The sequence below is a fragment of the Vanellus vanellus genome (assembly GCF_965231255.1).
Source record: "Vanellus vanellus genome assembly, chromosome: 24".
NCBI classification, from domain to species: domain Eukaryota; kingdom Metazoa; phylum Chordata; class Aves; order Charadriiformes; family Charadriidae; genus Vanellus; species Vanellus vanellus.
The window spans coordinates 1,043,263-1,114,722 of NC_138929.1; the positions used below are offsets into that span (position 1 = coordinate 1,043,263).

Below are 71,460 nucleotides of genomic sequence, written 5' to 3' on the forward strand. Positions count from 1 at the left end.
GTTATTTCTAATTACAAAAATGCATTTAGAGAAAATGAAACTTTTCACTGGAAATAGCTGGTATTGACAACATTTTCACACCAAATATTTCTGTATGGAACTGCTGCTAGACATGAACAGCTGAGTTACTGGGAAAAAAAGATTCCAAAGCACAGTGTGCCCTCATCACAGAGTAAACAATTGGGAATCGTTAGGTGGGAATTACTTTTTGTTTAGAACTTTCAATTAATGCACTACTGAAATAATAAACATGATTGAGCTCTAATATGTTTCAACTAATCTGAATCAAATTTTCTAAGATTTTTCAGTTTTCAAATACCTAGCTTTTTATCAGAATAAGGAAAACCCCCCATCATTGACATTTTAGTGGAGAGGAAGCAGTTTCATGCTAAGTGTCGGGCAGCTGACCGGCAGTGTTAGGCAGGAAGAGCAGCACGTGTCCTCAGGATGAGAACAGTGTTCTCCCTCCAACACAGTCATCATACTTCAGGGACAGGGTTTCTTCTTTGCTATGGAGAAATATTGTTCTATGGGATTATCTGGTGTTAGTAAAATTGCTTGCTGATTATATAATGGAAGTTAGTTTATAACATATGATTATGAGGATGAGTCATATTTCCCAGATAGATCTTTCACAGTTTTTCTCTGTGTAGCAAGATAAGCAAATAGAATTTTCCTGACAAGAGCTGAGCAGAGGTAGGAGGATGGAAGAGGGTTCACCACCACTGAAGCACAGAAAAGGGCTGGTCACAGCCCAGCTGTACCCCCACAAATGTGCAGTTCCCCCCAAACACACCAGTCCAAAGGAGGTTATAAATGCAGAGCTCAGGAAAGGTGGTGCCCCGGGAGCTGAGAGGAGTTTGCGTGTGCTCAGCCCACACACCCATCGCCGTGCCATCACCCCAGCCCACCACAAAGGCCATTTCAGCCTCACCCCGTACTGCTGCCGCACACACCCCAAAGCAAAAAACCTCCCTTCTCTCCCAGCCTCTGCTTTCAGCCATGGCATGGCTGCGTTACTGCAGAGCGCATGATAATTCTGCCAGTTAAGCGCACCAGGCGAATTCATGCCCACACTGGGTGAGCCTTTCAGGCTTAAGTAGTCCACTATCCTCTTCTGGGCAGGAGCTCGTAACAGTTTCATCACAGGAAAAGGGAAGAGGCCTCATTGCAAACAACTATGGTGTCATCTGCCCCTGAGGCATCTTCCTCCTCCTCCACCCCCTTGTATCTTGACTCTGACCTGACGCATGTCAATCATGCATGGGCAGGTTTTCCCGAATGCCATCAAACTCTCAGGGTACATCGTGACCATGGGGGAGGAGGATGGAGCCAGGCTCTTTTCAATGGTTCCCAGTGACAGGATGAGGGGTAATGGCACAAGTTAGAACACAGGAAGTTCCGTTCAAATACACGGAAAAACTTCTTTACGGTGAGGGTGGCAGAGCACTGGCACAGGCTGCCCAGGGAGGTGGTGGAGACCCCTTCTCTGGAGATTTTCAAGACCCGCCTGGATGCAGTCCTGAGTAATGTGCTCTGGGCAATCCTGCTTTAGCAGGGGAGTTGGACTAGATGATCTCTAGAGGTCCCTTCCAACTCTGAAAACTCCGTGATTCCGTGCTATGCTCTCTCCATTAGTTATGCCTAGTGCAAAAAAAAAATAATAAATCTATTTCAAAACAAGTCTTGTGTTTTAAATATCACCTTGCAGACCAATTCCCACTTTTTTTTTTTTTAATACCAGTATGAGAGGCACAGATGATCGCAGCTGCTCCAGAGCAGCCTTTCAGAGGTGTCTCAAGCAGAAAAGAATCCAAAAGAGCTCCTTAATACTCATACCCAACATGCCTGAGAAGCCACTTGGATACCCGCGAGCAGCCAGAGTCTGTAAGAGACATTCAGTGGTGACAGATGAAGACTTGTCCCACTGGTCAGCCCGAGCACAGCCGTAGCTGCCTCGCAGCCCCTGCTTGTTGCAACAACTGGAGTTTTCTCAGCATTCTTCATCTGCCCATGACTGGGAACTGTCCTCAGTGCGGTCAGAAGACATGTCGGTGCCGGTTTCCCGCATTGGTAAGCTCACTGGGGCAGGCAAGCAGAGGAAAGTGAGTTCAGATGCTCAGCTGGTTATGAGCATCGCATCCCGGAGCGATGCCAGGCAGTTTTGAGTCAGGGCAATGCCGGAGGAAGCCTTCACGGCTCCTTGTGCTGGACGCGCTGCACCGCAGGGTGTGATAGCAAAGGGCACACCAACTCAGGGTGGACGTGGATGTGTTTGTGGAGCAGCAGCTTGATGCTGCAATAAGCAGCACCAGCCCGAGATTTCATAATGTGTCACTGTCCCATTTTGCGGGTACTACTGGGGTTCCTTGCAGTTTCTGCAGTTTATTGAAATCTCTCTTCTGTTGAGGCTTTCCCAGCCCTCCAGGTTACCTTCTGCGGCATTATCTCTCAGTTTTGTTGGAAACATTATCTGAGATCATCCAGTTAGCGCTTGCAAATGCACAGATAATCCTATGAGACATGACTGCAGAGAAAACTACTATCTTGTAAAACAGCCTCCATCGTACAGCAAACTTCGAAATAACAACATTCCTTTCAGGAGCCATTTGGTCCATAACTTCTATCCCTGATCCTGGACAGTTGTTTCCGGATACACTGAATCCATCAGACTTCTTCAGTTTTATGGAGCTAATCTTCACTCTTGAAGTATGTTGCCTGCATGAATTCTAGGGAAAAAATGGCATTAAATCTTCCTTTCCTGTCTTAAACATGAAGCTGTGAAGTATGTTGCACACAAGCATTCTCACTGATATTCAAACTATCCAAACATGTTCTTTTTGTGAACAGAAGACATGAAGCTTAGTCCACCTGAAAGCAGCAACTCATGCAAAAGCTGTAATAAACATCTTTCCAGAAAAAAAAAACCCAACCCAAACCTTACACTTCTTCAGAACTATACAGAACAACGCAGAAACGCACCCGTGTCCTTAGAACATGGGTGTCAGCAACTGGAAGCCAACAGTTAAACAGCACATAACCCCACGGTTTCATGAGCCAAAGTCGCTGTTGGTATAGAAGAGAATGTCGTGCACTTCAAGGAAAAAGGATTTCTCACTGGAACAAGCTACAATTATGACTTAGACTCCACTAAGTTTTGGAGTGAACCATTTAAATTTCTAGGTGCCTGAGAAGGCCTTTCTTCCTGGGCCATTTCAGAAATGAAGTCAAGCAGCAGAAGAAATTTTAGGTGTGTCGTACTGCGTGGGCAGGGGTGTGCTGGGAGGGGTGTTTATAAAAAGATGTTTCCACAAACACTTGCTATGAGCCATAACAAACAAACCTCTAAATTAGCAACAGCCACCATCCCACAGGCTGAGCCAGAAAAGAACAATACAGCAAATCGATACCAGAAGTTGGGTATCACACAACCACTTCAATCTACAAAGAAAGGCAGCGAACAGACTGTATTTTGCTGAAGATCCCGTGCCTGGGAAGGAGGACAGACGTGAGAGGCAGTCAGGGAAGAAATTTCAACTGATTGAGGCTCAGGTTGCTGTAAGAGCTCGAGATGGACGCTCAGCCAAACTATCCACTGTTACGTATTTGAAAAAGATACAACCTTAGAAGAAGACGCAAGATAGCAAATATTTCCTATTTGGGTCATGCTGTGTCCATGAATGGAAAACAAAACTGAAGGAAAAATGCTATTTTGATGTACAGCTTATTGACTTAATCCCCAAATCAGGAACTTAACCTTTCTCCTCCGAGAAAGTATGTTTGTAGTTGCACTGCGGAAGGAAAACATGCTGACTGAAATTTAGAAATCCCTTCAGGAGTGAGAACATTACCTCTCCCATTCACAGGCATGTCCAGAGCGACTCGCCCAGAGCCAGGACGCTTTCCCCAGTCTCTCGACCGTCTGCTCTGACTGCTCTTTCCCCAGTCTCTCGACTGCATCTGCTCTGAGCACATGAAGAGTTATTCCCCACAAGAACCTGCCACTTCCCTTCCTTACAGTCTGACACGGAGCTATTTTACAGCTGTTGTCATACAATTCTTCATAATTAAATTGTTATTTATAAAACATAATTGTAGATGTACGTTTGGAATAAATTGCTGACACATACGATATTTGCCAATGTTCACCATGTTTTTATGAGAAATTACAAAGATGTCAGAGTGGTTCAGTGTACCTACAAAATACACCTTGTGGTATGTTTTCAAAAGGCATAAAGCAATAAAGGTCTAAAAAATAAGGAGCATGCACCGTAAGATAAGCATAAGCCAGAACCTATTAAAATATCACTTAAGTATAAAAAAATCAGCTGGGATGCCTTGACAAATATCTGAAAGGGGAAAAAGCATGAGGAATGACTACATTAAAAGAGAGACAGTAACATTCATTACTGTCCCATATTGTGACGGTTTATTGTTGTGCTGAAAGAGATGTGAACGGGATGAGGTGAGTGGGATGAGTTTAATTCAGATGACTGTAAATCGGTGGACTAGATCACAGGAAAGGTCTCCCTAATTCAGAGCCACCCAATAGAAATTACATGTTTTGTATCGATAAACAAGTGGTCATGAACACTTTGAGTATGGGTTAAGCTTCCTGACACTGTCAAACATCCCCCTTTGGCAAATTACCCTTGGCGTAAAACCGCAGCTTGCAAATGGCCATAGAAAGAAGGTACTCCCTTTGGTGGTGACACCCACTGTCTCAGCTATAAATGCAGACCAGGCAGGGTGGCAGTTGGAGCTATGATTCCAGACCAACTGTAAGACCAGCTTTGAGTTATAACCTGAATCGTTTGCTGCTGCCACTATGAGCTGTGGCTCCAAGCAGACCTCAAAAAGCTGCCTGCGGGGGAGCAGTGGTGGCAGCGCTAGCAGTGGTGGTGGCGGAGGGGGCAGTAAGTATTCCTCTGCCTCCTCAAGAAGAATCATTTCTAGGACAAGTGGTGGTGGCAGGATGTCTGGCAGCAGTTGTGGCGGAGGAAGTTCCAGGAGCAGCTATGGTGGGGGAGGTAGCAGTGGTAGTTATGGAAAGATCAGGCGCAGCAGTTATGGAGGAGGAATGAGCAGTGGTAGTTGTGGAGGAGGAATGAGCGGTGGTTATTATGGAGGGGGAATGAGCGGTGGTGGTTATGGAGGGGGAATGGGCTGTGGCAGCATGGGAGTAGGCTTTGGGTCAGGCGGGAGTGGGTTTAGTGGTGGCTATAGAGGAAGCTTTGGTGGAGGTGGCGGTGGTTTCAGTGGTGGCAGCTTTGGCAGTGGTGGCAGCTTTGGCAGTGGTGGCTTTCACGGAGGGAATATGGGAATTCTCTCGAACGACGAAAAGCTGACCATGCAGAGCCTCAACGAACGCCTGGCTTCTTACCTGGATACGGTCAGAAATTTGGAAATGGAAAATGCTCAGCTTGAACAATTAATCAGGGAGTGGTACCAGAAGCAAGGTCCTACGGGTACAAAGGACTACAGCCACTATTACGGAAAAATTGAAGACCTTCAAAATCAGGTAGGATGTTCTTTGTTAGAGAAGCGCTAGCATTGACAGACTTTTCGTGATCGGGTAAAATCTCTGAGGCATGCAGCATGGATACTTCTAAACTCACTGCCTCTCTGAAAGTGCCTCTTGCACTTGAAATTCTGCCTTCTGCACGTGCATCCAACTATCTTCAACTAGAGGTGGAGAAATGATGCACATCCCCTATAGCGCACCCCCAGACCGTTTGTTGGCAGTGGCTGCAGCCTCTCAGAATGGCTGTAGTGGATTTTAGAGCACAGGAAAAAGGGTAACAATTACCCTCCGGGATGTGCGCTGACATTTAAGAACAGCCCCTGGCCCGTGGGCAGGGAGGGTGAGGCAGAGCTACGGCGGTGACACCGCCGCTTGACAGCACTCTTGTACTCACAAAACAGTTTTTGTCATTCTGGTGCTATTTTCACACAGGCACCTCTTTGTTTTGCACTGTAGATGACCTTTCCAGGGCTCTGCATGTAGGAAATGCTGGTCCCCTCAGGCACCTGGGGATTCTAACAACAAGATCACATTCGTATTTCTGTCCCTTGTGCAAACCGGAGAGATTCACAGGGAAAATTTTCCTCAGCATATCATCTTCTCTTCTAGCTTGTGACTGCGGCTGTAGAAACCAACAAGGTACTTTTGGACCTGGATAACACAAGGATGACTGCAGAAGACTTCAGGATAAAGTAAATATATATTTCTCTTTTCCAGACACTTACTTCCTCTCTCTTACTTTCCTCAACTTAGTTTCATAAATTCATACACTAGGGCTCCTCCCGGTTCCACAGCAGCACAACTGAAATAATTGTAAGACTTAAAAATTTTCCATTATTTCTATGATGATCTTCAATGGGAATGCTCCCTATATGGCTGTGGAGTCAAAGCTTAAAGAAAGCTTTATTTTTAAGGAAAGAAAAACTGATTTTCTCTCACTGCAAGTCAGAGGAAACAGATAGATGAAAACTGCACAAAGTCTACAGTAAAGAGACACAATGAAAAAGACCACAGAATACATTTTAATATTAAAGTTTAATATTAATATTAAGCTTTAAGCAGTGGCCACTGATTTCATAATCCTGCTGGTTGAGAGATGCTACATCCTACTAAGTACAGACACAAAAGCAGATACTGAGATACCTTTTCATACATAAAGTCAGTAGGAGAAGAACTGGGAACCCAAGACAAGGGCTGACCTTTCTGCACTGTCCTTGGCGCAGGTACGAGACGGAATATGGTCTCCGGCAGAACGTGGAGGCTGACATTAACAGCTTGCGACCCTTGTTGGATAATCTGACTCTGAGCAGGTCTGACCTGGAAATGCAATTTGAGTCTCTAAAGGAGGAGATGATTGACCTCAAGAAGAACCATGAGGAGGTAAGAAACAGCTCCTTGAAATGCAAATTGCAGAGCAACACAAGCACATTTACAGCATCAGAAAGGTGGGCAGGTTTCGCAGGTAACATCCTCTGCACTAAGCAGTCTTCCCCACTCTCCGAACGGGCTCAGCACAGGGCCTCCTGGGACGGGCTGGCTGCCAGGCCCAGGCTCTCCAGGGCATCCCTGAGCCCAGTCCCTCTCCCCAGCAAGGACTGAGGAGTCAAGGCCAAATGATTTTAAAAGAAAAAAACCTCAACATATATTTATATGTTACTGAAAGGATCGAAGATGGTTTATGAAGTCGGAGCAAGTTAACGGACTTCAAAATTCTTCTGCAAAGTAATTTCACCATTTTTGTTCATTTGCCTTGGCCCTGGGTTTTCTCTGCAGGAAATGAAATTGCTGCAAACACAGTCCGGTGGTGATGTGAACGTGGAGGTGAACGCTGCTCCCGGAGAGGATCTGCTGAAAAAACTGAATGATATGAGACAAGAATATGAAACTATTATTCAGAAAAACCGTGAAGAGGTTGAAAGATGGTATGAAAGCAAGGTAAATGGCTACAATTTGAATGTTCACATTACAAAAGCAAAACAATACCAGCTTTTGGTAAGAATTTCCTGTAGATTAATTACACATTGCATGACAACATCCATTGCTTTTAGGATATAATGGTGGAATCCTTTTGATTAAAATAAAGAAAATCACCAGTGGGCTTGAACTGCGTTGGCAGAGCCATATAACCAAGTTTAAACAGCCCCCGTATTACAAGCGGTCCTGCTTTAACCTGTCACCTTGCCAGATGGTCAACTGCCACGCTGACATTGTAACTAAAACTCAAAAACTCCAATTCTGTGTGTTAATTTTTCAGATGGAGGAAGTGAGTCAACAAGTCCACTCAAGTGGCCAGGAAGTGGAATCAAGCAACCAACAGATCTCTGTGCTGCGACGTGACTATCAGGGCCTGGAAATCGAGCTGCAGTCCCAAATCAGCATGGTAGGTAACGACTGCTTCTGATCCTCTGATCTGCAAAGAACACGCGAGTTGCTGGCATGACTGGAGATCAGCTGTAGGTAGCGCTCCGTGTGATGAAGGTGCTTGGCACATCTGACGCCGTGTAACTTTTTTCTCATTTGGGGCATAGGAATGATCTAATCCTGCCACATTCCCATAACGCGCCACACTCCCCCTACACTGTATTATTTCTTATATTCTCAGATACAGTCTTTGCAATCCAACTTGGAAGACACAGAACGTCGCTATAACATGCAGCTGCAGCAGATCCAGGGCATGATCGGCCCCTTGGAGGAGGAGCTGGCCAGCATCCGCTGCGAGATGGAGAGTCAGAACGAAGAGTACAAGATGCTCCTGGGCATCAAGACCCGCCTGGAGCAGGAGATTGCGCAGTACCGGGCACTGCTTGAGGAAGGGCAGCATGATATTAGGTACATACATTCAGATTAATTAACATGCCATCTATGCAAACAGATGAAAGCAGCAATATTTATATTAGGAACTGGTGCGATTGATTTATCAACATATTTACTACAGTCACAGGAATTCATACGGAACGTAAATCTTAGCTGGGAGTGTGCAAAGCTGTATTATTCTATACTTACCATGAACTGGACAAAAACATTTAGGAAAGTATTTAGAATTATAATATGCCATTTCTTCTCCTAAGTACAATCAGACTAGTTATATATGAAAATGAAAGGTAAGCAAGGACATAACTGTCTTTTATAAATACTCAAGGTACATATTTTGACAGGCATCTAAATCCATTCATTATCTTTCTTTTTCTTCTGTGCATATCAGTAATTTGTCCTTAATTAGGATAGTTTAAAAACAGTTTTCTAGAAGGTGTTTCACACAGTAGTACTTTCTCAGTCATAGGAGGGAGTCAGAGAGCGGCCTCGACACAGCCCATAGGGTGCCAGACACCGTCGTGTTGCTCTAGAGCTTACACACGCATATCCTTTCCTCCGTACAGCATCACACAGGGAGGAGCTGGTGGTGGATCCTCAGGAGGAGGAGGTCATGGAGGAACTAGCTGGTCTTCTGGAAGAGGAAGTAGTGGAGGAGGAAGTAGCTGGTCCTCAGGTGGAGGAAGCAGTGGAAGAAGAATTGGAGGATCCTACGGAAGAACTTCCTCTTCTGGAAGCGGAGGAGGAGGGAGCGGAGGAGGAGCGTGTGGTAAAACTTCAGGTGGAGGAGGTGGCAGTGGTGGAGGAGGAGGGGGCAAATCCCACCTCTCCCACTCTTCATCTTCCCAGTCCCTCTCTGGCAAGTCTTGTGAAAGCCAAGGTAAAAATTGGAATAAAAGAGTACATCCTTCCATTAGCTTTTTTCTCTGAATAGCAGGAAAGGATATGACAACTTCCTTCCTTATTTGGAAATCTGGAGATATTTTTGCTATTTTTTCCCAATTGTGTTTTAAGTCCGCTCTGACATTTGTTCATATACAGTAACATACCGACATGGTAGTATTTACACAAGTGACTCAAATGAAGGGGATGTTATGAAGAGTTGTATCAGAGGATGTGTAAAAAGAGGAAATGAAGTGGAAAAGTTAAAAATAACGCCCAATCCAAAGCATACAGGGAACCAGAGAAGTCAGCAGTTTTGCAATGAAGCCAAATGTTAGAAATGTAACTGGTACTAACTGGTACACTGGTTAGAAGTGTACTGGGCAAAATGGTTAAAGCAAGGTAAAACAGTTATGACATTTAGAATATAAAGGGTATTAGCTGCAAAATCCTGAAGCAGTGAAAGGTGGGGAGTGATCAAGAGGTCTTTTTCATGGCTGTGTTTCCAGGAGATGCTGAAAACATGAAGCTCTGCCTGGAAGGGAATAAAACCTTGGAGAGAGGAGCAACAATGGAGGAAGTGTCCGAAGCCATAAAAACAATGAGACTGGGTAAGGTCTCAGGTCCTGACAGCATCTCAGATGCCTGAAAATGTTGAAAATGAACAGGAAGTTATCATTTTTAGAAAGACTCTCTTCCACTTCTGATTAAAAAAAAAAAGATGGAGAATGATCCTGCTTTGAGGCTTCCATTTATTCCTTCTTATCAAGGAAGTAACAGGGTTACTTTTTAATAAAGATTAATAAATCTTTATTAAAAATGTAGTCTGTCTCACAAACATGCTGTTTTCCAGCATGAAAGTATTGGCTATAGACCAAAAGGCCTGAAGCCATTGATACAGAACGTAAGGATACCATACACAGACTCTATTGATGCTGAAAACAAAGGAGAGAATTCAGAAGGCTTTTGTGTAATGAGTAAGATTTTTTGGTAAGATTTGGTGTAGATGAGATCTAGTTTTTAAAAATTAATAGGCTTTGCAAACTCTCCATAAAAATTTACTCTTTTGTTCAAATCTCCTGTCTGACTTGGACCAGTCCTACCTATGGGAATGTTTGGTAGGCAAGATTGAAATATATTATGTGCCATTCTACTTTAACTTTTACTAATTTGTTGTAAATACCACTACACATAAATACAGATTCTAAGTTCATCTGTATTTGATTCATACTGCTACAGTCACTCTACATTTAAAGAGTGATTTACACTTAGTTGAGAATAAAAGCAGGGCCATGTATTTCATATGATAAAGCTGCAAACACACATGCTTGTACAAATATTAAGTCAGAGACTGTTCTAGCCTTTCCAGAATGCTGCGGAAAAAATCTAGTCCACTGAGAACTGCACAGTCTATAGTTATGAAGTCACAAAAAATTAAAACTGCTAAATGAGATGACACTTCTCCAAATAAATTCTTGCTTCCCTTCATCTTTCAACAGGGAGTTTTAGAAAGTCTGAGGACTGATTGGCAAAACCAGCATCTTCCACAGCGGGACCTCACCAGTGGGCCCTTGGACCAAGCAAGACTATACCGAGTGTGTCCGATCATGCCTCTGCGCAGAGCAAGAGCGAACACTTGTTCAAGTTACTCAACACTCTTCACTCCAGGGGCTCATCAGAACTCTCTGGATGGCCTATCTGCTTCTTCCATCTGAATTTCTGTGCCTAATCACTGTTGCCTGACTTAATCTCTACCGTGATTGGTATTCTTGTGGAAAAAAAAAACCCAACCAAAAAAAAATCCCCAAATAAATGCTAATAAATCTTTGTTTCTCTCTGATGCAAGCAGAAAGCTGTGTCTAGGAGAAATTTCCTTTAGCTGACATTTTTGTTTGAATCAGTTACAAATATCAAGCACTACCTGTGGAATACACAATAACCTAAGACCCAACAGTTTGCAGCGACATATTCACCATTTCAGACTAACTGGACAAAACTTTGATGAATACGCTGCCAGGTGCAGTGCTCTGGCGGTCCCTGCCACGGGAACGCCAACAGCCAAAAACCCTACTGCTTCTGCTATTAACGTCCATCAGGGGAAGAGAGGGCGGGTTGAAGGAAGTGACTATTCTGCAGAAAGCTTCTAAAAAAAATATCTTCCTAAGTAGTCACTAAAATGCATTATGAAACTTTTTTATCATGGAATGTAAAGATGGAAATTTTCGGTTCCCAGTGCCAAAACACCCCTGAGTGCAGAACTCAAATCAGGTACAATTAATTATCCAAAATGAACACATTTTGAGTGCTACCTGCTTGGGTACAGATTGGATAACAAGTGGATAAAAGTGCAGTAACAGGATATCCCTACTTTGTGACAGTAGTTATCTGTACTGTAAAACAAATGCATAAAGCTGGAGTATGAACCAGATCGCACAGGAGGAATTCGCAGGCTGGTATTACTGATGCAACCATGCCTTGCTGTCTGGTAGCTGTCCCATATTTTCACTTAAGGGCATTTCTCATGTCTAAATATGGACAGGCACACATTTTACAAAGCAGACTGGCAAATTATTCATGTTTAGGATGTGATTTTACAAAGCCCAGTGGTAGGTTGAGAGAGAGAAAAAAAAAAGGCATCCAAGAGAAAAGATTCCCAAAGCAATTTTAAGGGTTGTCTACCGATCACACAGTAGAGGGGGACTGCTCACAGCAATAAGGACGCAAATGCCATAAAATATAGAGATGGAACTTCTCCTCTTTGTTTTAATTATAGCCATGTTTCCCTCCTCTATGCCCTGGGCAGGTGCTAGTTGGCCAGAGGGTTCCCTCTGCCCGCTCCCCCACTGTACCCCTCACCGCGCTTTTCCCTTCTGTTGAGGCGAGCCAAAGAGAGGGGTCTGCGTAAGCACAACTTCTGTGGGCTGAACTGCTGAAATGAACTGTATAGGGAATTTCACTGGGAAATAATTCAGAGGGGTCCTGACGTGACCCCTATTCACTGATGCATTCTTCATCCCTTGCACTTCTCGACACATCTACTTAAACACAAAGTGAACCAGACAGGAGTACCACTGCAGTAAGTTTTTCTCTCTCTGTTTTACAGTCATGAGTTTTGTTTTTGCACTCCGAGGAAGGCATCACCCACTGGAGAAGGTTGAGAAACACAGACTGAGTGGGAGACCGTGGGAACGGGAATCTTGAATGCCCGAGTTCCAGGCAGATCTGTGCCAGTGATTCACTGCATTGCCTTATGCCAGGCTCTCCGCCAAGGTGATCAGGATTTGAAGAGAAAAAAAGGTCTAGGAAGAATGGTTTTTATCTGACCAGTGTCTCTATGGGGGCCCGAGGAACCGGCTAATCTTCACGAAGGACTACTTCACACAACAGCATGCACTGATTTCCCTGACCTGACATGCAAAGAAGCAGTGTTGATGTTTGCAAGGATACCCCATCTTCCTCCGACTGCAAAATCACCTACTTTTTGTTTTTAAAATCCTTGCAGCATCAAATCATACTTGTCGCTATATCGCCAGCAATCCCCTAACCCTACCCGCCCTGTTTGCTCTGCTAGTTTTGCACCTCTTGCAGGCTGTGACAATTCTTTCTTAGACCTGTCTAATCAGGATACCAAACTAAAAGCCCAAGCTAAAGAACACTCCCACCAGAGCTGCCCTGCTTCTCACACCTCCTCCAAGAGCCTGCCGAGTCTATCCCCAAAATGTCTCCGTGAGTGCACGCTTCCTGGCTTTCACCGGGTGAGTTACAGGCCCTCACCTGTCCTCTGGCTTTCCAGTGGCCCCCGGAAGGCTGTTAAGGAGGTTACATAGAATTTACTTGGAGGAGACGTCTGTGCTGCAGCTCACTGCTCTGCACCATTGTAGCAGCTCTGGGAACCACTTCATCCCGTCCTTCTGTCCAAAAATATAACTCACGTTTAGCATTTTTACTGCCAGTTACCTAATTATCTAGCATCTATACATCCAACTTTGCAGAAGAAGTTCCACCGAAACAAGTCCTTGTGAGAGCAAAGCAGAATGAAACTGGAAGAGTTTAAAATGTGGGAAGGGGAACCCCCACGCACTGAGGCAGTTGGGTACTGAGAAACCCGTCCTGCGGCACACACACGCCGCCGTTAGAATGCAGTGCGCTGGGATACGCTGTGCAAGCCTGCTGCTGATTGAAAGGCTGATGTTGGGACTTGATAATCACGCACAGGAATAAGTAAAACTTTCCGAGCAATTAGGACAAATAATATAACATCACTATTACTACTTTTACTACTCAGCATTGATCGTACTGTCTTCTTCCTGACCTGAAGTCTGTACCTGTCTTAACAAGGTGTTCTTAGAATGTTCCTTGCACATAAGTCTGCATCTATAGTGCAAATAAGCTCCATAATAAAGCTTATTTGCTCCACGTTACAGTATGTGACAAAATACATACAAACCGCGAATAAACTTTTAAAAAATGCCTACTTAATCATGGCATTAGTGGTCATTACAGACAAAAAGAAGAATGAATTTGGAGGGTTTCCGACCATACCCTGGAAGAAAGTGCCACTTTAAGTATTCTTTCCTTTTTCCATTTTGTCTATACAAAATCTGCAGGCAGGTTATCACTGGCATTCGCTCACTGAGAGAGCAGGCTTGTAAGGATAATGTATGTGGAGGAACAGAGCTAGAAATCCAAACCTGTTGCAAAGCAGGAGTAAGAAATACAAATACTGTAGTGTCGGGTGTCAAAGCTTAGGGCATGCCTGAAGTGGGACTCCAGTGATACTGCGAGTAGTGAGAAGAACCTCGCACTTTTTATTTGCGTGCATTTTGTTAGGCATTAATCAGCATAATAAGCTTTAATTTTATGAGCACAAAATGTTGCAATTCGGATACTTATCTGGTGTTCCAATTAGCGCTCTGAGAAGAAAATTGTGGTACGTGTTGGGACAAGACCTCCCGAACCACCTGAGGCAAAAATAAATGTGCACATACAGTACCTGTTCGGTACTCCCACAGCAATTCATTTGTCCATTTGAAGGCATAGGTGTAATTTCAAAATTGCCTGTGCATATATTCTGCTGATCTCTCTTTTGTTTAGCATTAATTGTCAGCCCCATTAATTGTCAAATGCTACGCGGGCTATATTCATGGGCTGCAGAGTCAGTACAGCAAAGCACGCCATTTCACCGCACTGTTGGGGGGAAGGAAGAAACCAAAACTCTTTGTAGAGCCCACCCGTCTCAACGTGAGCGTCCTAGTGGGTCTTCTTCACTTTTATGAGGGGGTAAGACAGGTTGCTTAGGCAGTCATTCGCTTAAAGCGTTGGGGATTTTTGTGATAACAATTCTCTATGGACAGTGAAGCAGGGGCCAGACACTGAAGGCAGGAGGCATAAACAGGATTTAGCTACACGTAGACTGGCTGAAGTCCAAAGCTCCAACTCCCAAATCCTGGCTCAGGGGGTAATTAACCACCTTGAATTATTACATTCACTAAATCTTACGTTTTGACTAGCGAGTTCTCTAGGCTGCTTCTGCGCTTGCCCAGACCAGGCTGAGGCTCAGGGGAGCAAGAATCAGCTCCTTTCCGTGTCCCGCTGGCACGCGGAGCCCACGCAGGTCGCCCCTCGGCATGCCAGTGCTCCGCAGAGCCCAGCGCAGCAGCGTGCCTCCTGCAGGCCAGCGGGACCGTCCTCCCTGTAAAACACTCCCAGCAGAGTGGATGTCCTTCTTTCGTATGGCACATCAGTTGTAGTAATAGTGTACGTAGTACAACATGTAGTACAAATGTAGTACAACATGTGGATTAGTGCCTCTGCAGGCTGGGGCTCAAATCTTGATGTTCCATCGCATGGGATACTGCAGTAATCAAAGCCATTAAGGCAACAGAACAGCTGGAGATGCACATGGCCTGGAGGGGAGCTGGGGCTGCTTATCCCAAAGGGACGGAGGCACCTAAACTCTAGAGAGGCTGGAGACCTTGTTGGCAGATGATCTTCTCGTGCCCTCCAGCTGTTACAGGCAATATGAAAAACGCAGTTCCATTTTGGTACCAGCAAAAAAAAATACTCCAATCAAATTGACTTCACCCTGTAGGAGACTGGGGGAATTGCAGGGGGACAGCGCTCTGATTCTGGCTCAGAAAGCGACAGAAATGGTAACTGGCAACTGACAGGCAGTAATTAGCAGCCTGTAAACTGCCTGTCAGCTGTAGGGCACAGAAGCCTTGACCCATGGCTGTCACATCCAAATGACAAAAATGGTGTGTACATCTTCAGGATCGGAGCAACAGGCATTCTTCCCATCAACAGACTTGCAGGGAAGATCCAAGGTATCTATCGCGCACAAAAGTGGTTGCTTGCAGAGTGCCGGAGGTTTTAAACTTCGCAGGCAACTTCACTGCTGCCTGACTAGTCCTTGTTCCTTTGCTGGGTCTAATCTAAATTTCTTTGGAAAATATTGTGATTTCACAAGAATATTATGAGATGAATTAGGAATGAAGAGTAAGCACAGACTCTGAGGTGAAAACAGAGCCTCTCTTCTTACAAAAATTTCTATTAAGAGTGATGGGAAGAGATTAGTAAATAGATCAAGAGAATAAACCGTAGCACTTGCCTGAGGCAAGGCATCGAGTGACACTGAATTAAGGGGAAATGTTTTAATTTTTCGATGCACAGACACAGAAGTGAGAATACTTTTTCTCCAGCTCTGTTTCGAATGCAGCAGCTCCAGCCTGTTGTCGAAGTCTCCCAAGGTTTGCTAAAATATACAGCAGCGTGGGCCGCCCACAGAGTTTGTCTTCATTCTGATGCTAGGCAGTCACTTCTTTGATATCTATCATGGAGGCCTGATTAAAAGGAAAACAGTAACAGAGAAAGGGTGAAAGAATGTCGGCTGTACTTGACACGTGGCATGTGCTGAGCTTAACAAGAAGCAGTACACCGTGTCAAAACCCTGGGATACTCTGCAGGCTGAGTAATGCAGGGCGCTGGGGCAATAAATGTCCCTATTCTGGTCTGATTTGGAAACAGCAAAGTTATATAGCACACTGGATGCTGTATCAACACAAAACCATTAATGATTAAACTGTATATAATATAGAGGAAAAAAGATGAGAAAAGGTCCTAAAATTGCCAGTTCTCATAGCTCACCTGTATTTTTCAGGTACCCGGGTATTATAGCCCAGAGAGACATACGACATTTTTGAGAACATAGAGATGGTGAAAGAAACAAAATATCACACAGGAAAATTTTCAGCTGTTAAGAATACAACAGATCCAAAGAGCAGCAGGATTTCTATAAAACGCACTATGGTTGAACTAGTAACAAAAATGAAATAATAGCAACACTAAAGACCAAAAAGGAACCTCCTATGACTTAAAAGCTACCAAAGATCTAAAGGTAAAATCTTTTATTTGTGTTCCTCCCTTATATATAAGTGGTGGTAATAACATAGAACTAAAATGAAACGTTGAGGCTATATAACATTCTCCAGCCTCAATAGCTTGACTCTTCTTTCATTGCATTTATTTTTTAAAGTCTTTTCCAAGCATACAATAAGATATGCCCTTATCAGAAGAACCTTCCAGTACAGACAAGTCCCTGCTGTGATTAAGTACCTATAGAAAAAAAAACAACCTATAAATAAAATAGGAAACAATGTAGGTCCTCAGAAAGTAGATAAACAGACTAAGAGACTCTTTTGGCAAATGCTTTTACTCTTGCTTTAATAATTCCAGAGACTCTTTGCTCGTTACCACTAACAAACCCACAGATTGTTGTAGCTTGTCTATGAAAAGCATCTATAAGGAATATCACCAGAGTCACTGATGGAAATTTGAATGTGATAATCAGTGTCACTTACTGTAGCCGAATTTGTGAAAGAGCCCCCATTGACCAGAATGACATTACCCAGACACAAAGGAAAACAAGACTAAAAAGAAAAAACATTTTGCATATAGTAAACTACATCTTTCAACACCGACCACAGAAGGTGCAAAGCCCAGAATGTGTGTTTATGCTGCTGAGGTGACATTACCATCCTCCAGCTGTGAATCAAGGAGAAATTACCCCATCATCAAGCTGCTTGAAATCTTTCATCATCTTTGAGCCATTGAGTATATCAAATAACAAGATAAAATCAGAGAGTTTTTGAAAGTGATTGCATAAGCAGCAATAAAGCAACGCTGGCAAAAGCACAGTGCAAAGGACAGGGCAATGGATTCAGTCAGAAAATGTTAAATAATCCTTAATTAGGCATGAAAAAGACCAGAAGAGGCAGAAATACAGTGTGTGAAAGAATCACGCACATGGAGACTGATAGCAGAGTGTAAAAAAGAGCAGCGACATTCGCCCAGCTTCCAGAAATGGTGAGCTTTGCAAAGCAAGGGCTGCACTGCGTTGCCATCTACCAGAGGTCTTCTTGCAGATGCTGAGGAAAGGGCAGCAGGCAACCCATGGCAGTGCCTCAGATATGCCCCACTTTGTTCCCGGCACCAGAGGTTTAGGGGGAGATTGCTAAATTTCATAGATACCTTACACTCATGAGAGGACCGGCAACCAAACAGAGAGAAAGGAAAGCAATGACGACATTTCAGCAACACAGAACACAACTGTCACTGGAAAAATGTACCCTTTCTTCCAAGGACACTGTGGCAGTCCGGGGTCCGTCTCCAGCAAGACCACAAGGGCTGATGGTTTTGCTGTCGTCTGCAAGTAAGCGCTAGGGACGGGCTGTTTGCATGGATCGAATCTCTGCTGTATCCGAGAATAAGATGTGCACTTCCCATACAAGCTTGCGGTGTGAGAACAGAGCAAAGCTGATGCTGAGGAAATGAGATTCTGCATGTGAACCCAGGGCGAAGGTGAAACGCTATAACACAAGCGTATTTTTGTAGATGACCGTCAGCCGGAGCCAAAGAGTCAGTCAGCACTCTTTGCCCAAACTCGGACTCTTCTTAGAGATTTTTCAGACATGCAATTCCGTCTTCAGATACTCTGCTTTAGCAGCAAGTCTGACACCTGAGGATGGAAGCCATTTACAAGCCCACCTTGGGCAAACTTCTGGGGATAGTGCAAGAGCGAAGTATGCTGTAATTTCTTTTGTGGCCTCAGCGGTCTGATTTCAACGGATTTGTGCAAAAAGCCTTGCAGCTCTTCTCTCAGGATACTATTTTAGCTTGTCAAGGATCTCTGTGTTAAGAGCAGTCTATATAATTACCACCTGTAATATACGACACAGTAACAATAAAGAGAATGAGCAGTTTAATATTATACCATAAAAGGTCTTCCCACACAGTAATTTATAGGTCATTGGCTGCATTAACACAGCTCCTAATTGTGCTACAATTGACTTTATAATACAATTACGTATCCTTAATCTTTCTGCCATTTTAAATCAACCCCTCTTTGGTGAGGAAAATCCATTATGTTTTTTTCTCTTTGATTTTTAGGACTTGGCTATCTAGTGGGCTGTATTATCGCTTTCTTCGCAAAGGAAGGATTTTGTTATTTAAATAAGAATCCCACTGCATTGCTTGAAATAGACTTCTCGGATAAATAAATATGTTCTGGAAGAGCTGGCGGGGATACGCATGTTGGACGATCGAAATAGACAAGCTGTACAGTCCTGTTAATAAAACTCTCGCACTATCATGTGTTGTGAGAAAAAGAATATAAGCAGTGTAGAAGATCTTAAATGCACGAAATATGAAAGAGCAAAAGAAAACTATAGTCTTTGACAACAGCAGCTACAAAAATCTTAGCAAAGAAAGTAGATTAATAATTGAACAAATAAATGCAGTCTAACATGAGGGATTTGGGCCTCATCTTCTTTCTTTTACAGAAGAACTGACAACAAAAATTCTCTCTGTACAGTTCCATCAGGTACACATCATCTCAGCATTAGCTTCAACAGGGTCCTGTGTAAAGTGGCTTTGCCATCGCAAAGCAGATTCAGGCTGCAGGAGGCAAAAGACTACCGAGTCCAGAGAAAGCTAAATGAAAAGAATGCCACCCAAAAGAGATGAAATGTTCGGTCTTAAACAAACAGCATAAACCCAGCGATGGGCTAGATTGCCTGAGATATCAGCACAAAAATATTGTTCAGCAAATTATTCTTGGCACAAACAACAAGGTTGGTAAATGCCCTGGGAGAAGGAAACACCCTGGTGGTGACACCCACTGTCAAAAGTATAAATAGAGAGGGCTGGGGATGAAAATTTGCAGTCCTGAATCCTATCAGGCTGTGCACCTAGATTTGGTTTTGTGGTTAGACTCCTTCCTGCTGTCACTATGAGCTGTGGCACTAAATCTTCGAGTAGTACTATTAGAATTAGCAGTGGAGGTGGTGGCAGTGGTGGTGGAGGATGTAGCGGTGGAGGTGGTGGAGGGGGTAGCAGCAGTGGAGTACGTAAGTCTGGTGGATACTCCTCAGTGTCCACTAGAAAATACACCTCTTCTGGAGGAAGCGGAGGCTTTTCTGGGAGAAGCTTTGGTGGAGGAGTTTCCAGGAACAGCTATGGAGGGGGCTTTAGCAGTGGCAGTTGTGGAAGGATTAGCCGCAGCAGCTATGGTGGGAGAATGAGCGGTGGTGGTTATGGAGGAGGAATGAGCTGTGGAAGCATGGGAGGAGGATTTGGATCAGGTGGGGGTGGTTTTGGGGGAATGGGAGGTGGTTATGGATCTGGCCTCGGTGGAGGTTGTTTTGGAGGTAGTGGATACAGCGGAGGTGGATTTAGTGGCTTTGGGGGTAGTGGTGGCTTTGGTGGTGGCAGCTTTGGTAGTGGTGGCGGCTTTGGCGGCGGTGGCTATGGTGGAGGTAGTTTTGGTGGCATGGGGTTTGGTGAAGATGCCGGCTTGCTCTCCACAAATGAAAAGCTGACCATGCAGAACCTTAATGATCGCCTGGCTACATACTTGGATAAAGTGCGACGCTTGGAGGATGAAAATACTCAACTTGAACAACTGATCAGGGAGTGGTATAAAAATCAAGGTCCCACTTCTACCAGGGACTACAGCCAATATTACAGAACAATTGAAGAACTGCAAAACCAGGTATGATGTAATTTGACTAACTTTGAACTGATTCTCATTAGAACAGCACTCACCTCCTGCAGCACAAGATCCCTGTTTGGGACGATATATTCCCTCCTTGGTTCTAGCCAAGAAGCGGGCTGCGGCGGTGACAAAGCCTGACCACCAGTTTTTCTCTGCTGCGGGTGATATGTGTACTCTGGCACACTTGGTTTTGGCGCAGGTAGCGTCATTTAGCGCAATGGCAGATCATTACTAGTGCGCCCATTGCAGGGCCCGGCCAGTGCTCCCTTCAGCACTGTGCTCTTGCTTGTTAGCTCCTCACTCCCTTGACCGGGAGACATAATCCTTGCTTGCCTGTGGTGTGCTCCTAGTGGCTGCACTAATTGCACTCTTTGTGAAGGATGAGCCAACATGTGTATTTTGTCTAATCTAGCCCTCAGCCATTTCATAGTCCCGTATCTCCTCCATGAATATGGTTGTTGCCAAATGCAATGGTAATTATGTTTTCCCACTGTTTTTGGAATATGAGGAGTTTATTTAGTTATTCTCTCCAACAAGGTATTACATTTTTAATGGATATTTGTAAACCACAATTGAGAGCAAAGGCACTTTCTTCTAACTGGCAGCAATAAACTCTTCTCTCTATACATAGCTCCTGCAGCACTAGTCAGGCTTGACATTACCAGAAAGATATGCTGAAATGAGATTCTGCACAGTATTTCTTCCCCCTGTCTGTGTGTCAGACCAAAAAGACAACTACCCAAATAACATCTGCCCTCTCCCTTTCAGATTGTTGGTGCAAATGTGGACCTTAACAAGATCCTTCTTGACATTGACAACACCAGAATGACTGTGGATGACTTCAGACTGAAGTGAGTCTTTCCCTCCCCGTCTCATTCCACCTTGCCTCCCCTTTCCCCCCAGGAGTTCATATTGCCAGTTAACCGTTGTAGATGCTGGAGCCTCTTGGCTCCAATGACAGAATATAGAATTGTTGGGAAGAGCATTCTGAGAATGGTTTTGTGTTGGTCTTTCATTATTGCTTTTCTCCAGTCAAGTTATTGAAGAAGTTATTTAAAGGACTACATTCTAAGTTTCTCCATCCTTGCATGTAGATTTATAATCCTCATCATATAGATCTCACAGAGAGTAATTCTACTGAAATCAAACAAACCTACTGGACGTGGAAAGAGAATTAGGTCTTTCTTTTAAAAATTGAGCAATGAGATTAAAGATAAAAAATGTACTGATGGGAACTGTTCATAATCAAGATAATAAACAAAGAGATCTGGCAGCACTTTTACTATTTTTTTTGTCTGTTGTTTAGATATGAAACGGAATATACTCTCCACCAGAGTGTGGCAAGTGACATTAATGGATTACGTCCACTTTTGGATCAACTGACTCTAGCCAGATCTGACTTGGAGACACAGTTTGAATCCCTTAAAGAGGAACTGATCTATCTTAAGAAGAACCATGAAGAGGTAAGCGTCTCCACACTTTAAAATAATAACTAATGAAAACTCAACACTCAGAGAATCTCTTGTGGATTTCTGCCGCTAGCAGTAACCAGATTTTGGCCGCTGACATTGATCAAGCGAAGTGCCACAGTCTGGCTTTGATTTCCAGGAGCAAGCAGCACCCACAGCTGCCCGCGGCTGATGCAGTCAGACAACGGGGGCAACATGTGGCAAGACAAGATCAGAGAAATGAATGTCTTTTGGTACAAAGTGCAAGGTTGTTGCTGAACTACAGGAAGGAAAAATGGATAGAATATAGGGAGGAGTCAAAAGAAAATATTTATACTATCTGTAATGATATTTCCCATTGAGAAAAAAAAATACATAAAAGGATTTTCACATTCCTTATGACCCTGAGGAGGAGCTGTCAGGGTCAATGCATATGTGGTGCCTGGCTATTGTTCACTGTAAAGTTTGCCTTAGGAAGGGCAGAACCATTCCCTTTCATGACAAGGGCAGATGAAATCCCCTTTGCAGGAGTGATACGGCTGTGTGAGGACTTCTGTCCCTTTCTTTTCCTTTATTTGAAACTCTGACATGTCTCCTTACCTTCACCTTTTGAGAACCTGGTGGGTTTTGCTGTTTTTTTTTCAGGAAATGAAAGGACTGCAAACACAATCTGGCGGTGATGTCAATGTGGAGGTCAATGCTACTCCTGGCATTAATCTGATGGAAAAATTAAATGAAATGCGTAGTGAATACGAACGGCTTATTGAGAACAACCGGAGAGAGGTGGAAAGCTGGTATGAAACCAAGGTAAAGCACAGGGGGTTTTCAGTTACTAAAGCTTTCACAAAGAACTGGCCCTATTTACATCCAGCAGAGGAAAGGCAACTTAGCATGTATTATTTAAGGGACATTAACTTTAAATGGCTTTAAGCAGTTTATTGTAACAGGCCAGTTCTGAAGTATTAAGGTTACGTGGTAAAGCATGTGGAATCTCTGTATTCCAGCAGCAAGGTGAATTACACCGAGTGGCATGTGGGAAACACACACAGTCAGGCTACCTTACATCTTTCTTTATTCTTATTAGTTGCTTTCTCAATGCTTTTATGATAACCCCAGAATGTTTTCTTATTATCAAAAATACCTCAATTTCGTATGTGAATTTTTCAGATGGAAGAAGTTAATCAACAAGTCCACTCAAGTGGCCAGGAGATACAATCGAGCAACCAACAGATTTCTGAGCTGAGACGTGAATATCAGAGCCTGGAAATTGAGCTGCAGTCACAAATCAGCATGGTAAGGACAGGTATTTGCTTCTGCTTCACCTGTGACACAGGCTGTATGTGCCACTAGAATGAAAGAATAGTCACAGCCAGTAAGTACTCCATCAGCAGAGAATGGGAGACTGGATTACTTATCTTCAGATACGCTTTTCTCTGGTTTGTGAAGATAACCAATTTGTCCACAAAAATGAGTTAAGCTTGCCACATTCCCACAAACACTGTATTGTGTTTTCCATTTGCAGGTAGACTCTTTGCAATCCAACTTGGAAGACACAGAACGTCGCTATAACATGCAGCTGCAGCAGATCCAGGGCATGATCGGCCCCTTGGAGGAGGAGCTGGCCAGCATCCGCTGCGAGATGGAGAGTCAGAACGAAGAGTACAAGATGCTCCTGGGCATCAAGACCCGCCTGGAGCAGGAGATTGCGCAGTACCGGGCACTGCTTGAGGAAGGGCAGCAAGACCTTGTGTATGTAAACTACTAAGAGAACCCAGCATCGTGTGAAACCCGGGGCTGCTAGATTAGTCACAGAGACAGGAATTTAACAGTCTGGATTTGCAAAACAGATTTAGTACTGAAATAAGGGTAATTCAGCTATCTTGACCAATCGTCTCCCAGGTTTGAGGTACCACGCAGTTCTTGGCAAATCTGTTCAGAATACAAATCATGTGAGGAAAAATTAATGCAGAAATTCTGAACTACTGATTTGGGGCTGGACAGGGAACCCATGTACAGAGCCCTACCTTTCCCCTGGCTCCAGAAAAGGCCAGGAACTGCACAGACAGAGGTCACCTTGGAAAAGACTGCAAGCAGAAAAATGACCATAGTTTCCCAAACCTCCATAAAAGTCTCAGTGTGCCGTTCTCTGACAGTTTAAGCTACTTCAGTTTCCCTTATGCAATGAGCCTGCTTCTGCCTGTGAGTGGCACCTGAAAGCACACCTCAAGCTTCATTCTCTGCCTTTGCCATTGGGAGCGCAGTGCCACCGCACACTGACAAAGCAGCAATGCGAAATTGTGCAAGCAACATCTAAGCAGAATGTGGGAAAAGCAAAACCTCAAGCTGAAACTGAAAGAGAGGATGGTTTTTTGGCACCGCATTAGTTGCCTTGCTGATCTGTGCCAGGTTCTAAAAAGGAGAAGTACAGACAAGAGAAGTGTGGGCTTCTGTGCAGTAGCTGTAGACAGATTTCCTCTGAGATCAAAAATGCATTTGATTAACTTTTTTCCTCCTTCTTTCTCTCTCTTTGCAGAATCCCAGCCGGAGGAATGGGAGGAGGAATGGGAGGAAGCATGGGAGGAGGTAGAATAGGAGGCGGTGGCTATTCTTCTGGAGGAGGAGGAAGAGGAGGAGGTGGTAGCATGAGTGGTGGATATGGAGGTGGCAGCATTTCCTCCGGCGGAATGGGAGGAGGAATGGGAGGAGGAAGTGGTGGAGGAGGAATGGGAGGAGGAAGTGGAGGAATAGGAGGGGGAAGCAGCGGTGGATGCAGCAGTATTGTTGGAGGAGGAGGAGGAGGAGGAAGGGTCTCAGGAGGCGTCAGCAGTTCCCACTCCTACTCTTCATCTTCCCAGTCTCAGTCCTGCAGGACTGGTGGTGAAAGCCAAGGTGAGAATTGTTGTATGGTCACACTGTTCTCTCAGTCCCATCCTTACTAATTTATACACTATGTCAACATACTCTTCCAGCGGTAAACAGTACCAAGGATAAACTAAAATTTATGGAAAGTGTTATATTTACTTCTATTAATTTTTTTTCCTATTTGTTTGCAAAGTATCAACTCTGCTTCAGAAATACGCATTCAATTTCTATTCGCGACATCAGCTAATCATGCAGTTAAAACCCAGCTGTTTTTCTCCATCTCTCTCATTCTTTGCAGAACCTCATAAATCCCACTGCTTTTACACCGTGCTGAAGTTTTCCTTTATGCTTTCAGAGTACTTATGGTCACCTAACACATAATCAAGCTTCTTTTCTGTCTGGTAAATACTGGTGCCTCAGAGATTCCATGCCAGTACTGAAGAAATTAATGCTTTATTTATTTCTAACCAGACTATGGAAGAAAATCTTTTGACTAAGAATATACATTGAGGATCCTACAGTGCAAGACCTTTCAAACAGAAGTTGGCCCAAATCCTCTACATTCCCCATGCTCCCGAGGAAAGACAGACGGTCTTAACGGTTCCTCAACGTTGCTGATGCCAGCTATCCCAAACGGCCCACCAGAGCTCCTCTGATGGGCCACCTGCCCACCTGCCATGCATGCTATGCACTTCTTCTGCCCGGAATGCTTTGTGGCTTCAATCATTGGCACTTGAGCTACTTGCTTTACAGATTCAACCTGTTTGTTACTTAGGTTGTTCTGTATCAGGAAAATGCCGCGAATAAAACTTCATTTCTGTCTGATGCAACCAGAATCTCGTGTGTAGCTTTTCTGCCATTCTATAGGTGTAAACACTTAAAAAAGAAAATACAAAGCCATGCCAATCCATGCCTCCAGGTAGAAAAGTTGATGATACATCACAGTGGTTGATAATGAAATTTAGAGTTAAAGCGCAATTTCTGAGCATTCAGGGCAGATCATAATTTTCTTGGAGCCTCCTGGGCTGTGCCTTTGTTTTTCCATATCATGCCAGACACTCTTGGGAAGCTCAGCTCTAGGACTCAACAGCAGTTGAGTATCAGCCCAGAACAGCGCGCAGAATCTGAGCACTATATGAAAGTGAATAAAGTTGGCATCAAATGAGCGTCCCCCAGGCCTCACACAAAGAAACACGAACGATTACAGAACCATGACTGTAAAATGAATGTTTCAGTTTGTGATTCACAAAACCTTAACTGACACACATTGATTTAAAGGGAAACGGACAAACTTGTGATCTGGTTTTGAACAGACAAGAAGGTAAAAGCAAATACAATTTACAGGATGCTTATAAAGTTCTCCTCCATCAAATGTTAATACTAACAGCAATATTTGCCTTCTACCGGTGACAAATGAAGCACACGTGAAAGTACCTGGCATGTTTACTTTTGGACATAGGAGGATCTGTACTGTGAGGAAAATTAACTCTTTCAGCCACATCCAACTGCTACTTAAAAACATTCCAGACTACAGTTTGCAGCCAATTTGATTGCTCGGCTGCTGCAACAGCTCAGGGCAACTCAACAAACAAACAATCAGAAAGTGCTCCCTTGTCATTCACTGTCTTTTGGGAGTTGCATTTGCTTCTGTCCAGCTTTCGCATATGCTTTTTTATAGTCATTATTTCAAAGAAATTATAGTATAGCTTTCTCCATTGATTGGGACAACGTTTTTCATTAAGACAAAGAGTAGCTTGTTTCATTGCAGCCCACCCCATGGGTAAAACCCGATTCCAGAGTTGAAAAAACACCAACTTTGCCTTCTGGAGACTAACAAGTTCAGAGATCAAAGGAAATTAAATGTATTGTCATAGGCCCTTCAAAGCAGTCTCTTGTGCATATTTGAGGAATCTCAGGAATTTCTGCATGATATTTTGGAGAGAGGGCTGGCAAAGTAGGCAGATCGCAAACCACAGCTGTATTAATTTTAATGAGACATTAGCATCTGAATTCCTTGGACTCATCTGGAATTCTCAGTCCATTGTACAAGTGCCACCTAGACACCACAGAACAGAGGTCAGCTCTGGGCTGTGCGGCTGCACAGACAGCCAGCAGCGGAGAGCCAGGAAAGGAACATAAAGACCAGGGCCTGCCCAGCACGGCAGTGCCCCGTAGCCTCCGTGGCAGGTTCCGCTCCCAGCACTGTTTGCAGAAGGCTCAGTCCCCACCCCGGTCGAGCCGGCACCTCTGCTGTGAAGCGAATTTTACAAAAAGGCAGAGCACAGGCAGAGCGCGGGCCGAGCTGCGCGGGGCAGCAGAGGGCTGAGGTGGCCCAAGTGAGGGACATCCTTCCCATGGACTGAACCTGTGGGCTGAGGGCTGGTGCCGGGCTGCGTGCTCAGGCGGTGGCCTCTAGTGGTGAATAACGAGCCCGAGCAGATGCGGTTTGTGAGGAAGAGTGAACACCACCAACTGAAGGCAAAACGGGTTGACGCACAAGGGTGTGGATCGAGAGAACAGATGCAAAATTAATTTCCAGAAATACAGGTCACAACACCATGCAAACCTTCTCAACACTCAGAAACCGTTCAGGGAAATAGAAATACTTGACCTCCACCAAACAGCAGTTGGTATCTGTTGCATTGTACTCGCAAGAACCAGGTTTTGCAGACTTGTTAAACAGACTTTGTGCTACACAAATACTTCCCATGACACACAACAGGAAGGATGAGACTCTAGTAACGCTGATTTCTGTTTCTTTGTTTTAGATACTTGGACTACACACATCATCTAGAAAGAGATGTGATGTCCGTAGTAAATGGCATGGGGATTATTTCAAAGTAATCAACAGAGCCCTCTAGAGGGTACTATCTTCTTACCTCTTGCACCTCGTATGGTACAACTGGCTCCACAGATGTCATTCTACACTTTAAATTAAACTTTAAAGAGTATTTATTTTCCTGTCTCGTAATAACCTTGCTGCCCAACAGGCACTAAGTGCTACACACCGTACGATGAAGTTCACAAGGGGTTAAAATAGGCAGAATGGAGACGGCACCTAGTAAGAGGCCCAGTTTGAGGGAACTAAGGATTTTCAGAAGGTCACTGGTGTGGCTAAGGAAACGAAAAGAGAGAATGAGGGGAATAAGGAATCTCACTGTGTCTTGAACAAAGACTGGGGAAAGCCCTGTGGATCTAGACAGTAAATGGTTGGGGTCTTCCACAGAGAACTATGAAATCTGGGGATATGTCCCCCTGAGGGTTGTGGCCACAGAGATAATTCTCCATTCGATATACAGAAGATCAAAATGAAGAACATCATTAATTCCACTGTATCGGTCTAGGGCACATAGATACCCTGGGCTGTATTTTGAGTGCTGCAACTTTGGTGGCCCTGTGTTAAAAATAACACAATAGAGCTGGAAAAGATTCAGGGAATGGTGGAAAATATATAGAAAAAACTTGTGCGTGTGCACTTGACAGTATCCTAGAGGGTTTCAGCCTCAGAAGGAGGCACATCATGAGCAAGGATACGACAGCACTCTCTCTAGACACAGCAGTATGCAAAATCACGACTGACATGAAGGTGTTTCTAATTAAAGTTAGTTGACAAGAAGTTGATAAGTCATAATTTTGTAGATTTTTTTCATGATTCAGTTTCACTTTACGTTCAAAAATTTGCTTCTCTCTTAATGAGTATTTCCCATATATTGAAGTCCCTTTCCTTCTGGAGTCAGAGCTAACACCTCTAGGTCCTTTGGAAGTCACTGGCAGTACCTACAAGGACATGCCTTCAGGCAGCTGAATTCAAGCGCTGGGATTTGGCACTTCAAGTTTCGTTCTCATCACATATTAAGCCACTACAGACTAAGCGCTTCTACAGATAGCAGATAACATTCTAGTGAGAACAGTTCGCACCCCTTCCTCCCAATTCAACAATATTTTGTTGACAAGCCTTTCTATATCATTCTTATGATAAAAGAAGAAAATTACATATATGGATATACAAAATGCTATTGTAAAATCATAAACCTGTTGAAAAAAACAAGCCCAGAGGACGCTACAAGAATATGGCTTCATGCAGGGTGAAGCTGTAGTATTTTCAGAGAGTTGTCCATCAGTTCTCAGAGGCACAGTGGCAGCAGATATCTTGTTTGTAAGCAGTTTCTTCGGTGCCTGTGCTGCTGTGGGAGACAGGCAGGTAGGAAGCTGCTTCCCCGGGTGTTAGAGAAGCTGCGTGGCAGCAGCTGCCCACCAAGAGCACAGCCCAGGTAAGAGCTGCTCCTGCTCAGGACTTCAGCCCCAGCTCCTTTTACATCCACACAGGTGCACTGTCTTCAGCTTCAAACACTCCTACTCCCTCCTCTGATGCATACCTTCATGTGTAAGGTGACTCAACCCCTCCTCACTCTTCTTTTGTTAATTTTAATGAGTTTATTTCTTCTTCTGTAATATGTGATCTCTTCCTAAAATGCTTCTAGGTTGAATTCATCCTCCCTCACTGTGGATAAGCTGATTTTCAGGTGGTAAGTCACAGCAGGCTCCACCAGCAACTTGTGCTTCCTTTGTACTAGCCAGATGACTCTTCTGTAGGAGTTCGAGTGCCAATACTTAATGCACAGCTGGAAACCCCAGAATTAGCTCCTGTTCAAGGCTGCTCTCAGTTTCACAGAAGCTTGATTAGTAAAGATGGAAAAAGCAACTCACTGAACATCCCACACTGCATAGGCAGTGGAAAAAAACACACAAGTGTTTCTTACTCTGTTTTGTGTTGCAATAAACTCTCTCACCGTTGGCAAACATAGTTCACTGTAATGAGTTCAGATAATTATTATATTTTTTTTTCAGACCTAATCTTTAGCACTGTATCTTTTCATCAAACTTATTTTTTACTGCATTATCTAATTCAAGGACATATTCTGATAAACAACTATTTTTAAGATGACTATGAAAATATGAAACATCAAACATTTCTCAGTTTCTTCTGAGTATATTTAAAAAAGCTAAAATAAAATTAATAGCTGTTTGATAGGCAAAGATTTAATATATTTTCCCTTGCAAAATACTACTTTTGCAGCTGTCACAGTTTCTTCAACAAGAGAAATCACTGAAATCACCATCCTGCATTTCAGAAAAAGTTAAATACCAGCTGGACCTTCCTCAATATAAGCAGTGACAACAAAGTAAAAAATTCAGTGTACAGTTCTCTTCTATAACAGACATGGGAATACAGTTTTAAAAATTAATAATTTATTTCAGTAAATTAAAGTATATTTCTAAATAGCTAATGTAAATTTCAAGTAAATTAATGAGTCCCTTGGCGGCTGCTGGTCTTACAAATCATTATCTGTGATCACAGGAGGAAGACAAAAGCTGAAATGCTGAATTTCACCGCACAGGAGACTGAAGGAGACAGACAACCAAGGCGGAGCCTTCATTAACTCCAATTTCTAGCGATACATTACCAGATTAATAGAGTCTAGAAGATATTATATTATCCAACAAAATATCCAACAAAGAGCCACCCACATAAAATTATAGTGCAAGCTATGTGTGAATCAACACAGACATACTTGAACAGAATGGTAATGTGTTACACTTACCTCAGAAAAAATTCCCTTAGCACATCACTTTTGGCATGAGCACTAAGGCTGGCAAACGCCATGGGAAGCTGCACGGCCTCCCAGGTGACACCCACCCAACAGGGTATAAATAGCCACCAGCGAGGACAGAAGGCTGCAGTCTGATTTTCTGTTTCACGCTGTGCAACGGGCTTCGCATTTGGGGCTGGATATCTGATTACTCCAACCATGAGCTGCAGCATCAAGAGAACATCCAGCACCTCCTACAGGAGCGGTGGAGGTGGAGGTGGCTGTGGTGGCGGTAGTGGCAGGAGTTCCTCTGTCTCCTGCAGGCGATATGCCTCCTCTGTGACAGGTGGTGGCAGCTATGGCGGGGGAGCATGCAGCATGGGCTACGGAGGGGGCATGAGCGCTGGCAGCCTTGCTGGTGGCTTTGGTGGAGGCTTTGGTGGAGGCTATTGTGGTGGCTTTGGTGGAGGCTTTGGTGGAGGCTTTGATGGTGGTTTTGGTGGAGGCTTTGGTGCCGGAGGGGACACCCTTCTGAGTGGCAATGAGAAGGTCACCATGCAGAACCTCAATGACCGCCTGGCTACATACCTGGACAAAGTGCGAAGGCTGGAGGAAGAAAATGCTCAGCTCGAGCACCACATCCGGGAGTGGTACAGGAAACAAGCTCCCAGTGTTTCAAAGGACTACACCTCCTACTACCAGACCATCGAACAACTCCAAAATCAGGTAGGATCGCCCCGACTAACGTGGCTCCATCTCCCACACACCATTCCCCTTTGTAAGGATGTCCTCCTTCCCTCTGGCCCTGGCTCTGATGGGGTGGGAGGGAGCTGCTGGACGGCCTTACTGGTGGTACCGCAGGCAGAAACCTGCTGAGCTGCGCCTCCCACCTCTTGGGTAAGCAAACCCCACACCACCCCACAAGAGAAAGGGGTGTGCTCTGGGGGCACAGCCCGCGGCTTCAAAGGAGTGCTCCACCAGGCCCAAACATGTTGGCGCACGTAACTGAAATCCCACGTTGTACAGGTGGCTCCAAACCAGGCATGTGTGGTCTTTCCCAGTTCAGCTGGATGGAGTGCTAAGCCAAAGCACCTGGACTGCACGATCTGAACTCCCTTTGTCTCTGCACATTCCTACATGTACCAGATGGAAGGACCAAGGCCTTCCCTTACAAGAGCCACCCACATAAAATTATAGTGCAAGCTATGTGTGAATCAACACAGACATACTTGAACAGAGCAGAAACCCGTAGGTGTTGGTGATCTCCCAGCATAAATGTTCTTCTGTGTTTTCCCCAATCGATATAGTCTTTCATCAGAATCTTTGGGGAAGCCAAAATCTGGCACACACCGCTTCTTGTGTCATGGCAGTTCCACAACTTCCTGTGGCCCCCGCATTACTGCAGGAAACAAATCTAAGACCCACAACAGCGTCCTACCAAAGTCTTGGCTCTTCTTTCTTCTTGTCCTGGATGTCCTGAACACAGAAAGACTCCTCTCCAATTTCTCCTTTTGTAGATCATTTCTGCCACTGTGGACAATAACAAACTGCTTCTGGACATCGATAACAGCAAGATGACTGCTGATGACTTCCGAATGAAGTGAGTACCTCTCCATGAACCTTACATGTCTTTCAAGTCCAGTTCATAATCTCAGGAGATGAGGCAGCACTGCCCCACGTGGTGCTACCGAGTCTTCATGTTTTATTGGCATATAGACCTTGGAAAGATGTGTGCTATTGACGGTCATCATCTCATCTCCCCATTTCTCTCTCCCTCTTGTCTGTCGTATAGGTATGAGAACGAGCTGGTCATCCGTCAGACTGTGGAGGCTGATATCAATGGCTTGAGAAATCTCCTGGATGACCTGACTCTGGTTAGGTCTTCACTGGAATCCGAGCTAGAGTCCTTGAAGGATGAGCTGATTGCTCTTAAGAGAAACCATGAGGAGGTACGATCCAACGATAAATGGTGTGGCCAAGACATAGTCCTTTGATTCTTCAGGGTGCCCAAAGTTACATTCAGCCTTATGCCATGTGACTGTCAGTCTTTTGAACCTTGACGCTGCTTCGCCCACTGTCCCCAACACAAGCAATGACCTGTGCTCTTTGTGTCTCTCTTTGGACTCTCTGCAGGAAATGAGACAGCTGCAGTCTCAAACCGGTGGTGACGTGAGCGTGGAGGTCAATGCTGCCCCCGGTGAAGACTTGACAAAGATCCTGAATGACCTGAGAAACGAATACGAGCAGATCATCGAGAAGAACCGCAGAGAGGTTGAGCAGTGGTATGAAGTCAAGGTACGTAGCAACGCACAAAGTGGAGCCTCCTTCTGTGGAAAAAGGCAGATCCCCTGGGACTGGGCCTGCAGCGCCTTTGGCTAAAAGGGGGGGCTGCTCACCGGCACCTCACTTGCACAGCTGGGGAATGGGAGGGAAAGAGCTGCTGGGCAAAGACTGCGGTGGCAGAGCGGGAGCAGGCCAGGTCTGGTGTACCAAGGCGGGTGGAACGTCAGGATCCATGGAGCGATGACTAGGCTGTCCTCCAGGAGGACAGGACAAAAGGGAGAGGCTCCCTGGCTGTTTTAGCTCGCAGTCAGCAAATCTGCTCCCGGAGGGGATCTTCTCACTCAGAAAGTGTGTCTGGGGTTTGTCTCCTGCAGATTGAAGAAGTCAATCGGCAGGTCACTTCCAGCAGCCAGGACATCCAGACGAGCAGCCACCAGCTCACCGAACTGAGGCGCGAAATGCAGAACCTGGAGATCGAACTGCAGGCGCAGCTCAGCACGGTACGTGGGGCAGGATCGCTGAGGGCCCTTCCCTCCTCGGAATGGGCAGGCAGGGGTAGAGCTCTGGTCCTAAACTCCTGCACTTCCACTTCCAGAAAAACTCTCTGGAAAACTCCCTGGCAGAAACCGAATCTCGCTACGGCTGCCTGCTGCAACAAATCCAAGGGCAGATTAACTCCGTAGAGGAGGAGCTGGCCAGCATCCGCTGCGAGATGGAGAGTCAGAACCAGGAGTACAAGATGCTCCTGGGCATCAAGACCCGCCTGGAGCAGGAGATTGCGCAGTACCGGGCACTGCTGCAGGAGGGACAGCAAGACATTGTGTATGTATCCCATACGTACTTCATTGCTAAGATACTTCTTGTCCATGGAGCTGCATCCACATATTTTTGACTGAATATTCAGTGGTTGGCAGTTTTTGGTGAACCAATTATTCTCCTTTTACAGTGCCTCCCAATCTGCTTTCCAAGGAGGTGGAAAATCCTCCCACTCATATTCTTCTACTTCCTTCGCTCATTCCCAGTGTGGTGACATGACAGGTAAGACAACACTTTGCAAGGACTTGTTTATTAGTGGGTTACATCTATCCCAATGAGTACAATATATCTGTCAGAAAAAAAGTTTTGTATTTTGGGCTGGGCAAGATTCCCAGGTCCAGTAGCCCAGGAGTGAGAGAACCCCATTGACACTGTCACAGAAGAATCAGGGGTTGAAATACATTGTCTTGCCCTTCCCTCTACCTAAATATAAAACACAGATTATAAACTTTACAGGATGAGATATACTTTTTTGCTCATTGGAATAAAAGAAATTCAGTTCTGAGAAAGTATTGCTGGCCTTGGAGCCTCTGAGCTTCTCTTGCTAACACCGCACATTAGGGGAAGAATTCAGTTCAGCAGGAAGGATGAGATTTCCCCTTACGGCAATGATTTGCTCCGTCTTTACACAGGACAGTCAAGAGTGTGCTAGAGCAATAGCAGTGATGCTGTCATCCTCCGGCTAAGAGGCACTGAACATGGACAACAAGAGACAGAACCAAGCACTTCTGCAGCATAGCTGATGCCACTGGAACTATTCGGAAGGAGTGCCTGGTCTCCTGCCTCATCACCCCTTCTTCCATTCCGCAAAGCTTCTCTTACTCAACTTGTCTTTGTCAATGGGTTCTTTGTTTAAGGGCTTCAATTCTGCTGATAACACTGCCTCAAATAAAACTTTACTTCTGCAATGCAAATAAAAACAATGTGTCTGAGATTTAATTTAGCAAACTTTGCACGGGTATTTGTCAAGCTAACCAATCAAATACAGATTGTCCTATCATACTTTGTAACAGTCTCATAACAATCTATTTTACATTAAGAAAATGGACAGCATGCTGAGATAACATCCCTGAGTAAAAGGAAATGTCAGTAATTCTGAGCACGGCTGTGTGAAGGCTGTATGAAGTGTGACATCTTCCCAGCTCTGCCTATGGGAACTGTCAGTGAGCTGAGACTGTCAGAACTCTCTGCTCAAAAGCAAGAGCCATAAAGGTGAAAACAGAAATCCATTCTCAACACAATTTTTCTCCTTCCTGTGAAATTAAAAGCCATTTACCATTTTGTTTTCTAATGGCTACTAACAGACTGCTCTCTGCCCCTTTGCCTTGCTGCTTTTTACTAAAGGCGCTCTGAATGATACGAGTGAAAGGAGAAAGGAAATCCCAATGGTGGGTAACTGAAGATTATTTAATGAACTGCTAATGTACTAAACTGTGCTCAAAGCTGCTACTATGACTCATCTGAGTCCATTAACCTTTGGCTTCATTCAGGCCGCCACAGCCACGGTTCCTGTGGGAAGTTGTGACTCAGTATAGGTGTTCCTGTACATACGGGTTTCCTGACATCACGTATTTCTACATCTTTGACTACACCGAGGAGTACGTATTGCTAACTTCTGTTAGGAAACACAGGCAACAGGGCAACATGCCTGTTTCCTTCAGTGTCATGCACCAAAAACATTCCTATGTTTTATGACAGAAATTTCAATTTAAATCCCAGTATAATACCAAGAACCCAGTTTTTGTCAGTACACTCAACTGGCTGATAATATGCCTCAAGAGGAATGAGACACACATTTCATCCACTGAAAGTATTTTCTAGACTCTATTTTTCTGCTTAAGAAGATAAAATATGCATTAAAATGGGAGATGAGAGGGCAACAGTAAATTAGAACAGCTATTTTATACATATTTTGCTTTCTGAAGATGACAGTGAAGCCCCTTTTCAACCTGTAACCATGGGCACCAGATGCACAGGATCAGCCAGGTTCAATTATAGGTGCCTGTTGTCACCCTCTCCACCGACCAAATCTGCTCTCTAGTATTTGCCGTTTCACCTCAGACTGAGGGTATTGTTCTGTTAAGGTAACAAAATTAAAGGTTTTCTCATCATAAACAACTTGCAAGAGTATTATTTAGGTTAGGTGTTCTTTCAGCAATGGTACGGCTTGGCTCTGCCATCACAATACCGTATCTGCAGTCTGCAGCCATTATCCACAAAGCAGAGACACTTTCTAGTCCTGTTGAAAACCCAGGTTTCCAAACTGACCTTTCCAGTCCAGCATCAGGAATTTGTATGAAAACTCCTTCTCCAAAGGAAAAAACAGTTCATTTCAGGTTTCAACAGTATAGAAAGTGATGTAAAGCACATGCAAATGACTTTCATCTCCAAAGGCTGCTGGAATTCCTTCACGTCTCAGCTGTACTTAACAGGCAAAACAGCTAAAGAAGACACCTTTTTTGTGGCAGGATTATGGAAACTCAAACTACAGTTAGTGTATATAAATAAGTGCTGAAAGGTTATTTTGCTTCTTTCTGATCTTCCAGAAGCACAGAGTAGTATCAGAATGACCAAAACCACAGTTTTCCACATCCAGAGAACTCAAGGGAACACCAGAGTTGCAGTATGTCTTTCCCCATTTCTGAACTAATCTGTAAGAGCGTAAGGTCTTTGTGAAACAAGCAGCACTGGGAAGAGTCTTAAGTTAAATCCGCAGAACCAAAGCTATGCGAAATCTTCAGACTGAAAGGAGTGGACGCACTGCAAAACTGCCCGTCACTGCAGCAGGATGAGATCACCGCTGGAGCCCTCCCGCTGCTGGCAGTGCAACGCCCTTTGCACGTCACCACTGATTCATGAGGCACCAACCTCCATCTCAGGACGGGGCACAGGCCGTCCCGGGGAAAACAGAGGGAACACGCCATAGGCACGCCAAAAGCACAGCGTGCCTCACTGCCTCCATCTCAGGCTGGCAGATGCTCCAGAAATCTCGTGATCTGTTCGATCAGGTATCTTGATATCATTGTCTGCTCCTGGCACTCACTTCACTTCACTTCATCCATGGTTCTTATAAAAAGCAATAGTTTCTTATTGTTCTGAGAAGATCTACAGGAATGAAATAAAGGGCTTTGGCAGGGAGGAATTTAGAATTCAATCAGTTAACGTCGTTGATAATAACAGCATATTCTAGCAGGTAGAGAGAAAGAGAACAGGAAAGGATTGCTACACTGAAAGAGCTTAATTTCTCTTGGGAATTACTTTTAAACTTTTCCTTTTTCAGTGGTAGGAAGGGCTATTGAACTCAATTTAGGTAGACTGTAGAATTAAAATAGCTCACATTTAATAGGATTTTCTCTAGATCTACACATGTGCAAAGTATAAAGGTCCATCCCAGGGAGTCACATAAGAGAAAAAGAATAGAATCTGGGGCTATGGAAATTGTTAATCTCTGAACAAACTGGAGAAACGTGCAGGGGAGCGGTGCTGAAGGGTGGTGGGCAATGGATGAGGAATGCACAGATGGAGTTCCTGATGAAACTCATGGGAGTAGCACTCTTCTTACCAAGACCACAGTTGACTCATTTGTTGTAGAACAATTAATTACCACTAATTATTTCTGAGGTTGTCCTCTCCCTCTTGTGTGACTAAAGACATATATCCAGTAATGGCATCATAGCTTTTGTGAAAACCACTGACTGCTTTGGGTTCTTTTGCCAATTCGGAGTATCTGTGTGTGGCTCTGCATCCAATTTCACCAGTGAGCAAACAGCACTTGGAAAGGCTTCATAACACTGTTGCTTCAAACAAACCTCTCTGATTTACAGAGGTCCTTAAGATGCATTATGAGCAACAAGTCTTCCAGGGGAAGATATGATTTCAAAGCTCTAACAGTCTCTTCAAATGGCGGAGGAGCCTCTATACCTTCTACAACAGAAAATGTCCGCCCTTTTTCTGTCACGGCAAGGGTTATGAATGTTAGTGGCACCTTAAGTGACCTGGCTCTTTCAGCTTGTGAAGTAAATAGGTATGTCCAAATTGACCTGCAATGGCCATCTCAGGCCAAAAAGAGCTGTGTCCACAGGATGGTGGACAAAAAATGCACAGGAGACATGGAACTGTCTATGAGTTCCAGAATAGAAAGCCTAAAGAAGTTGCTTTGTGATACAGTTATAGCAGTAAGCGTAGTTAGGTCAGCCATCCAAAAAAAAAAAAAAAAAAGAAGAGAGGGACAGAGAGACAAAGTGTCTGTTGATGGTATGAAATTACAGCATTGGGAAATGTTTGGAATTGTTGGGTCAGATGTTATGATGCAACAATGCCGAGAAGGAGATATAAAATCAACACCTCTGGCATTAATGCCAATCAGCAATAAACATCTCATAGGGAAGAATAAAAGTGCATTTCAACAATCTAATGAAGAAAATATGACTAAGAAATCACACCCTGTGAGAAAATAATTTTTATTTTTTAATAATGATGACTCAGTCTCAATAACATATGCAAAGCAACTAGTCCTGACGTGCAGATAATTAGAGAGCTACCAATAAAAGAACAATCATAATTATGAAGATCAAAGTATTACATTATCTTCAGCGTATCTATGAAAATGTCTGTAGGGGTATCAAGACAGAGGGTAAACGGCTTTCCATGATTCTTCAGTCAGCCATAACACACATTAGGAACTTTTATGGGTCCCGTAATTGTTGTGGCTAAGAGAGAAAATGTTGCTCCAGCACAACTGCAAGCTGTGTATAAGTAAGATCATAAATGAAGGAACCAAGAACAAAATGAACCAGTAATTTTTAACTCCCAAATAGAGATGAATTCCTATCAAAGTTTAACTCTCACATAAAGAGACCCCTTGTCTTTCATGCTTAAAGTTTATGTTTTCCAAAAGTTATGTAAAGGCAAAATTTCATTTCCAAAGAAGGGTCCATCACATCCTGTTCTCTTAGAGAAATGCTGCAATCGTGCAGCGGTGTCAGAGAGACAAAAGATAGAAGGCAAGGAAGATCTAAAGGGTCATCACAGCTGAGTCTCTGCTACACAAGGATAAAAGCCCTACTGGCAGTTGATTGAGGTCAATCTCAAAACTGTGTCTCTTTTCCATTCAAAGCCCCCACAGTGGAAGCACCTTCCAGACCCTTATGGCTCCCATAGATAAAAAGCTCCCCTTAGTTTCCAGCCCAAATACACCCAAAACCAGATTATGTCCTTTCCTATGTGGACAAGAGGACTGTCTTTTATTTTAAATAGCCTGGTACCTCCTTCCTTGAGAGCAACGTGATAATCATCGTAGCCTCCACTTTGCTAAGCTGAAAAGCTGAATGCTTTTGCTCTCCTCTCCCAAGACAGATTCAGTGATGCCTTATAGATTCTACACATCTACTCCAGTCTAAAATAATCTTTGAGTGACAGGAAATTTGAACAGAATTTTAAGAAATCACAACTTTAAAATTACATCATTGCATGTCCACTGCTCTGTGCAAGAAATAGGATTATTTCCTGGAATTGGTACTACCAGAGTTTGGTGAAAAAAGGAAGAGCATTGCTTTTTCAAAGGTTTTTCTATTGAGATTTACCACTAAAGACTCTGAAAGACAGTAACCACGAGGAGCCTTCTTTGTAGAGAAGAACTTAAGTTCTTACAGATTCTGTTTCAAAAGGGTCAGTTGCTGGCAGTTCTGCAGGCAATATGAGACAAGACTCAAGCACGGGGTGCTTGAGTTCACATTTCTCCAACTCCGAAATCAAAATGAAGTAACTGGCTGGTGCTTTCACCACCTGTTTTCAGGACAAAAAATGACTACTAGGAACAAAGAGGAACTATTAAAATGAGTCTCACTCACTAATTCACCAGCAACATGCTATCTGAAACAAAATCTAACACACAGCCACCCACCTGAAATTATAGGGCATGCTTTGTGTGAATCAGCATCCAGACACAATACCTATGGGGAGGGCTGCCCAAGCCCCAAAAGAAATTCCCCTTAGCACATCACTTTTGGCATGAGCACTAAGGCTGGCAAACGCCATGGGAAGCTGCACGGCCTCCCAGGTGACACCCACCCAACAGGGTATAAATAGCCACCAGCGAGGACAGAAGGCTGCAGTCTGATTTTCTGTTTCACGCTGTGCAACGGGCTTCGCATTTGGGGCTGGATATCTGATTACTCCAACCATGAGCTGCAGCATCAAGAGAACATCCAGCACCTCCTACAGGAGCGGTGGAGGTGGAGGTGGCTGTGGTGGCGGTAGTGGCAGGAGTTCCTCTGTCTCCTGCAGGCGATATGCCTCCTCTGTGACAGGTGGTGGCAGCTATGGCGGGGGAGCATGCAGCATGGGCTACGGAGGGGGCATGAGCGCTGGCAGCCTTGCTGGTGGCTTTGGTGGAGGCTTTGGTGGAGGCTATTGTGGTGGCTTTGGTGGAGGCTTTGGTGGAGGCTTTGATGGTGGTTTTGGTGGAGGCTTTGGTGCCGGAGGGGACACCCTTCTGAGTGGCAATGAGAAGGTCACCATGCAGAACCTCAATGACCGCCTGGCTACATACCTGGACAAAGTGCGAAGGCTGGAGGAAGAAAATGCTCAGCTCGAGCACCACATCCGGGAGTGGTACAGGAAACAAGCTCCCAGTGTTTCAAAGGACTACACCTCCTACTACCAGACCATCGAACAACTCCAAAATCAGGTAGGATCGCCCCGACTAACGTGGCTCCATCTCCCACACACCATTCCCCTTTGTAAGGATGTCCTCCTTCCCTCTGGCCCTGGCTCTGATGGGGTGGGAGGGAGCTGCTGGACGGCCTTACTGGTGGTACCGCAGGCAGAAACCTGCTGAGCTGCGCCTCCCACCTCTTGGGTAAGCAAACCCCACACCACCCCACAAGAGAAAGGGGTGTGCTCTGGGGGCACAGCCCGCGGCTTCAAAGGAGTGCTCCACCAGGCCCAAACATGCTGGCGCACGTAACTGAAATCCCACGTTGTACAGGTGGCTCCAAACCAGGCATGTGTGGTCTTTCCCAGTTCAGCTGGATGGAGTGCTAAGCCAAAGCACCTGGACTGCACGATCTGAACTCCCTTTGTCTCTGCACATTCCTACATGTACCAGATGGAAGGACCAAGGCCTTCCCTTACAAGAGCCACCCACATAAAATTATAGTGCAAGCTATGTGTGAATCAACACAGACATACTTGAACAGAGCAGAAACCCGTAGGTGTTGGTGATCTCCCAGCATAAATGTTCTTCTGTGTTTTCCCCAATCGATATAGTCTTTCATCAGAATCTTTGGGGAAGCCAAAATCTGGCACACACCGCTTCTTGTGTCATGGCAGTTCCACAACTTCCTGTGGCCCCCGCATTACTGCAGGAAACAAATCTAAGACCCACAACAGCGCCCTACCAAAGTCTTGGCTCTTCTTTCTTCTTGTCCTGGATGTCCTGAACACAGAAAGACTCCTCTCCAATTTCTCCTTTTGTAGATCATTTCTGCCACTGTGGACAATAACAAACTGCTTCTGGACATCGATAACAGCAAGATGACTGCTGATGACTTCCGAATGAAGTGAGTACCTCTCCATGAACCTTGGATCTTTCATGTCATGAATTTTGTGAGATTCATGAATGCAGGTGATGATACCCTGTCCTGCGTGGTATGACCAAGCCTACGCATTGTAATGAAATTAATGTCTAATGCTTCTTTTTTCTTTGGCACAGGTATGAGAACGAGCTGGTCATCCGTCAGACTGTGGAGGCTGATATCAATGGCTTGAGAAATCTCCTGGATGATCTAACTCGCACTCGGTCTTCACTGGAATCCGAGCTAGAGTCCTTGAAGGATGAGCTGATTGCTCTTAAGAGAAACCATGAGGAGGTACGATCCAACGATAAATGGTGTGGCCAAGACATAGTCCTTTGATTCTTCAGGGTGCCCAAAGTTACATTCAGCCTTATGCCATGTGACTGTCAGTCTTTTGAACCTTGACGCTGCTTCGCCCACTGTCCCCAACACAAGCAATGACCTGTGCTCTTTGTGTCTCTCTTTGGACTCTCTGCAGGAAATGAGACAGCTGCAGTCTCAAACCGGTGGTGACGTGAGCGTGGAGGTCAATGCTGCCCCCGGTGAAGACTTGACAAAGATCCTGAATGACCTGAGAAACGAATACGAGCAGATCATCGAGAAGAACCGCAGAGAGGTTGAGCAGTGGTATGAAGTCAAGGTACGTAGCAACGCACAAAGTGGAGCCTCCTTCTGTGGAAAAAGGCAGATCCCCTGGGACTGGGCCTGCAGCGCCTTTGGCTAAAAGGGGGGGCTGCTCACCGGCACCTCACTTGCACAGCTGGGGAATGGGAGGGAAAGAGCTGCTGGGCAAAGACTGCGGTGGCAGAGCGGGAGCAGGCCAGGTCTGGTGTACCAAGGCGGGTGGAACGTCAGGATCCATGGAGCGATGACTAGGCTGTCCTCCAGGAGGACAGGACAAAAGGGAGAGGCTCCCTGGCTGTTTTAGCTCGCAGTCAGCAAATCTGCTCCCGGAGGGGATCTTCTCACTCAGAAAGTGTGTCTGGGGTTTGTCTCCTGCAGATTGAAGAAGTCAATCGGCAGGTCACTTCCAGCAGCCAGGACATCCAGACGAGCAGCCACCAGCTCACCGAACTGAGGCGCGAAATGCAGAACCTGGAGATCGAACTGCAGGCGCAGCTCAGCACGGTACGTGGGGCAGGATCGCTGAGGGCCCTTCCCTCCTCGGAATGGGCAGGCAGGGGTAGAGCTCTGGTCCTAAACTCCTGCACTTCCACTTCCAGAAAAACTCTCTGGAAAACTCCCTGGCAGAAACCGAATCTCGCTACGGCTGCCTGCTGCAACAAATCCAAGGGCAGATTAACTCCGTAGAGGAGGAGCTGGCCAGCATCCGCTGCGAGATGGAGAGTCAGAACCAGGAGTACAAGATGCTCCTGGGCATCAAGACCCGCCTGGAGCAGGAGATTGCGCAGTACCGGGCACTGCTGCAGGAGGGACAGCAAGACATTGTGTACGTATTCTGCTTGCAAATAAGGGGATAAAATCTATCACAATCTTTTCTCTACTGGGACTCTCAGAAGATGGAGTAGAATGCTTTATCAGTCTGTAGTTGAAATCTAAATACAACAGATATTTTCACAGCATCTGCATTGAAATTTATATATCATAATCCTAACAAGTACGTCAAACACAGAGGGAAACACAGAGCATATAGTTACTGACATATTTTCATTAAATCAGTTCCTCTTGGGCTGCTTATGCAGAGTGAATTCCATGAGAGGAATCACCACGCAAAACCAAACTGTAGTATACTGCCTTCTGTCAGCAGATGATGAGCAAGCACAGCTGGACTGTCAGAGTAGAAGAATTATACTTTTGCAGTCTTTTGTTATTTCTGCTTCTACAACTTTCTATGAAAATAGAGCTGAGGGGAATGAAATAAAAAAGTATACAGAAATATTTTCAAAGTCCAGGAAAAGCCAAACTGTTCCGTCCCCTGCACATTATGGTACAGTATGTCTCTCTATGAATGTATTTATCACTCCCTTCATTAAAACTCCTTTCCTTGCACAGAATGTCTCAAGGAGCTCTCCAAGGAGGAGGAGTATCCTCCCATTCATATTCTTCTACTTCCTACTCTCACGGTCAATCTGGTGACAAGACAGGTAAGAAACATCTTCCAAAGAGGATCCTAATTTATCCTGTCCCCATGCCTTTCATATTTTATGTTTCGTCTCTTTTCCTGTTAATACTATCCCTTTTGTTATGGCTTCTACATTTGCAATTGCAACAGGGATTAAACCATTCACAATCCAATCTCTTAATTTCAAGGTGGTTTAGCTTCAGTTACAGAAACAGGCTAAGCTCCTTTCCCACGCTTTTGCTAACACAGGTGGACATTTGAATAATGGATACATCTGAAATGTCAGTGCTGCAAGAGACACTTGATTTCCCCATCAGAGTAATGGTTTCTTCTTTCATTCCACAGGGCAGTCCAGGGTGTGTTAAGATAGCAGCGATGTGTTGGTCTTCCCTGGTCTACCTGAGCAGCCCGGCCTACAACACGACAACACACACAACACACGCACTGTCTGCCGACCCAACGCACAGATTGCTCCACAAGTGTTATTCATGAAGTCGAGATGAATAATTTCTAGGACTCTCTTAAAATTGTCTGCTTCATCCTTTTTATATTGTTCTTCATCTGCAGTCACTGTATCTACATACATTTATCTGCAGTGCAATTTGTGATCTACTTTCTGCTGATAATGCCTCTAATAAAACTTTACTTTTCTGCAATGCAAAGAAAACTGTGTGTCCAACAATCTATTTGGTATACAAATATTGTATTTAAATTTAGGCAGAACAAATGAGATATAGCTTCACATAGAAATTAAGGTTGTGTGTATTAAGTAATATGGTCCCAAAGAAAATTGTGTATCCTAACTTAATCAGGTGATGTCTGGATAAAATATTGGAGATGAACAAATACTTTCACACTAAACTCAAGAGTGACACCTATAGGGAAGAAAAAAGGATGGGTGAAACCCTTTTTCATAGTGTACATTGCATGGGATGTACAAGTAGTTGATTTGCCAGCTGAACTGAAACAACCAGCATTAATTAACACCCAAATTTCATGTAAATTTTGCCAAATCAAAACCATTTTCCTTTGCGTCACTGAATGAGAAATCAATCACTCAGGCAGCCCTCTCTCCCAACTTTTAGATGAGGGGTCTATCTAATCTCACTCAATAAAACCAAAGGATTAGATCAGGAAATACGTGACGAGTATACAAAGAAGATCTCCTTATAACATGAAGTTCATGTGTTAGGATTATTCCTCCTGACATGTTGCTCAGGTCTTTTCTCTGATAGTCCAAAATAAAGGAAGCATGTTCCCTTATTTCACGTGACAGTATTCCTAGCTCCACGGCTGTACAGCGTTCTGGACGGATGGGTGGAGGACGGTGGGGCAGAACCAAGGTTCAATCTTTCTCACTAAAACTGCTCCACTGGATGTAACAGACTTACATTATTTGGGCTTGACAAAGGGAAAAAAATGGTGAGATATCTCACTCTTTTAAAACTTACAAATCTGTATTTAAGTCTTTGATTTGCAGTGGGCTGAGAAAGCAGCTGAACAGGGTCCACCACATTTCAGGTGAGTGACTCAACTGCCGCCCTGTAACAAGTGAGGGTGGGTCTCACAAGGCTGCTTTGTTCTCTGAACAGCACACAAATCACTAACATTTTTTATCCTGTCAAAGAACTCTGCACTTGCCCTTTGGTTTGCAAACAGATTCGGGTCAGGTAAGATACCACCTTTTTGGATAACCATGTATTATTTAAAAAGGCATCAAATTGTCTACATGTTACAATCCAAAGCTGAATTCTCAGCACAGAAGTAAGAGATGAGTCAGAGAAACTCTTTCCCTAGAAAACAAAGGAGATTTGTAAAGTCAAAGCAAAAATACCTGTCCTTTGAGTCACAACAGGACTCTTGTGCTTCTGCACAAGCTACCAGAGACTCATGTTCTGCCTTATGTTCCACTTTACTTCTCCGATCAACCAGTACTGACTACCTCAAAAAATAAAGGTCTAAATCTCAGTATTAGTCAGCTATAATGGACTTTGCGATGAAATACTTTATTTGACCACAGTTTAAACAGAAGGAATGTTTCTAATCCAACCGCGTTCTAGGTCGGCTGTTAGAAACACGCTGGAGTTTCCGGCTTCCCTACCACTGTCCCTCTGAAGCGGGAAAGGGGAGAAACCGCGGTGCCGGGTGTGCTGCCCTCGGTCTCTGCAGAGCATTCGAAGGGTGATGGAGTAAGGGTGCATCCACCGCTGAGCCGAGCACGCCCGCCTCTGGCTTTCCTCTGACTTGGCTGGCTGGAGTTATTAGGCAGGACTTACTAGAGCACAATTTCCCCATCGTAATATCAAAGCCCATCAAACCAAGATGGACTGAGCTGAAATCAGTCTGCATTTGAGTGTCAATGAAAGGGAACGTTGTACTCTGCCCTTCTGTGTTTCCACACAGCTCTGTTCCTGTGGCTAAGCACGCAGCAGAAGCGCGTCCCCCAGCCTGGAACACGGGAGAGGCTTTGTTGGAAGCTGATGATGCAGCGTGTCAGTCCATACAGCGCATCGTTTTGCACAGCATCCTCTAGTGGCAAATTCATAAAATATACGGTAGGATTTGTGACAAACTGTTCAATACAGTCTCAAATTCAAGCTTCTGACCTCGGAAATGGTCAGGCTAAGAAAAGAATAGCTTAAATAATAATAAAATAGATACGTTTTTCACAGGGGTAACACTGTGATACCAGACGGGGTAATAAACCAAATCAACAGACAGGAAAAAGCTTAGAATTCATGATGAAGGACAGGGAAGAGAAAGAGAGAAAGTATCTGTTTCACATAATTCTGTCGAAAGGTTCTGAGGTAATTCCATATCAAATCAGCAAATTCAGATTAAGTCAAAGCCTCCCGGATTGTTCTTGCATGCGTTAATTAAACACGTTGAAGTTGGTTTGTCTTTGTTTTCAACTCATTTAGTAGAAACAGCGGCTGCCACAGACAGACAGGGCGTCTGGTATTACCAACTGAAGAGGAGAAGAATTTTATTAAGAATGAGGTTCAATTTAATGATGTCGTGTTTTAAAACCAGGCCTGTAGGGGGGACTGTAGAGATACTGACATTCTGTACTGTTACTATTTCCAAAGGCAACCAAAGGTATTGTGCGTTATAATCTTTGGGTGTGTTTGAGTTTATTCTGGAAATGAATCATGTCCACCTGCATAATATAACATTTTCAGGAGGTCAGAGGAAGATGAGAGGGGGAAATCGCTGGACAGAGGAGAATCCAAAACCAGAACCAGAAATTAGTGGACTGAGTCTCTGAGGGGCTTCATGCTGGATCAGGACTACCACCTGCCTGCAGGATCCAGACCGCAGCAAATGGTTTTGCTTGCAAAGGCGGCTGCCAGGCACGGACAGGGACAACAGCCCATCGCTTCTACGTCCTGCGGCTTTGTGCACACACTCCAAAGTCTCTCGGTCTCTTGGCTACGAGGAGACGGCACCACTGCAACAGCGCCCGCAGCCTGGCCAGCCCCTCTCACCCCCGCCAGCCTGAGCGAGGCAGACTTCCCTCTTGGCCCCCTCCACTGCCTCAAGTATCGGAAAAAAGAAAACCTGTGATTCACTGTGCCTCTGATAAAAAATCAGATGAAAGGAAGCTACTTTTGTGATATTTCTCGCATTTACCAGCTTACCATGATAACGAATAGCAGTCAAGATAAGCAAGTACAAAAATTATTGTATGAAAATCCTTTCTTTCTCTATTTCAAGTAACGTATTTCCCTCAAGTTTCATGTAACGCATACCATTTTGGAGTGGTAATCCCAACAAACTCCTGAATTTCTTCAAGTATTTTAACACTATGACAGACACTAAAGGCAAATGCTCTTTCGTGGTTGATACAGCGAACATGCAATTTCAGGGGTGCAGGAGCTGACTTTCCTAACTTATTTAGTACTGCCTAAAGAGAAGTTTATGCACACTGCAATTACTCCTAATAACCCACTATTTATGAGCCCACGCTCAGAGATGCTTTGCAAAGACTGGCTGCAGGGAACACCTTTCCACTGGCATGCACGCCGGTGCTTAACCCGCCCTGGCAGCAGGAGTGCAACTGTGGATCAAAGGCACTTACGGTCTTATTAATCAACATTTTCTTACAACACCTCTAATCTTAGTTCAGTTCTTTCCCACAACCTGATGTCAGACTGTCAAAAATTATGGCAGTACCAAAAAGTTCATAGTGATTACACACACGCAAAGATTTTAAACAAATGCTGATGACTCCTTTCTGCTGAAAATGCTGTTAGAAATCATGTCACAAGAATCTTACAGTTTTTAGCAGTTATTAAAGGTGGATCCATTAGAAAAGAGTGAAAAGGCACTCAGCGAGTATTTCAGTCAGCTTGATTTGGTGGTGGTGCGCTGCCCAAAATATCTAAACAGCCGGTGCAGACCTTATTGTTTAATTAACAGGAGATTTAAAGCTCAATACAAGTGTCAGAGGCCGGCGGAAAACTGCGGTTCTCTGTTACAGTTAATAGCCAGGACTGTCCAGGAAGGTAACCTACCTGATACACGCAAATACTGTGACATTCACCTATAAACTACGATTTTAAAATGGAGCAAACTGTTAGAGTAATTAGAAATACCCTTTTCCTTTCCAAAAGGTATGCAGTCATTCTGGACAGACAAAGCCAGGGCTGCAGAACGTGTTTCGCCTGAGCTGATAGTTGCTATGAGAACAGGCTGTTTCAAAAATGCCTCCCTGGCAGTCGCACTCCAAACTAGTGGCTACAGGACTTGGACTCGTAGAGCAATACAGTGATTTTCTCACTGAGCCTAACAGATCTGGAGACTCTCAGAATTTATCTCAAGCAAAAACCAGTATGAAACCAACCGTTGGATCAGGAGAGCCCAAACCCAGTTGACAGGATCCATCAGCAGGGTACAAAGAGAGCTCCTCGTTTTCCAATTTGATGAAGAACATGTGTTTAATACTTGCACAGTAAAACCTCTGCCCTTACTGGAAGCTGTGGCTTGTCACTATGATCAGAATATAGTCTTATAAAACTAGGAAAAGAAATAATTATATATAAGTATATAAATACAAATATATAAACATATACATAGAAATATATGATCACATAAACCTAAATAGTACCAAATACACATATGGTCTCCAAATGTTTTACAGACATGAACAGAATAAAATAGCTCATCTCTCTCTGCTGTGAAACCCATCTCCTCTGTTTCTACCAGGTGCGGGGGGGAGGGGTGTTGGTGAGTAGGAATTTTCCATGTGGCCTGTGGGAAAATGCCCTCGGAATGGCTCTAGGCCTCCTCCTTCAGCATGAGTCATTGCAGACCTGCAGCTGACATGGCAAGCATTCGACAGGTACGTGGTCCCTCTGAAGCCTGGCACAGGTTTAGTCTATTTGGTTTTGGCAGTAGCCTCTAAGTTGCTTATTGCTGCTGCCTGCAGCAACCTGATTTTTGGAACACATCCTCTCGTCAGTTAGACGTTTGACTCTTAATAATAGTTTTCAGCCCCATCACACCTTGCTGAGATTTACCAACTAGATAACAGGTTAAAGGAAGTGTAAAAATATATCCAGTGACTTGTCTTTCACTCACCAGGGCTTGCTGTCCAAACTGATCCTTTCTTCCCACACAATTTTGAATCATGCTATAAGAAAATCTATTTTATTTTCCAATCTCAGGTACTTTACTCCCTGATGTGCATTATCATTATAGTTCTGGATTGATAGAGAAGTCAAGACTTTAAAGCTATGTATGTTTCTAAGGAAACAGAGACAACAATGAAGTATTTGCAAAAGTACACACCATATCCAGTTTCAAGTATTTGCCAAGTATTTACATTCCTGCGTTATTTAAGTGTTTGAGTGCTTCATGAGCTTTCATGTATTTTCCTCATACTAATCTATTCCAATATTATATAAATGACAAACTTTGAGAAATTAAATTATATGTCCCAATATCACTAAAGAAGCCTGTAGCTGAACTATCTTTCAAGTTCAGCTCAAATGACTGAATCATCGTTTCTTGTCTGCCATGAATGAACAAAACCCCTGAATAAAAATGAGTTGTCCTGCATCTTACTCTCGTAATTTCTTTTAAAACTGAACCCTTACATGACCTTATTTCTCATCTTTTCAATGCAGAAATCAGGGAAGCCATGTGCATTTGTCTTCACCAAATCACATTCCATCTACTTTGCAAAAATAGTAAATTTGAGAAAGTCAACAGTGGTGCTCTCTGCTCTTATCTACCCTCTTTTTGAAGTGTAAACAGCTGTGTGTGCATGTGCTAGGACCTGCCTTTTCAGCACGTAAACATTCTTGTCTTTGAATCTGTTGGCACATCCAGTAACTATGTGGCAATGCAAGGTTTGTGAGAATTAAAAAAAAAGATTAATGATGGGATATAAAAGCAAGAAAGGTAAGAATTGTATCTCAGGCAGACATTCAACACAGTCATTCCAGTACCAGCTGCAGATCAGCTCTTGTTATCACTGGTTCCTCCCAAAAGGAAGTTTAAAGAAAAAATAGAAAATTTTGTGCTTGAATTAAAGAGATTCAAATGTTTCATGCCTATGATCTTCAATAGGAGAGGAAAACATACAAAGTTGTGATTTTAAAAGGGCATATGTCATGATCGGTAGGGTGGGGTGGCCGCAGTTTTGACGAGCAAGAGAAGAGATGAAGACTGGCAATGTGCATACATAAGAGTCAAGAAGCACATTTTCACTGGTGGAAGCAGAGGTAGAAAGGAAGAATTATCAAAAGGGACAAAACACTTAAAGATTTAAAAGGTAAATTCAGAATAATAACCTGACTTTCCTCATTCGTCCACAGAAGCCTCCATGGAATTGCAGACACCGACAATGCGTCTGTGTTTAGCAATTCCTGGAAGCAAATTTAGCACGATGTGAAAAGCGTGAAGTATATGCCAGTGTCACTCCAGGGCAATAAAAAATGGTTTACAGGACAATTAATAAAAATACCCTGAAACAAGATGGACAATTTTATAAAGCAGCAGTGCCTAGTAAAGCAGAGTAGATAAAGGTGAAGCAGTACGAGGTCTCAGCCAGGAGCTCGGGCGTGGGCTGTTTCCACCAGTCTGCTGGATGACTTCACTTCGATAAACGTGTCTCCCTTGCCCTCAGATAAGTTGCAGATAAAGGAAATTCCCTTTGTTGACCATTCTTTATATTTCATTTAGGGAAGAGCTGACCCTACAATAAATGAAGTTTATTGTGGTGGGAGGAAAAAAGACCTATGCAGAATGATAAAGGCACCTTCTTTCTTGAGCAAATACTTTGCCATACCAAAGGCTTTTCCAAGCTTTTAAGTACATGTTATCACCTTAAGGGAGTCCCAACAAAAGCAAACACATGCAGCCATTGAGGTAAGAGAGAGCTGTACAGTTAAAAGAAAACCAAAACCTTTCCAGAAACATAGAACTCAGTTTTAATAAAAATGCTGCACAGGGGACTGATTTGCTACTAGAAGCTTATGATATATTTGGTGGCATAAATAAGATAAAATAGTTATTTCATTTGACAGTGTCTCCCAAGCTTCTCCTCTCCTGACGCTTTCAGACGGCCTTCCAAACAGCCATGAAGAATTGCAGTTCATTCTTTGGGAAATGTTTCCCTGTATGTTGAAGCAAACCTAATCTTCTTGCAGTACATTATCAGTATTCTTACAGTATAATATACAATGATTGCTGCCTGCTTTTACTCAAGGGGCTTCAGAGGGAATGCAGAGGCCTTCCAGACCAATTTTCATGAATTTGATCGTAAAATATTAGGCAGCATCACACATGTGCATTTTATTTTGCAAAACCCCAAAATACACTGCTTTGAGGACCTGACATGAGAGTCTAGGGAATGATGAAGGAATACCTCAGGGGAAGGGCGTTCCTCTCTCCTTGCAGCAGAAGGCAAATCAGATCACTGGCATTTGTTCTCCTTTAAGCTTCTTGTATTTCTGTTCAGTGGAGAAAAGCACGTTGACTTATGTTCTTTATGCCCTAACTGTAGACTTTAATATTTAACCAGAAAATAGCTATTCTTCTGCGGCTTTCTTTTTGTCAGCAGGCAAACTGTAACTTTCTGGTGCTATTGTTTCACAGATGCATCGGCTGGTTACCAAAGGTAACCTGCTGGGCAGGTTTTTCCTACCCAGGGCTGAACAGGACATTCAGCTCTACAGAAGGAATGGCCAGCGTGTCTTTGGCAGACACAGGTGTCCTCTGTACCTCTTAAGAAAGGCTGTACAGTTCTGCTGTGCAAGTTGGAGAGCTGTGTGCGCACAGCAGTCTCTACAGAAAGAGAAGAACTCGGCTGTGGTGGCCCTGGGCTGCAGCAGCACAGCCAGGTAACGCACGGTACCTATATTGTATGTATCAAGGGATATATTCTGTACCTGCCTCACTGCAGAATTCCTCTGATACAGCCTCATCACGAGATGCAGACCAATGGGGCTGTGGCTACAGGTGCCTTGGCCGGCTTCCAGCTTGTGTGTTTGTTCTTTTACCCTCCCCATATTTGCCCTCTAGTTTGCCGTTTCTTCCTGTACAAAGTGAGCACAGCACTAATGTGTGGTCTAAAATACCCGATGCATTTTTATGGGTATAGAAAGACCAGACAGGCCCTCCCACAGAGCATGCATTTCACTTGGCTTATCTTTAATTCTTTATTTTGGTATTAAATGAATTTCTGATTGAAACATCACAGCATGCATCTCGTCCTCCAAAGGTTCTGTTCAGTGGAAACACTTGTAGGTGGCAGAATTTCTGCCCAGGCCTGGGTGCTCCCTGGGAGCTGGCAATGCGGTAGGGCAGCGTACTGCCTCCTTCTTTGAGCCAGCTCTCCTGGGGAGCCCCAGAGGGCTGGAGGGAGGGAGAGCGGGCTGGCGAGCGAAAGAAAGAGAATGGAAAAAAAGATGCGAGTAGCCACTGGTGTGTTAGGGACACTCATGGAGGAGCTGGCAGTAACAAAAGCAACACTGCTTTGGAAAATGCCTCTTGGATAACAGAGGACTCAAGCATTTTAGAAGTAATGTTTTCATGAATCTCAAAGACCAGAAGACTAAGTGACTCTGTTTCTTATGGTTACTTCCCTCTTGCAGTAGCAATGAAGGGACCAAATGTATAATCTTGAGTTTCTGTTGCTGCTCACTCCCCAGGTACTCAGGGAAGATTAATGCTGATCTCTGCTACAAACACAGCTACAGTTCCTTCAGAAGGATTCTTGTTTCTTTAGAAAACCAGACTCTCTCAGGCAAGGCACATTCTCTGTCAGACCCTCTCTTCTACTGACAGCCCAAAAGGAACTGAGAGCAAAGAAAGAAACAGTGAAAATGATACTCCTGAAAGAAGAATTTTTCTCACGGGAAATAGGGAAAACCGAGAGGTGGAAACTTGTTTTGTCAAGGTCCACACGTATTGTTCACCATTTGGGCTCCTTTCAAGCTCTGATCTCAGTCTACCAATTACTAACTTAATCACTCTGCATTAAAATTCTTTCCTGAGACTACGTGAAGAAAGTCACGGTGTGACCGCATGATGGACGCAGCGTTGGCTGCACAGGGCTGTGCACTCCCAGCCCTTTGGCTTCCACGCAGGTAAACTCTAACTAGATTCATGAACGCTCCCCTCAGCACGGCGATGTCTCCGCTGAATCCCACCTTTTGCTTCAAGAGATTGGTGAGGGGGAGGGAATCAGCTCTGGTGCATGAAAGTATTTGGGAAAGAAACACAGACCACTTCATAGCAACTGACCAATAAGAGGAATTGCCGTGTTGGCAGAAGGCTTAAGGCTGATAAATTCCGCAGGTCTCAGATAACACATTCTGGAGACAACTCCCATTGTCACAGGCATAAAAGAGGTGGGGTGAGGGACCGACACACACACTCCTGCCTCAGGATCACAAACCCTGTGAGTTGCCGCTTGGGTTAGGTCCTTGGTATTTCTTACCATGGCCAGTTACAGCTTCAGGCAGACCACCTCTTCTGTGGCAGGGGGACCCGGCGGCTCCTCCGTCCGTTTTGGTGGAGGTTACTTTAGGGCTCCAAGCATCCACGGGGGCTCTGGTGGCAGGGGTGTGTCAGTCTCTTCTGCTAGATTTGTCTCTTCTGGCCTAGGAAGCAGCGTGGGTGGGGGATATGGAAGTAGCTTTAGCAGCAGCTTTAGTGGTGGTTTCGGTGGTGGTTTGGGTAGTGGCAATGGCCTCCTCCAAGGAAACGAAAAGGCAACTATGCAAAGCCTGAACGAACGCCTCGCATCTTACCTGGAGAAAGTGCGTGCGCTGGAAGAGGCCAACTCTGATCTTGAAACTAAAATCCGAGACTGGTACCAAAAACAAGGGCCAGGTCCAGCTCGGGACTACAGTCCTTATTACAAGACTATTGAAGACCTTCGAGACAAGGTAGGTGCTAATATTTATTAAAAATGATCTTAGATTTGCACTTCAGAAGGAAGCATAAAAACCCAAAGAGAGAAACTTCCCTAGGAAAACACCCAGAAGGCATTGCAGTTTATGAAAAGGAGAGGAAGATGAAATGAATATGCAATGATCAGGCAGGGTGGATGATGAAAATGATCCGTACGGAATTCTCCACTTTTGTAAATGTTAGCTAAAAGAATGTACAAAACAGTCACTCTGAGATGCCTTAGTACTTAATTCTCTGATGTTTGCTTTTAACAAAGCATATATATATATATACACACACACAGATATGCACACAGATATATATGGTGTATATATATACACACATGCTGGTCATATACACATATATGGCCAGTTAATATATATATGACCATATATATACTGATAAATAAAAAGAGACAAACAATGACAGCAACTTGTCTACCTCTGTAATCTGTTACCTGCCATGTAGCTTGAAAAACTTCAGAGGCACATACACACCACTTTAACGGTAAAAATAAAAATTGGTTAAGTACAATTTTGTAAATGTGAAGACAGCAGCTCAAGATTCCATCACCAGACATTTATTTTTCTTTCATATTTCACTTACTGAAGCTTGGAATTGAAATAAAGGGTGCTGAAACATTTGGCTTATGGAAAAAAGAAATAGCAGACATGAGGTAATCAATCCCATATATAAATGCAGGATTTGCCCCAATAGCCCATGGGTACCTGATAAGAGATTACTTTGAGATGATACACACCCCGGAAAACATAGGTAGCAGCTGATTAAACTATGTAAATAAATGAAAGAAAACTTGAGGTTTCACTTCCACAGTTCAGCTTGGAGTTCATGACCGCTCCCATGCAGTTTACTTTCTCCTTGCTTCAACCCATCCACATTCTCTATTGATTTCAAACACTGAACTCCAGTAAAGGCAATTAGATTTTCTCCTTTTAGTATTCTTTTCCCTCCTGTCTTTTAATCCCCTTAGTCAGGGGAGAGAAAATGTTGTTCCAGCTGTTTTTGTGGATGACCTTTTCAGTTTTAAAAGTGGCAGCAAAAGAGACATGCTTTCTAGGTAAAAATTAACAGGATTACTTCTAAGTAAACAAAATTTCCTTTAGGGCTTTCCTGATGCATGAGAAGAATCAATAAACACTATCCTGCATACCTGAGGAAACAAAAATGTGTTCAAGGCCTACACAAATGCAATATGAACTCATATTTTTTACGAAACACAGACACGTCTTTTATTTTAAAATCATACAGCCCTTGTAACCACTTCCCACTCTTAAGAAAATGTGTCACGAGGACAAATTCTGCCAGGAGGGGTCTGCAGACTTTGCTTCTTTTGCATCTCTCCAGGAAACAGGTTTCCTGCCTCAGTCCTCAAACATCACCTACCCCCTGGCTCACCAAAGTCCTCTCCCTCCAAGAGAGCACGTAGTTTTGTCTCACTGTGGCAGTTCTAGCTAAAAGCCACTTCATATGCCGGGCAAGAGGAAGAGGACCTGTCCATAACTGACAATCATGGCAAAAGCACTGTGATAGACCTGTGCGACGTATTTGCTATAGATCATTGATGCTTTCCTACTGAGACCAAATGAAATACACTTTTATTTGGTGTAATTACAGATGAAAGAGAATCTTAACTCTTTTAATCTTCAGATCAGGAAAGATAACATAGTTGTTTCAGCCTCAGCAATGAACTCTCATTGTTTGTAGATCCTTGATGCCACTATTGACAACTCGAAGATCGTCTTGCAGATTGACAATGCCAGGCTGGCTGCTGACGACTTCAAAACCAAGTGAGTAATTTCTGAGAGGAAAAAGGTCTTTAACAGGCAAAAATCCTGTTGAGCCAAAGGGCAATGGCTGTGAAAAAAGAAAGGAATGGCTATAGAATCTCTGTATGAACACGAGTTTGATCCTGTCATTGCAGTTCAGCCCTTTATGGATTTGCTGAAAGCACCTTCTGCACTACTGAAAATTTTGTATCACGTAAAATGTGTGGACAAAACTTTAATGCTGGACAACATTTGCTACACCATAAATCCTATAAAACCAGATACATTTATAGCAAATAACGTGTTTTGTGGTGGGCTGTCTTAATCAGCTGAACTGAATAGTTTTGGTTTGCCTTTTTTAAGGTTTGAAACAGAGCAAGCTCTTCGCATGAGCGTGGAGGCTGACATCAATGGCCTGCGCAGGGTCCTGGATGAGCTCACCCTGGCTAGAACGGACCTGGAGCTGCAGATTGAAAACTTAAAGGAGGAGCTGGCTTACCTGAAGAAAAACCATGAGGAGGTAAAAAAACCCAAAAACCCAAGAAACACATTTGAAAGTGACATTAGCAAAAAAGCGTGTGGCAGTGTGAAGTCCATCAGGATTGCCCTGAGCTCTCCAACAGTGAAGAAAAGATTTCTGTGTAGACTGGGAAACTAAAGATACCCCCTGCAAGTATTTAAGGGGAGTCAGTCAGACCTTAGTCCTGGAAGAAAGAACAAGTAGTTCATAATATTTTCGGTTTATGATTGTACCCTCTTTTGTCTCCCTCTGCCATGCCCACATAGGAGATGAGTGCCCTGGGCGGGCAGGTAGCTGGCCAAGTCAGCGTTGAACTGGACTCTGCTCCAGGCATTGACCTCACCAAGATCCTGGCTGATATGAGAGACCAGTACGAACACATGGCTGAGAAGAACCGGAAGGATGCTGAGGCCTGGTTCCACAGCAAGGTAGAAAAAGCTCCATACTATACAAATACTAACAAAAAAAAAAAAAGCATGAAAGAAACAAAGTAATTATTAAACCACACAGAAAACTGCTGTGAAAGCCTTATGACCTCTACTGAGAGGCCCCACATTTCTCATGTAAAGTTTTCCCTCTTTCAGACTGAAGAGCTGAACCGTGAAGTAGCTGTCAATACTGAACAACTGCAGAGCAGCAAGTCAGAAGTCACCGACCTGAGACGCACACTCCAAGGGCTGGAAATAGAACTTCAGTCCCAGCTCAACATGGTACGTTAAAATTTGCACTGAAGTGGGTACATACTCCCCTCCCTGTGCAGAGTTCTGCAACTGGCAGCAACATTCTTGTGGTTTCCCCTCCAACCTCTCTGCTCTCAGAAAGCCGCGCTGGAAGGCACCCTGGCAGACACGGAAGGGCGTTATGGTGCCCAGCTGGCGCAGACCCAGGGCCTCATTGGCAGCATCGAGGCGCAGCTGGCTGAGCTCCGAGCTGATATGGAGCGCCAGAACAGCGAATACAAGATCCTCATGGATATCAAGAGTCGACTGGAGCAAGAGATCGCTACTTACCGACAACTCCTGGAAGGCCAGGAATCCCAGTAAGTAACTCTGCTCACTGCAGGAACTCTTTTTGCTAAGCCTCACAAAGTTTGACCGTGCTATGGGTCTCCTTTGCCACAGCACCACAGTAAACACAGCTTCAAATACTCCAGGCGTTCTAAGATTTTTAACAAATTAATTTTTCTGGACCAGAGTGGAGCTAGAAATGTTACAATTCCCATTTACATTAAGTGAGTACCTCAGAGAGTTTCTAAACAAAAAGGCAAACTGACAAGCAGTACAAGAGATTAAATGCAACTAACAGCTAAAGTGATAACTAATCATTAGCTGCTTGACATTCAGGAAACGCAGCACAGTTATTCACATTTTATAGAATACAAGGATTAATACCAAATTCCCATAAACTTCCTGTTACCAGTTAAACAGCTCTTGCCTCATAGGAATCAGTGTAGGAGAAAACATTCTGAAGAGAAGGCAGCCAGGCTTGCTACTGTCAGCCAGCCATTGAGTGGACCTCCCAGGTGGGAGCACAGCTATCTGTCGTTTCCCATATAGCCTCAAGGAGGAAAGTATCTCATAGCCTGGAACAAAAAGATGAGGTAGAAGTTGAAAGGTTTTGATTTCCTCTGTTCCTTCTTTTTCCATAATTGTCTTTTCCCACTGGAGTTGTTTAAAAATGTATTTCCCACAACAATTCCCTCTCTGAGCTGAGCAAGGAGATGGCCGTCTCTTCTCTGACTACATACAAAATGCCATTTGCTTTCATACATCCTCATCTCACGCAGCATTTGATGTGTTACCTCTCCTTTCAACTGATATCTCTTTCTTCTACAGGATGTTTGGCTCCCTTTCTGGAACTGCCGGTAAGAATTCTTTCTCTTTTGGGAAGCCTTTAGGAATTAAAGTTGTGTTTTCTAAAAGGAAATATACATATATAATGGTAGTTGTGTCCATTCTAGAGACTGGGCTGAGGCACTGATTTGTGTTGCTAATAAGTAACAAATGACAACTCCAGCTAGAATTTAACCAATTTCAGTCATTAACAGATGTTAGACATCAGAAAAAAATCTCAGACTATGCTACAGTAAAGGCTAAGTAAAGCACAAAATGCTTAATCATTCCCCCTGATGAAAGGACATAAGAAATTTAAGCTCGACCAGCTCAGGGAACTGTATGAACACGCAAGTAAAACTTGCCTTGAGCTTTTAAAGGTCAGCTGTATTGTAAAAGTGATGTATGAGTCAAATCAATGCTATGAAGAAAACTTCTGAGAGAAGGGAATGAGAGATGAGAGATAAACGAAGCTCAGGGCCCATTGCAGAGTGGTCTCATGGGTGTTCTGCTTAAGTAATTGCTGTTCTTTCCCTCCATGTTACTGTAGACAAAAGAGACAAGCTGGCAGATGGAAAATAGTACTGAAAGTCCTCCAAACGTCATCTTCAAAATGAGAAAATGGAGACAATACACAGGAATTGAAACAGAGGAATCACTCTAAACTGCTGGAAATTACTATCTTAAAGCACAGAAAGTTCTTGGCCACGCAAAGTTTAGGTAGATTCATCCATTTAGTGGTGATTAATTTGCAAATTGGGTTAGCTTTTCAATTATTTCTAGTTCTTTCATGTACTGAATTGCGTGTCTACTCTAATAAAGATGATCTTCTTCTTGCAATCTTAACTTCTTTTTGTTTATTGGGATATTGTTACTGAAGTCTGGCTTTGACCAGGCAGGAAACAGCCAGCCAGCCTCCCCGAGAGGTTAATGCTGCCAGTGGCTGTGGGCGGGTGGCTTGAGCTCCATCCCTCATTTCTTCTAGCTCCTCTTGCTGGCAGGAGCTCTGAATATGGAGGCGACTGTATCTCCAGTCCCTCAGAGCAGGGAATACGAGTCGCTTATGTTTCTAACTACAGCGACTGTGCACTCTGAAGAGCAGTAGCAGTGAGATGTTACGGGATTCTGGTAAAAAGCAAGAGCTGGGAGATGGTTTGTTAGGGTACAATATAAAGCTGTTTAAACGGCTTGACAATAACTCCTACAGAAGGAAATAGGAGTGAGAAACACTTGTGAGATTTCTTCACTTGCTTTCCCAGCTCATACAGAGGTAACAAACCTTTAGCACCAATTTTGGTCACCTTCATTCTCATGCCATTGAAAGGATATTATCCTAGCTGAATTTCTAAATGTAATCACTTTTAGTTCAGGCTCCCAGAAATCAGTAATTTCATTTCCAACCATCTCTCTGCAAACTTACAGCCACGAAAACTTTTCAGGGTTTGTGCTAAAAGAAACTCACTGCTATAACCGAACTATCCCATTCCCACCTCCCACTATTACAAGAGGCACACAGTCAGCTGAGGGGGAAATTGGAACGACAGTATACACAGACTAACAGTACCCCAGTTCTGCACTCCCGCAGAGTGGGTCATCTTGCAGCCTGCATCAAATCCTTCAGCACTTCTCTCCTTGGACTGGGAGGGAAAAACTACATGTTCCTAACAGATTAATGGAGTGTTTGCATAGCAGGGAGCATCCCAAAGCTATGGACCTCCTCTATCAAGGTTGGGCAATCCTCTTCAATTCAAGAGGTGCTGGTGCTTGGTTTGGTTCAGCAGTGACTCAGGTGAGCTGTCAACATCAGCTATCAAGTATTGACACAGCCAATCCCAGCTTAACCTCTGGAAATCTTGCATGGTGACATTAGGCAGTGGCAGGGAAAAACTGTGACAGGACAGAAAAACAGTCAGGAAAAGTAAGAATCAGCAAAGATATATAGAGAAGAGGCAAGATGGGAAGAACAGGGGGATTAAAGTGCTCTGGTGGAAACAGCAGAATCGAAAGGGAGCCATGGCATGGAAAGTCCTGGCATGCACGAGAGGCAAGTGGCTCTTCAGCAGCTCGCCTGGTGATACAGCGTCTGCTTTTGGAAGAGCAAGGAGAAGAAAGCTCTTGGGCATTCAGCGCTTCAGTACAGACTGTTCTTGAGTGCTGACACACTTTCTAACAAATGCTTTATACCAAATTTACTCCCTACAACAGTTAGACTTCGAATCCCTCCCAGGGGAAAGAACAAAAAACTCCAGGTCTGTTTTTCAACCTTAACAAATCCCATTCCCTGGGAGCAAGTTCTTGTGACAAAACCAGTCAGAGTATGAGATTACTGGTGCAGATTTCTTGTGTTGTATAGCTGCAAACCAGAAAGTCTGACAAGAAATTCTTGTGCTCCAAGAAAGCAAACTCTAAGTTATAAGGACACTTTGTAAATGTGTATTTTGACCAAGAAGTTTTATTTTCAAAGACTGAATTAAATGCATGTTTAGAAAAAAGGTTGTTTAAAGGGTTAACAGTTTAAAAGTCTTTAAGATGTTAAAAGTGCCAAGAACGGAATGAATTCATAAACCCTGCTAAAGAAGTTAGGGGTTTCAGAGACTCCAAAAGGCTAGAATTTTTGTTTTTATAGCCTAATTTGAATTTTAGTTTATAATTTCATTTATTTTGTTCCATATTTGTAGGATAATGAAGGATTTCTGGTGAAATGTTAAATCACTCAGAGACTATAATTTTAGAGTTTGGTTCAGAAAAAAAGTGTTTTCTAAAAGTATGTAATGTCTGAGTGATGGTTGTATCAGCAAAGACTGAGATGAAAAACAAGCTGCTTCTTGAATGGAACTCTCTGTCCTCCTGAAAGGAGTGTGTCAACTCCAGTAATCCTGTAACAAGAGTAATAAAAGAATTTGCAGAGTGTAGACATGTCAGGGAATGTCTTCCAGGAAAGCTCTGGGGAGGCATGACAAAACGAGGAGCTTATGCACCACAAGTACAACGCTGAGCACTGTGCAAAGGATGAAACTGTTTCAAGACATTGAATAAGAAATCTTAGAGTGAAGACAGTGAGAATGGAATAAAGGCATAACCTTGAAATAGCTTTTTTTTTTTCCCATTTCAGCAGGCGATAGGCTTCAATTTCCTGCAGAAAAGAGCTAAATGAAGAATGCACAGAGCAACACAGATCTCTGCCCGTACAGAGACAGCACCTATTTGAGATTTTCCTTTAAACTCCTAAGAGGTTATGAAACTGGAAGCATTCCAAACCTCTTAAATTTAGAGAAATGCAACTGATTTTTCTTTTAAAATGATAGCTAGAACATAGCTAAAATGCAGAATAATTGAAAAGAAGCATGTGACTGTATGTAGAATTATACCTAGTTCTAGAACTGAGCTAAGGACAGCTAATTTTCATGTACTTGTTCAAATTCAGAGCTGATGAAATTAGATTCATCAAAACACTTTTGATTTCTAAACTGTTACTCATGTAAATACCAAAATGTATATAGTTTTTCATCAAAGCAAGCTTTGCCTTACATAGTCTATTATAAAATGACAAAATGCATTTAGGTTTTGATATAGATGTCTGCAACCTGGAGACAACAATATCTATATAAATGAATACTGTGAGTGAGTGAATTCTGAATACACACAAGCTTTGGCCAGCAGTCTCCTCTCACTGTAGAGGTCCAGACATATTTACCATTTTTCTCTCACCAGAAGAGCCAACGTTCATGAGTACGCCCTCCAAAGCGGAGCTTTCTTCTCTTTAGGAAAATACTCATGAAGCACAGCACCCGAAGCAAGCTGCAAATAAATGACCCATAACCGACTCCCTCCAAACTTCACAGTGTTTCACTGAGGGAACTTCCCTTGGATTCTCCTTTGGTTTGAAAGTACTACTGACAATTTCTAGTAAAATATCAGGAACTATTTAGAAGTAGTTGTTTAATATGAAAGAACAAATAGCGAAGACGATAAAGGCAGGGACAAGGCTCAGGTCTGCCAATGCTGCACTCTGCATTTACCGGCTTTCGATCATGGGGGACACACCCTGAGGATCCGAGTTTGGTGGTTAACAGAAAATTGAAAAAGCCTCAGAATCCCCACCACTGCGGTTTTCTGAATTATGTTATAGGATATAACCTGTATTGGCTGCTTAATTTATTTTTCCCAGTGGTAAGTATTCTACTGGAAAGAAACAGTTTTATATCTGCTCCCTGGTTTTTATAAGTGTTCATCTGATAACAATCGAGAGTAACGCACAGGGCACTTGAAAAAGCAGCAGAGTGCTTCACCAGCAATCTTCCAAAGAAGTTACAAAGACTGAGTGAAAAAAGACTTAATGAAAAATCCCCCAAGTTTCCTGTTCAAGTTTATGGTGTTTTCCAGAAGTGATTTTGCTGATTTTTTTTTTAATGGAATTTGATCTTGATTATTGTGGGATCACTCAAGAGTTAACCAGACCCTAGCAGCATGCACGCCTCAGGTTATTTACATTAGAGGGGTCTTAAAGAAACATTTTTATCTTCAGGAGAGTTTGTTTTAACGCGTTTCCTGAGATACTAACTCTTGGAGATACACAGATCTGGCAAGCTATGCAGAACCATTAATCTGCCCGACAGCAGAACTGAACTGCTGTGGCAAAGGTCCAGGTTCAGTTTGAAACATGTTTCCACAGCTGTGAAACACCCTGTCTTCTCTAACCAGCCCAAGAATGAGTGGACGTCCTCAGATCCAGGCTGTTGGGCTCTGTATCACAGCTGGATTCTTGATGTTTCTTTCCTCCCAAGTACACATCTTTCCTAGAAAAAAGGCTGTGCATTTCCCTGAGGCCGCATTAAAGTCTCAACTGTAAATTTCAGAAAACCCCTCAGTTTATTGCAACAACTGGTATGAGCCTCAGTTTATCTGAAATCACCCATCCTGAATTCTAAGGTTATTTTCTAGTGATAGGTATGGTCAAAAACTGTGCTAAAAACAATGCTCTCCTTATTATGTTGTTAGCAAACATACCATTTTTCTTCTTTATTTCAAAGTTTTATTTTAAACTAATTTCAGTGGTTCTGAACTAGAGACCCGGGAAAGCTCCTCCCATCTTCACTTTGTCCCTGCTTTTCTCCCTCCTCTCAACCCTCCATTTCCTTAAACCCTTATGCGCCTCGGTACCAATGTATTATCGTACCATACCCCTACTTCTTCAACTGCATCTTGTGGCTTTCATCTGAAGAATGTCACCTTGCTGTGCAAAGAGAATGGGGCTCTTTCTTCAAACTCCACATTGTTGCCACACTCTCTGCACACTCATTATCCCCAGTGACACACTGCAGCAGGGTAAACAAGCAGTTAATACTTCCTTAAAAATCTCCCAAATCTGGTTTCCCATAATTATGCAGTATTGAACAGAGCTGTATTACTGAATTACTGCCTTTTGAAATTCACTAGCAAATTATTAGATTTGAAAAATACTGGTGTTTCAGACCCCCACTTTAAATGAAGGATGAAGATGATTCTTCTCCTCAAATCTTATTTTCAAGAATTACTTCATTTCACAGAACATATTGGCATCGAGCACATTAATTGCTATCTGAACAGTTTCACCTCAAACCCAATTTGTTTACATTTTCCAAAAGTAACAGGAACTTAGTCCTCCCACATTTCTTCTTTTAATTGAATTATTTCAATCATCTTGACTATTTCACACTAGTAAATAACTATGTTAGTAAATTAACTATGCCCACTCGTCCTTGTACATTGATGGATGCTAATTGCTCCTCACGCAATGCTATCCTGATATGCTCTTTGTACTAAAAACTCAGGCTCCAAAATCTATATATTACTTCCAAGCAAAGAAAGGGAATAAGAACAGATCAAATTAAATTACAAATTTTTAATAGGAAAAAATATAGATAGAGAAGAAGAAATAATGGTGAGATGAGCGGATGATTGCACATTTTTCAATGAAAGGAGTATTTTACTTAAACTTAATTTATAGAAAAAGTTGGTGTTCTTAAAATAACCATGGTGATTGCTATGAGTGGGCAAGTGGGTGTGGTTGAACTCACTTTGTTTTTCCATTCTTAAATGTCAGAGGAGTAAACTCCAAGTTTCAGAACTATAGCCTGAAGAAAAAACACTCATCTGAATCATCTCTTTTGTTTAATTAAAAAAAGAACACCCAAGCCCTAGCCCCTGAGATGCACAGCCAGCTCTCTCTGTGAGGAATGTCATCATAATTGGCCTCACCTCTAGGGAGGAGAATTTTTGGAGGGAGGGCTGCAGGTTGGGTTTGTCTCCGAACACCCTATCTTGAGGATATAAAAGAAGCACCAGGGCAGTGCAGGCACATACTTTCCTCTTCTATACCAAGCTGCATATCTGACCTTAGCGCCTTCTTGTGCTGCAGCTATGGCTACTTTGGCTACTTCCTTCATACGGAGCTCTTCCTCTACCTATGGTGGTGGCTGTGGGGCTGGTGGAAGCGGCAGCTCTCGCCTTTCCTCAGTCCGAACAGGAGGAACCTGCCGAGCTCCAAGCATACATGGAGGATCTGGTGGCAGGGGTGTCTCCATCTCTTCAGCTAGGTATGTCTCCTCTGCAGGAGGGGGATATGGTGGTGGCTTGTGTTCTGGTTTTGGTAGTGGTTATGGAGGAGGCTACAGTGGCTTTGGTGGTGGTGCAGCCTGTGGCTTTGGTGGAGGAGCTGGCTTTGGCGGAGGAGCTGGCTTCGGTGGAGGAGCTGGCTTTGGTGGAGGAGCTGGCTTCAGTGGAGGTTTTGAAGTTGGTGGTGGCTTTGGTGGTGGCGATGGCCTTCTCTCTGGAAATGAAAAGATAACTATGCAGAATCTGAACGACCGTCTGGCTTCGTACCTGGACAAGGTACGGGCACTGGAAGAGGCAAATTCGGATTTAGAAGTTAAAATCCGAGACTGGTATCAGAAGCAAGCTCCCACGAGCCCAGCCCGGGACTACAGTAATTATTACAAGATAATTGAAGATCTCCGAGACAAGGTATGACATTCATATGTAGAGGAGTTATAAGAATGCATCAGAATTGTGGAACTGCAGATTCCACTTCTTCAAAATAAGCTAAAATAATTACAAAATAAACATTGATTTCTCCAGCCCCCAATACATTGTGGTTATGAGTGTTCTAGCAGAAAAGAGTAGCTTTGTCTCAATTTAAAAACCAAATATGTTACCCTGAAAATGTGACATTTGTTGAAATTAAAATGATTGCACTAAAAGTTAGGAAAACATGGCAAAATGTGCTTAGAATTATTGATATATTTATTCAGTAATCAAATAGTAAAGAATGTGACAGGTAGGCCTCAAAGGCTGAAAAGTGATTCTCCTAGTTACAGATAAGATCAGGCGTTGTACAAGCATTTTTTCTAATTATGTTTTTAATTTGTGTTACACAAAGGTATCTCAGCTCTCTGTTTTGCATATGTGGAAAAGAGCTTAGTGGTTTTGGATTTTCTCCATAAAAGCTGTAAGAATTACAGTGTGACCGAAGAGCAACATAATAACTTGAAATGGGTATTGCAATCCAAAAGGCATTTTAACAGTGACATCACAACAGAGGTCCATTTTTTCTACCTTTTTTGATGGTTTGCAGCCTCACTAACTACCTACTATATACTCAGGACCGTGATGTTTCACCATTATTCACAGGAACCTTTTTCTCTGCTTCTTAATCGACAGATCCTTGCAGCTACTGTTGACAATTCCAGAGTAATTTTGGAGATTGACAATGCCAGGCTGGCTGCAGATGACTTCAGACTGAAGTAAGTTTACCCGGAGCACATTTGTCTTCTCTTTCCTTGTCTCAGTTTCTCAAAACAGTTTTCTGAAGTTTAGTATTATTTTTTATCTAGAAAATAAAGTTCTTCAGTCACTAAAGGATACAGTTCAAAAATATGGACAGGTATTTTGCCGTGATAACTTCTGATGGAAAAAACCCTTGGCAAACAGAATCAATGTGATGAAGGATCAATTTGGAATATAAACCTGATAGAACACAGTATCCAGATCACTGAACTGTTTACATAATAAATTATAGTTCATGTCTTAGTTTTTTAGGGATGCTTTTAACTACTTTTACTAGCCTAAATCACAGAGGAAAAGAAGACAGGAATGGGTTGGGACTTTCACTTCAATGGAACAGAGTGGCGTGAAGAGATTGCTGCTCGGTTGCAGTAGATTTCTCTCAGAGAGTCTGAAATTTAGAAAAGAAAGACAAAGAGTAATTTGGGACTTATCCAGCTCATGGATGCAGCAGTACGTCAGACACTGCTGAAAAGATGATAAAGGTACTTGCGCAACTGATTTATCTTGCAGTGATGTACCTGCAGGTTTACATTCTCTCCTCTAGTGTCCTAGGCAGAACGGGGCAACCTGTGCTCTCCTTCACACCAAATCTGAGAGGACGCTGCAAATGGGCTGTCCTGTGTGACAACTTTTCTATTCGTGCTGATAATCGTTATTAGGTTCTGCAAAGTGAAATGTCATGTACTCCTCAAGAATAAAATCAGATGGCAATGCCTGTACTTTCATATGTCATAGTTGGATGTTGGAAAAAAACATCTTTACTCGCTTTACAGTTCTTTTCAATATATATGTTTTCAGCCCACTGTTCCTCTTAGATTCAATATAAAATTTGGCAGTTTTATAGCTCTACTGAATACAAACTCGTACATATTCCAGTGCTTATTTCTTTTTTAAACTGCAGATATGAGAATGAGTTGTTCCTGCGCCAGAGCGTAGAGTCAGACATCAACGGCCTGCGCAGAGTCCTGGATGAGCTGACCCTGTCCAGAGCTGACCTGGAGATGCAGATTGAATCGCTGAAGGAGGAGCTGGCCTACCTCAAGAAGAACCACGAGGAGGTGAGAGTCCATAACAGTGCAGCGAGGGAATCACTTCCCTTTGGAATTTAAGCCTCTCGGGTGGGGAGGGGGAAATCCAAACAAAAAAGCCAGAATTACAGCTTAATATGAAGAAAACTGTTATATCAAAAGAATCCATAGCGTGTCCTGAGAAGCATTTCTCTGATTCCAAACTGTTCCAACCTATTAGTTTCAGTTTGACATCCATAACCACATGACAGGTCACCGAGAGCTGAGTAGAAGAAACATACATATAAGTTACATGTAAATCTGTGTGTTGTGTGTGAGTAGAAAAGCATGTGCAATGAGAGATAAAATTTGATAAATGTTTTTATGTGTCTGCCCGTGCAGGAAATGAAAGAGTATTCAAATCAGCTCAGTGGAACAGTCAACGTGGAAATGGATGCGGCTCCTGGCATCGACCTGACCAGAATTCTCTCTGAGATGAGGGAACAGTATGAAGCTCTGGCTGAGAAGAACCGTAAAGATGCTGAGGCCTGGTTCTTCACTCAGGTATAGTGAGTTTACACCAGTAAACAGCAAACTGGTGCATTGCCTCACTATTACTGCCCCAGCAGATGGGATGGGCCCGCCCTTTCTCAAAATAATTTAAAAGTTTTGTATACAAAAGGTATATGATTTTACAGTCGGGTTTTTTTTTATTTCAGACTGATGAGCTGAACCGCGAAGTAGCCAGCCACACACAAGAGATACAGACCAGCAAATCGGAGATCACAGAACTGAGACGCTCAGTTCAGAGTCTGGAGATTGAGCTCCAGTCGCAGCTCAGCATGGTATGGAGCTGTCCCAGGCACACCACAAGTCACTGCTACTACACTCTCCCCTTTCTCCCCCTCTGTCTCGTCTCTCCTTCGACTCCCCCTCTGTGGGACAAATCTGCGTGCTAACCTGTTCTGACATTATTCCGCTTTAGAAAGCTGGACTGGAAGCCAACTTGCGAGACACAGAAGGACGATACTGCGCACAGCTGGCACAGATCCAGGCCCTCATCACCAGCGTTGAGGAGCAATTGAGCGAACTTCGATGCGACATGGAGCGTCAGAACCAGGAGTACAGGATGCTCATGGACATCAAAAGTCGCCTGGAGCAGGAAATCGCCACATACCGCCAGTTGCTGGAGGGCCAGGACTCTCAGTAAGTTACTATATACGATTCTCTGATGGTTAGATAAGGTTAATAACATGACACATTGTAAAGCAGTAATTTGTGGTTGCTAAACCGACTCCAGATTACTAAAGCGTATGCAGCCTTTAGAGTACTGGCAGAAGAGATGCCCAGCAAAATCCCAGGCATTGCTATAACTCACGCTAAATCTCCAGATCAATTGTGCTGATGATTTGAAAATATAAATGCAACCATTTTACTACGATGAATTATAGAAGGCACCAGGCACCATATGTATGTCTTACATAATCTTCTTGCTGCACTGGAGTAATAGCCTTCAGCCTGAAATAACCTATAAAAACCTGTTCTTAGTATTTCTTTAGCTCTTGGTTTTCTACGCTTGTGCACAGAGGTAAAAATGCTCATCATCATACACCGGTACTCCCAATTAGAAAAGAACTTGGTACAGACCACAGCTTACTTTAGTAAAATCTACATTTTAGTGCCCATTTCTCCTCTCTGATCTACTCATGGAATTATTTTTGATTTCTGAGGAGGAACCTGCTCCCTATATTGTTTCTAGACTATGACATTTTGAGAGGAGAGGTATATAGAGACGTATCAGGACCAAAAACTGGTCTGACTGCTGTTCGTATTTCCTATCCAGTACATAGCAGTGGCCTTCAAAGCAGAAAGCACCTTAACACCACCACTAGTAACAACACACCTGAGAAACAACGCATTGAAAGCCGCAGTGTGAAATCATGGCTGTTCACACACAGCGGTTCCTAAATGGATCAATGGTTTCAGTGGACAGGGTCAGTGATGGTCATTAATCAAATATTTCTTCTTTTCTACAGGATGCCAGGAGTGAACCCTAAGGATGGTAAGAAAAATTTTTATTCAAAGGGGGCTGAAATGAATTGACAAAATAGGATTAAATAAACCTACCTTTTTTGCTTAGGATTTTTTTCTTACTAACACAGATTACATTCTCTCTGCCATGACCACATTCTTTATCATTAAGAGACTTTATTTTATGTGCACTTTTGAAACTAGTAGCTTGCCAAAATGATTGCATGAACTCCTCATGGGACGCTAAAATACTGACATCTCCCAAAGACTCCTAAATTCCTCTGCTGATTCACACAATGTACAAGATACATCCAAATCCGACATGTGATGTGCACTCCTAAGATTTATTGAATGAGGACCATTAGGGAGAGAAGATAAGATGTAAAGGTAGTTCCCCCTTGGATATGTGAAAAAGATCTTGTGAGGAAACAAAAAAAAAACCATCACACGTCTCTTCAGTGTGTTAGCAGTGCATTTTTTTTTTCCCTAGTTGAACTTACTTTTTTTCTCCTACAACAGCATCTCCAATCAGTGGAAGAGCTCGCACAGGCATGGAAGATGATGGAAGAGCTCCTTCTACTCGTGAAAGGAGATTCTAAGAAAGAAATACTGGATCCCCTCCTGCATATGACACTGTATAAGAACAGTGCAGCCTACAAATTGGCTAACGCTAAGAGAAATATCCTTTTACTTTCGCCAAATCACAAGAATGTAATCCAAGAATGTGCAACAGCTTGATGTCTTTCCTCAAATTTGCTCTCCCCTTTCACATGATCATTTGGCTCTATGGGTCAGAGATTACAAGCTTGTTTTCTCTCAGTAGCTATATAGTTTCCTTATGAAAGAACCTACATAATAAAGTTTCTGTTCTGCTTGTGCAAATACATCCAGTCTAATGTTGTTCTTTTGAAGTCAGTATGGCATCGCCATACACATGTCCATACACCCTCCCTAACACAGTGCTTCCTCTAATCCAAAACAAGAGATGCTCGGTGGATAAAAACAACAAAACCAATAATAACTTCAGTAATAATAATAAAGACCATAGATGATGACGAATGAACAGATACAAAGTGCCGTTAGATTCTCTCAGGAATCTGAAGCTACTATCGGTAAAAAACTGAGAAGATAATGCAAAAAATCCTTAAGCTCTTTGTTGTGAATTCAAAGTGCACAACATGACTACAATTTATGCACAAATAAAATGCACCTCTGAAAAAGAATATTTTTCCATATATATATTTAAGGTCATGCACTTTCTTCAGCAAAAAGGCAGATTCCCTTAGCTCTTGAGCAAGCACTAGGCAAGGGCCAGGTGAAATGAACTGTTCAAGCAGTTTGCTGTGACTATTCTGGTTTTCTTACAGTCTGTGTCATCACTGTAGCTGTTGCATTAGCAATACTGCCTTTTCTCTGCAGTAAGTTGGTCTGCAAATCTACAGCGGTGTAATCGAAGAGAGATGCTTATCAAGACTTAAGAGGCTAGTAAATCCCAACTTCAGAAGCATATAAAACATTTACATAAATGCTGTATTCTGCTAACATAACCAGTCTGGCTAATTTGTTGTTAGCCTCATCGCTGGGTATTTCAATCCATGTAATATTATCTACTAAAATGGTATCATTGCTAGAATTATGCATTTTATTTTCCTTTCAACCTCCTTAGAGCCACATTTTTTTTTTCCTTCTGTTTTCTGACATTTAAAAAAGAAATACCTACCCTGCTGGCACCAGCCCCACAGTTCAGCCATGGAGGAGGCTGCCGGATGGCTGGGACACCACAGGTACGAAACCTACTCACTGCTGGTATTCTCACTGGAAAGAGCTGAGAAGAGGTGCTTGCAAACGTCAGCAAAGCAACATCACAATCTACCAGAAAAACCGAACAGTACAAATGATATTTCTTCCTGATCCAGAAATCAGGTGGCTATTATATACATCGCTCTGACAGCGAGAGAGAGGAATTGCACAGCCACCGGCAGCTATCCATCTGTGTTTCAGATGAAGGAGTTGAACCAACAAGCGACGGTCACAGGATATTTACCTGTATAATGCCGGTGTCAAAACAGTCTGCCTATACCTAAGCTGCCGCCCATAAATTCGGTTCAGTTTGCCGTTCGTGTTCCAATTCAGTAAAAGACGTGGGATTCCCAAATAGAGCGGCGCGGCCCGGGCGCTGCCGGGGGCCAGCGGCGGCGGGGCGGCGGGTGTGCCGGGAGCGGCCCCGGCCCGTGGCGCCCCCTGCCGACAGCGACCGCCGCGGCGGGCCACTGCTGGCGGTCCGCTCGCTGCGGACCCAACACCCGCCACAAGCAGGCCCACAGCGCCCGCCTGAGGGAGGCGAGCCGCGCTTGGTTTTGAAGTAAGCTTTTTGGCCTTTTCCATGGATCCTCAGCATGGGGGGATGAAAACTGTGTGGCGTCTTATCCCGTTTGAGAAGGGTGAGCTTCAGAGCCAACACTTCCCACGTGCCGGATCACCTTTGTTCTGCATCGCTTGCCAGCAAAAAGACAATTCTCTTTTTCCTGGTGGCACGCTGTTGCGTGAAGCTATCAGGGAGTAAGACAGAGGCTGTTCTGTCTCACAAACTGTCGGCCTCACTGCCAGACAAGCTGTGAATCTCACTGAGTAATTTCACGTGAAACAAAGGATCCATTTCATTTTACGTAATTTCAGTGTAACAATTCATACGACATTAGCTTGCTGAACTGCCAGGTTAGAAAATTCAGTCTGAAATCAATCTCTGGTGAGATGAACTGAACAGCAGGGTATCATTGGTTCTATTAGAATTTGGGCTTTTTTTCAAGTCAGGCCTTCATATTTTGCTGCTGCTTCGAGCTCTTCTCACTCCCGAGCAGCAGGGCTGACCCCAACCGCAGCTATTATTAGCAGCTGCTATCACAACATTTTGTGACAGCCATACCTTGTACTTACTGGAAAACCATAGGTTCAATGATTAATTTCTGCAAACAATGAAAAATGTTAGCATTTCTATGCAATGAAGTGCACAAGGAATAAGAAGGAATATGTACTCAATGGATATGCAACTGGTGAAAAGGAAATCACCAGGTGCTGAGTAGAGCTGACACCGAGCCACAAGGAGGAGCTCAAAACCTACCCAA

At 43.6% G+C, this 71,460-nt stretch overlaps 5 protein-coding genes across 5 annotated transcripts; all 5 read left to right on the top strand.

Moving 5' to 3' along the window:
* Nucleotides 1–4,828: 4,828 nt before the first annotated feature.
* LOC309681178 (keratin, type I cytoskeletal 19-like) lies at nucleotides 4,829–9,866 on the top strand (the record flags this gene model as incomplete). The annotated part of the gene is made up of 8 exons (XM_082495017.1): nucleotides 4,829–5,521; nucleotides 6,134–6,216; nucleotides 6,748–6,904; nucleotides 7,298–7,459; nucleotides 7,779–7,904; nucleotides 8,127–8,353; nucleotides 8,902–9,215; nucleotides 9,727–9,866. The coding sequence occupies 8 exons, from the start codon at nucleotides 4,829–4,831 to the stop codon at nucleotides 9,864–9,866; spliced, it is 1,902 nt and encodes a 633-aa protein (XP_082351143.1).
* Nucleotides 9,867–19,505: 9,639 nt separating this feature from the next.
* LOC309681043 (uncharacterized protein) lies at nucleotides 19,506–25,306 on the top strand (the record flags this gene model as incomplete). Its single annotated transcript, XM_082494843.1, has 8 exons — nucleotides 19,506–20,267; nucleotides 21,039–21,121; nucleotides 21,577–21,733; nucleotides 22,364–22,525; nucleotides 22,886–23,011; nucleotides 23,241–23,467; nucleotides 24,252–24,607; nucleotides 25,052–25,306. 8 exons carry the CDS (start codon nucleotides 19,506–19,508, stop codon nucleotides 25,075–25,077), a joined length of 1,899 nt encoding a protein of 632 aa, XP_082350969.1. The 3' UTR covers nucleotides 25,078–25,306.
* A 5,084-nt stretch (nucleotides 25,307–30,390) lies between these two features.
* Nucleotides 30,391–45,463, top strand: LOC309681179 (uncharacterized protein; the record flags this gene model as incomplete). The annotated part of the gene is made up of 16 exons (XM_082495018.1): nucleotides 30,391–30,897; nucleotides 31,689–31,771; nucleotides 31,964–32,120; nucleotides 32,305–32,466; nucleotides 32,829–32,954; nucleotides 33,050–33,276; nucleotides 33,401–33,492; nucleotides 39,432–39,958; nucleotides 40,750–40,832; nucleotides 40,985–41,141; nucleotides 41,326–41,487; nucleotides 41,850–41,975; nucleotides 42,071–42,297; nucleotides 42,861–42,952; nucleotides 44,397–44,451; nucleotides 45,334–45,463. 16 exons carry the CDS (start codon nucleotides 30,391–30,393, stop codon nucleotides 45,461–45,463), a joined length of 2,913 nt encoding a protein of 970 aa, XP_082351144.1.
* A 7,420-nt stretch (nucleotides 45,464–52,883) lies between these two features.
* LOC309681053 (keratin, type I cytoskeletal 19) lies at nucleotides 52,884–58,058 on the top strand (the record flags this gene model as incomplete). The annotated part of the gene is made up of 8 exons (XM_082494854.1): nucleotides 52,884–53,333; nucleotides 55,063–55,145; nucleotides 55,488–55,644; nucleotides 55,911–56,072; nucleotides 56,229–56,354; nucleotides 56,463–56,683; nucleotides 57,480–57,508; nucleotides 58,027–58,058. 8 exons carry the CDS (start codon nucleotides 52,884–52,886, stop codon nucleotides 58,056–58,058), a joined length of 1,260 nt encoding a protein of 419 aa, XP_082350980.1.
* Nucleotides 58,059–63,875: 5,817 nt separating this feature from the next.
* On the top strand, nucleotides 63,876–68,937 carry LOC309681180 (keratin, type I cytoskeletal 19-like; the record flags this gene model as incomplete). The annotated part of the gene is made up of 8 exons (XM_082495019.1): nucleotides 63,876–64,478; nucleotides 65,175–65,257; nucleotides 66,202–66,358; nucleotides 66,710–66,871; nucleotides 67,027–67,152; nucleotides 67,293–67,513; nucleotides 68,344–68,369; nucleotides 68,858–68,937. 8 exons carry the CDS (start codon nucleotides 63,876–63,878, stop codon nucleotides 68,935–68,937), a joined length of 1,458 nt encoding a protein of 485 aa, XP_082351145.1.
* Nucleotides 68,938–71,460: the final 2,523 nt, after the last annotated feature.